At 38.6% G+C, this 60,948-nt stretch overlaps 6 protein-coding genes across 6 annotated transcripts in view; all 6 read right to left on the bottom strand.

The window, feature by feature from the left end:
• Positions 1-870: 870 nt before the first annotated feature.
• On the bottom strand, positions 871-3,708 carry LOC311492293 (apolipoprotein L3-like). Its single transcript, XM_084550529.1, has 2 exons — positions 3,608-3,708; positions 871-2,443 (listed from the first exon to the last, which is right to left on the bottom strand). Exons 1-2 carry the CDS (start codon positions 3,695-3,697, stop codon positions 1,478-1,480), a joined length of 1,056 nt encoding a protein of 351 aa, XP_084406655.1. The 5' UTR covers positions 3,698-3,708; the 3' UTR covers positions 871-1,477.
• Positions 3,709-5,077: 1,369 nt separating this feature from the next.
• Positions 5,078-6,837, bottom strand: LOC311492169 (serine/threonine-protein kinase Nek1-like). The gene is made up of 5 exons (XM_084550367.1): positions 6,416-6,837; positions 5,942-6,042; positions 5,758-5,841; positions 5,469-5,530; positions 5,078-5,187 (listed from the first exon to the last, which is right to left on the bottom strand). Exons 1-5 carry the CDS (start codon positions 6,528-6,530, stop codon positions 5,082-5,084), a joined length of 468 nt encoding a protein of 155 aa, XP_084406493.1. The 5' UTR covers positions 6,531-6,837; the 3' UTR covers positions 5,078-5,081.
• A 6,634-nt stretch (positions 6,838-13,471) lies between these two features.
• On the bottom strand, positions 13,472-24,642 carry LOC311491875 (uncharacterized protein). Its single transcript, XM_084549930.1, has 10 exons — positions 23,277-24,642; positions 22,687-22,824; positions 21,763-21,859; positions 21,282-21,382; positions 21,098-21,181; positions 20,818-20,879; positions 20,490-20,573; positions 19,294-19,348; positions 18,274-18,462; positions 13,472-16,970 (listed from the first exon to the last, which is right to left on the bottom strand). Exons 2-10 carry the CDS (start codon positions 22,807-22,809, stop codon positions 16,005-16,007), a joined length of 1,761 nt encoding a protein of 586 aa, XP_084406056.1. The 5' UTR covers positions 22,810-22,824; positions 23,277-24,642; the 3' UTR covers positions 13,472-16,004.
• A 285-nt stretch (positions 24,643-24,927) lies between these two features.
• On the bottom strand, positions 24,928-32,715 carry LOC311492168 (uncharacterized protein). The gene is made up of 10 exons (XM_084550366.1): positions 32,183-32,715; positions 31,597-31,734; positions 30,525-30,621; positions 30,042-30,148; positions 29,858-29,941; positions 29,571-29,632; positions 28,793-28,873; positions 28,409-28,463; positions 27,294-27,482; positions 24,928-26,395 (listed from the first exon to the last, which is right to left on the bottom strand). Exons 2-10 carry the CDS (start codon positions 31,717-31,719, stop codon positions 25,430-25,432), a joined length of 1,764 nt encoding a protein of 587 aa, XP_084406492.1. The 5' UTR covers positions 31,720-31,734; positions 32,183-32,715; the 3' UTR covers positions 24,928-25,429.
• Positions 32,716-49,722: 17,007 nt separating this feature from the next.
• LOC311491603 (uncharacterized protein) lies at positions 49,723-56,559 on the bottom strand. The gene is made up of 9 exons (XM_084549575.1): positions 56,389-56,559; positions 55,733-55,829; positions 55,265-55,365; positions 55,081-55,164; positions 54,791-54,852; positions 54,404-54,487; positions 53,299-53,353; positions 51,944-52,132; positions 49,723-51,184 (listed from the first exon to the last, which is right to left on the bottom strand). Exons 1-9 carry the CDS (start codon positions 56,509-56,511, stop codon positions 50,240-50,242), a joined length of 1,740 nt encoding a protein of 579 aa, XP_084405701.1. The 5' UTR covers positions 56,512-56,559; the 3' UTR covers positions 49,723-50,239.
• A 2,581-nt stretch (positions 56,560-59,140) lies between these two features.
• LOC311491818 (uncharacterized protein) overlaps positions 59,141-60,948 on the bottom strand; it is a 10,547-nt gene continuing 8,739 nt past the window's right edge. Inside the window, exon 9 of the mRNA XM_084549857.1 lies at positions 59,141-60,659. Coding sequence (XP_084405983.1) covers positions 59,700-60,659 — 960 coding nt within the window. The 3' untranslated portion in view covers positions 59,141-59,699. The remainder of the gene's footprint in view (positions 60,660-60,948) is intronic.

Below are 60,948 nucleotides of genomic sequence, written 5' to 3'. Positions count from 1 at the left end.
GAATCGCCTACCTACCTGCCGATGATTTTCTTTTTCGTGACCTCCATTCTGTCTGTTTTATTTGTTCATATGTCTTGTTTATAATTATAAAAAATAATAAACTTTAAATTAAAAAAAAAAAAAAAAAAAGTAAAGTTATGTTTATGTGTGTAGTTCTGCCCATGATACTCACTTCTGGTATTTTCTGTTTATCATAGCAACACACAATACAGAGAAAAACTGGTTGAAGTATCATTAAATACTGCCGTATGCATACAGTATATTATCAATCCAGATAATAATCCTCTGTGTAGGCTGATCAGCTATGACCCCTTCCTGTGACAAACAACTTAAAAACACTAATTTCATCACTCAGTTCATTATTATACCATACAACATTATGCATAAATAGAGCTTTTGAACCCAACTGATGCAAAGACTGTGGCTGAGGGATGGATTTCAAGGCAGGTGTATTGTTCTGGACCCAAGGATGCACAGTGTCAATTGTTCAAGTTGTTTGACGAAACCACTCTCTGTAATAACTTCCAAACTGTTTGTGGGGATAGCTCACATTTTACATTTTAGTCAATGACCTGTGTTTTTTATAATCACAGGAAATTTTATAAAGTAAACCCATCAAGTTTATAATTCCTTGATTGTTGTTTGACACTTAAATCTCTTCTTTCTACCACTGCATTGTGCATGTTTCTTGTTTTTACATCTCTTTTTAGATGTGAAGGACACAATGAATAATACAAATGTGCTTTAAGAGTCAATCGGAATGCGAAAAAGAAAACTAAATTAAGCTGCCCTGTATTGCCTTGTTTTTATTTGTACATATCGTAACTTATACTTTGTAATGCCATAATAGTAGAATGTTATGTTATGAAGTGTTCCCTTTTATCACAAGTTAATACGTGACAGTCAAACCATATTGCTGACTTTTTTTTATTATGATTTTCGCTGCAAATGTACATTGACTCATGATATTGGAAACTAGTCTCTTTGATTATTACTGTGACAGCTTATACCAAATTATACTAAAGAGTATTTGATAAACCTTAACAGAAATGTCTGCTGTGAGATAAGCAATGAGAAACAGCATAAAAAAGCAATGCATAGTTAAACCTGACAATAACCATTCAAAAACTGTGATGCTAATAGTAATGATATCTTGAACAGAGTTACTACTGACAATCAAAGCAAGTGTAAAGCTCATTATCCTCATTATTGAATTTCAACCCAGCCTTGCAAGAGAAATGAACTAACTAGCAAGAGTAGCTGCAGCGATGATTACAAAGCTTAAAGTCCTCTTACGAACAAACATGACCTTTATGACCAACAAACGTCATTTTTAGTTGTGACCCACTAGGGTACACTTGTCAAAACTCAAGCCTGATGTAGCCTTGCAGCAAAGATGTAATATTAGCTATTGTAATGTGTGAGAGCACAGGATGGAGCATCAGAGTGGCCTGATTTCACTAATGTACCCTTTGGGTTACATTAATTCCATGTCTTGCCATCCATCCTTTCTTTCTTCCTCAAGTGAAGGGATAGACAAGGTTATGGTTTTGAGCTCATCCAAGACTTTTTCCAAATGGTCTGCTGCCTTCCTGACTGATCGAACAAATTTCATGATCTCAGATTTGATTGGACACTGATCCTGTGCTCCTGCTGTGTCAAGCTCAGGTTCATTTTCAGCAGTGTCAGACTCTTGCATTACTGAGCTTGACAACAGTGTAGCTTGGTCAGAGGTGGGGGCACAGATTTCCGATTCAGGTACTGACTCTCTTTGCACCTCTGCTGCCTGTGCTTTTCTAATGTGGTGGATCTCTTTAGCATCCATAGCAATGAAGAAAATATCCACTGCAATAAATAAACCAGAAAGCACACCCGTTGCTACCTCTACCACACGTGCTGCCCTGGTTGCTTGTGCAGCTATCCTGCCAATGTTTGCCACTTGAACTAGTTTGACGAGTTCACCAATGTCACCTAGGCCCTTTCCTGCCCTGAAACCAGCCCTCCTCAGGTTTTCTGTTGTGGATGTGCTATCATCAACAACTGTATTAACTGAGTCACAACTGTTTCTGAGTGTTTCAAACCCATTTCCAATCTCCTGGAGCCAGAGGACAACTGCATTAATCTTCTGTTCTAACTCTTTAATGATGCTTTTAATAGCTTTGCGGTCAGAAGACTGGTTCACCATATTAGTGATATTTGAGGCAGCAGCGGTGACCCCACCAAGTGCACCCACTCCCACACCAACTCCAGTGACAATAAGAGAGGCTCCCAAAGTGAAGGGGGCCAGTATAAGGCCCACTATGGATGTGATCCCTCCCACTGCTCCAATCACTCCTCCTGTCAGACTGCCAACAGTGGTGCCCTTATGTACACGCTCCAAACCATCAGCCAGATCCCTCAGATTTTTCAGCTTGTCCTGGAGGTCTGCCACTGTTGTTTTGCACTGTCAAGAAACAAAGATGTTATCAGTTGAAAGCTATATGCCTCGAGACAATAATGAGTTAAAACACAAGTTCAGCCCTTTGGAAAACTCAGTGGTTCTTCTCACTGTGTTGAAGTGGGTATTTGAATAGATGCTATAAATCAGATTTCTGATCAAACGCAAGCAAGTATAGTCAGCCATCAAACACAACTTTTCAGTCATGTGTTACTATTTTAAGTTGCAACTGATCAAGTGAGGCACAAGTTACACCATATATTAAAAAGATACACCAATCAGATAACAGATAACATTATGACCACCTGCCTAATATTGGGTAGGTCTCCCTCGTGCTTCCAAAACAGTCCTTTGGGCCTCTGTGGATCATGTCACAGATACTTGATCAGTTTGGGATCTAGTGAATTTGGAGGCCAGGTCAACACCTTGTGCTGTTTTTCAAGTCTTTTCAAGTCTTTTGAGTTTTTGTGTATCTGTCTGTGTCAGGCTGCATCCTGCTGGGGATGGCTGCTGCCATCAAGGAGTATCATTGCTATGGGGTGGGGGTAACTGGTCTGGTCTAGGTGGGTTTTACATGTCTAAGTAACATCAACATGAATGCCACATCCGAAAGTTCCCCAGCAGAACATTGAATTTAATGACCTGTGCATTTTTGAGCTGATGGAAGGTCCTTTCAACGACATTTATTTATATTTTGATATCTGTAGTCTATCTTAATATCGTTTCTTCAAAAAATAATTTAAAAAAAAAATCAAAAAATAAAGCTTTTCTGGAGAAGCTGATTCCACATTTGTTGAACAGTAAATGTGTTGCACGCTGGCTGTTAGATGTAGTCTCTGTGGTGTGTTCAATGTGTCTGAACTTTAAAGCGTTTAAGTTGCCATATGCATTATTATTATTATTATTATTATTATTATTTGTCTGTTTTACATTAAAGTAGCATTATCATTTTTAGGTTAAGTATTGCCACCATTAGTTTGTGGTGTTAAATTACATTTACAGTGTTTTGCCTCTTAATCAGCCTTTGAATCAGGTTCAGGAAGAATTTCAGATATCCTACTTGGATGCGTTTGATTGTCCTGGTAATGAAAAGCTGACTGGAAAATTTGACTTTGGGCATAGCGTGTTCCGGGAAATGAATTCAGTATTTTATTTAAGGAAATTACATACCTTTGTTAAGAGACAGCTTGAAATAATCCTGCGTGCCAAGATCTCACTGACTGTTGGTCTTAATTGAGGATCTTTGCTTAATATGTCCATCAGGAGGTCACAAAGCTCTTCTGAGAACGTCTCTGGGAGATATGGACAAGGACCTCGAATTATCTTAGTCTTGAGCTTGACTGTAGTTTCTGCCATGAACTGAAGAAGAATTATTGTTACAATAAAATAAAAAAAGTAAAAACACTACTATTCCATCCATTTTTTTCCATTACATCATGAAGTTGTTATTTCTTGTCCGAGCTTCACTTCATAAAAAGAGTTTGCAGCAAAGAAATTCATGAGCCAATGAGTATTTAAGACTGAGTTACAGTTTTCAAAGACTTTTTTGAAAACACAGTTTGGTTCTCAGTCGCTAAGAACAGCTGACAAACTGTTACATATCGTGATGACGAATCTGCTTTTTTAGTGTTGTGATTTGTAATTTCTAGTGCAGGGTATTAAAGGGAGCGGAATTGGTACTTATCTTGGCCAATCATTTTTTGCCACTGGCTCTGATGGTCTGTACAGTGGTAACATTAGACATAATTTATATTGGAGAAATTTGTGGTCTCTCAGGGGTCTAAACTTATTATCTGATACCAGACTCAGTGGACATCTCTTCTGCCTGTAGTACATATGTGGAACAACTGTATATCTCTAAACTATAAATTTCTAGTCAAGGAGGTACAGATCCGTGGATAGAGTGACGATCTCTCATTTACTTACTACGCAGAAATTGGAAAATGAAATATCAAGATTAAATTTATCCCGAGTTAAAAATTTAGTTATTGATGTGAAAACACCTTTGATAGCTTGAGTTTTTAGGGATAGGGATTTTAGTGGAATATCAAATACACTTGGGTCAGATATGTCTGGCTTTAGTCATTTTTGATCACAAAACCTTTTTTTTGTTTTTGTTTTTTTTCAATTTCCAATTCCGGGAATGAGCTGCAGTTTATGTTCCAGGCATTTTCCTTGATTCTTGCCCACGTAACAGAATTACATTAATGTCTGCTCACGCTTTCATTAACAAAGTTTTAACCTTTTTATTGGCGAGTTGCATATCTGTGTAAACAAATGCTCTGTGTGAAACTTACCGCTGGTTGTTGAGTACAAAGCTCAAAGAGTATGCATCCCAAAGACCAAATGTCACTACGAATAAAGCAAACGTCATTGTTATGTAATTAGTAGTTGTAATGGTATACAAAATACTACTCACAATGAAGCTTATTTATGTTGAGATAATGCAACTTAAAATGTTTTGTATTTATGAAAAAAGTTGCAGCTTTTCTGCAAAATAGAAGAACAGACTTAGGTAAACCTGAATAAGAAAACTGTCTTATAATTAAGATAAGATAACATCTGACCATATCTCATTTGAAGCAAACACTAAAATGTTGTCTTAAGCAAATTTCACATTTTTTATTCAACAATGAATAAATCTTTACCTTTTAGCGTCATAGGTCCCATCTGTAAAGACTTCTGGTGCAAGACAATTTATTCTTTCCATTGCCATTGCAGAAGACCTTTTTTTTTGAGTGGTTTGAGGACTAAACAAAACCAAAAAACAAAATGATTACTATACTATACATAGTATAGAATTGAAAACATAAAATATGTGTATAGTATATCTCCCACTATTTCTATGACTCCTTATTTTTATTCATATTTCAGTGATGTTCAGCTTAAGGGACTGTAAGGGGCTTTGTAAACTGTACTTTTTAAACTGTTGTGTAAATACGTTGGGATTTCTCCAGGAGTTCCCAAAACATTACCATACAGTACATACTTCCACATATATCTTTTAAATCAAAATTAAATTGCACTGTACTTTTTTTGGATTTTTCCGAATCCTCCCAAGCACACTATTCCAAATTGATTGAGGAGTACATTCTACAAAAAGAGAAAAGGTGACACCGTAAATTAATTGTAAAACTTTTTTTTTTTTTCCTAAATAGAAATTTGAAATGTAAATCTGTGTAGATATGAATGTTAGACAGGCAAAGCGCCCATTCATTATATCCAAAATAAATATCAAATCATCACTAGTTGTTTTATATTCTGATGATTTGAATTTGTTAGTGAGTCAATTCTGTGAAAATGTATAACTTGTGTGTTACCTCTGTCTTCAGATCTCTGTGAAGCAAACCTTTTTCATGAATGGCTTTCAAAGCCAAACAGATCTCAGCGAACCAGCTCAGTACCTAGAAAACAGAAGATGGTTCCGCTAGAATTACTGCAGTACAGTGTGATCAATAATGGGCAGTATTCAGTGGTTCACAGATTTGAACGATCGAACTGTACCTCAGACTCTTGTGGAGATGCATCCATGTCTCTGATCTTTTTATCCAGCCTCCCTCCCTGACAGTAGTCCATCATGACATAGTAAATGTTTTTACGTGCATCTTTGAGACAAAAGGAAAAGTACAAATTAGATTTCAAACTTTCAAAACATTGTTTTTTGCAGTTTTTGGATTATGGCATGATATTAATATCACGAATATTATATTTGTCTAATTTGTCTTATATTTGTCAGTGTCAAGTGAACAAAACAAAACAACTACATTAACTTTGCTAAGACCTAAAAATTTCATTTTCTGATAGTGAATGCTTTAGATACTTTATTTTATGATAAAACACATAAGTAGAGAACCACCTCTATACAGTTGCCATATGCTTTGTTGCGTGTATACTACAGTATGTGTTTAAATATTACCCATAGTAACTGATTTGGAAGTCCATCAAAAGAAAAAATCAAACACATTTTTCAGAACTTACCTTTAAAAGAGTTCTTGCTACTCACAATGTGAGGGTGTGTTGTTGTCCTGAGGGTTTCTATTTCTGAGGTAAATGTTTCAACTTCATTTTGGGGTAACTGTGAAAAACACCACATGCAAAAGTAAGTGTATCACATGGCTCTAAATCATCTTTGCTGCTACAGATAAGAGTATTCATGTTTGCGTTGTCATCTGCGTGCCAATTCACTTGGATGTTTTCACAGTGATGTGCTCTAGTGGCCCAAATAGTTGGTTGTGAGAAGAATTTGTGGACTTGTTTCATGAAGACATGTTATCACCAGTCCATCACTTGGCGTGAATGTCTAAAGAGCTGAACAAGCCAATTGGATGTTAGCCATGTGCAAAACATAATGACTGTGGGGAAGTAGAACATGGACAGATACGATGGATAGATGGATAGATATAGATACTTTATTTATCCCGTGGGAAATTCTGTGTCCAGTAGCATCATTACAAACGGGAAGAATGGGTAAAAAAAAAAAACTGAGGTATAGTGTATGAATCCTATTATCCTATATCCTATTACTGACACGGTTTTTGACTCTGGAATGAATTTGACACTGAGTAGGCAAAGCATGTTATTGGAAGCTACTAGTTCAGATGGAGATGGGAAGAAGCAGCAGGTTTGTGCGTGTGGCTGGCAAAAGATAACAATGATGAAGGGCCTCAGAATCCATCAAGGGAGGAAAAAGTACTTGGCAGAGTGAACACAGGGACCCTGCATCGATAGCTACTTCTTAAGAAGTGCGTTAAGTCAGTCCGTTGAAGTCCAGCAACAGGAAGTAACCCACAGTTCGCAGGACATCAGCACCCCTAATGTTGAGGCAGGTACAAGCACTGAGGCAGACAGAGAGGCCAGCCAGCTAAAAAGGGAGAAAATTAGCGATCAGAAAGCAAGGATCAAATGGCCAGGTGCAGCTGATAGTAGGCAGTGGGAGGACATCAATAGCGATTTGGTTAGTGCGCTAGGTAGGCTTAAAGGGACAGTGGAGAGTAAGTTGGAGAAAATGGGAGATCTCATTTATGATTATGGTATGGAAAAATTAGGTGTGGTTGAAAAACGGAAGAAATGAAAGGGACAGGTAGTTAGATCTAGGCGTCAGCAAGAGATCGATTGGCTCGTCCAGGAGAGGAGACTCCTTAAGAGGCAGTGGAGGAAAGCTACAGATGAGGAGAAAACGTGTATTGATTGTTTACAGGCAGATGTGAGGGAGTGGTTGGCAGCGTTAAGAAGGGCGGACAACATTAGGAAAAATAGGAAAAGGAAAGAGCGGGCTAGAGTAGGACCCATTTAGGTTTGTGAAGTCACTGTTTAGCAAGAAAAAGAATGGTAACCTCACAGTACCAAAAGAGAAGCTTGAGGAATATTTGGGGGAGGTGCATAAAGATACGGACAGGTTTAGAAAGATGGCACTACCCTCTGACATTCCACCTATTGGTGAAATAGGTAGCCAGTGTGACGACAGCCCGCCAAGGTGGAAAGAGGTTCAAGAAGTGGTAAGGCGCGCAAGAGCCTCTTCAGCCCTGGGACCTAATGGGGTCCCCTACCGGCTGTATAAGAGTGCGCCAGATGTGCTGAGGTTCCTGTGGAAATTGATGAAGGTAGTATGGAAGAAACAGGTTATTCCCAAGGCATGGCGCAGGGAAGGGGGGATTTTTATTCCCAAAGAGAGGGACTCGTTGGAAATAAGCCAGTTTAGACCAATTAGTCTACTTAATGTTGAGGGGAAGATTTTCTTCAGTGTTGTGGCACAGAGGTTGTCCAGTTACTTGGTGAAAAACAGACTAGTTGATACATCGGTGCAAAAGGCTGGGATCCCCGGCTTCTCTGGATGCTTAGAGGACACCAGTATGATTTGGCACCAAATTCAGTTAGCAAAGCAAGAGAAGAGAGACCTGCATGTTGTATTCTTAGACCTGGCTAATGCTTTTGGGTCAGTGCCACATAGTTTGTTATGGGAAGCATTTGACTTCTTTAGAGTTCCAGGTAGTATAAAAAACTTAGTCAAAGCCTACTGTTTAGACATTCAACTCTGCTTTACCACAGCAGAGTACACTACAGCATGGCAGTAGCTGGAGGTAGGCATCGTGGCAGGGTGTACAATCTCTCCACTAGCCTTTACAATGGCAATGGAGGTCATTATTAGGGCTTCCAAATGGATGGTAGGTGGAGAAAGGCTGCAGGGAGGGCTTTGCCTCCCCCCAATTAGGGCCTACATGGACGACATGTCAACTGCTCCTTGTACCAGAAGATTAGTGGATAAGCTAAACAGCAACCTGCAGTGGGCTAGGATGAAAGTGAAGCCTATTCAATCTAGGAGTATTTCTATTGTTAAAGGAAAGGTAGTAGATAAGAAGTTTGTTATAAATGATGAGGTGGTTCCCACAGTGCTGGAGAAGCCAGTGACGAGTTTGGGAAGATGGTATGATGCAAGTCTCAGTGATAAGGCGCAGTTTGAAGGGTTGAGGCAGGAAACGATTCAAGGCATTTCAAGCATAGACCGGTCCGGGCTACCAGGGAAGTTAAAATTATGGTGCCTGCAATTTGGTTTACTGCCCCGGCTATTGTGCCCGCTAACAGTTTATGAGGTTGCCCTGTCAAAGGTAGAAAAGTTAGAAAGGATGATTAATTCATCTATCAGAAAATGGCTCGGTGTCCCACGCTGCTTAAGCGGCACAGCCTTGTATGGGAAAGGCATTCTGGAGCTCCCAGTTACCAGCCTAACAGAGGAGTTTAAGTGTGCTAAAGTTAGACTGGAAATGACTCTTACTCAGTCAAAGGAGGAGTGCAGTGCGCACTGTTAAGACAGGGAGGAAGTGGAACCCAAAAGTGGCAGTACAGCAAGCACAGGCAGCTCTTAGGCATAGGGATATCATAGGCAATGTACAGCAAGGGCGTGGAGGCTTAGGGCTGTGTGCATGGAAACCTCTGTGGAGCAAGGCATCAGTAGTAGAAAGGTAGAAAGGAGAAAGATGGTAGTGGAAGAGGTACAGAAACAAGAGGAAGCAGTAAAATGCACTAAGGCAGTGTCGCAGGCTAAGCAGGGCCAATGGGTGAACTGGGAGAGTGTGGAGAAAAGGAAGTTGAAGTGGAGAGAGCTTTGGAGCATGGAGGCTAGCAGGATTGGATTTATGATAGGTGCTACTTATGATGCGCTGCCAACTCCCCAGAACCTAAACCAGTGGGTAGGTGAAGATGCTGCCTGCCCACTGCGCACTTGTGTCTGCACGCTTAGCCGTATTCTGACAGGTTGTAAGGTTAGTCTTTCCCAAGGACGTTACACCTGGCATCACAACCAGGTACTGAAATATTTAGCAGCTGCAATTGAGGAAAAATGGGTTACTGTAAATTCCATGGCCGTTAACCGAGAGAATAGATGCATTAAGTTTGTAGGGAGGGAGAAAAGGCTAGACAAGCAGGCATCAGGCATAACACGGGACAGCTAAGAGTAGGAGGAGCCTGGGAGATGAGGGCGGATTTAAATGGACAGCTGGTTATTCCAACCAAGATAGCTAGCATCTGCCTACGGCCGAATCTGCTGTTGTGGTCTGAGCCAGCGAAAGTAGTCTATTTCATAGAGCTGACTGTCCCGTGGGAAGATAGAGTTGAGGAGGCTAACAAGCGTAAGAGAGCTAAGTATGCAGAGTTAGCAGCAGACGCAGAGCAGAATGGTTGGAGAGCTTTTGTCCGTCCGGTAGAAGTGGGATGCCGTGGATTTGAGGAAAAATCAGCGATTGTCCTTCTGAGCAAGCTGGGCATACGGGGAAAAAGCCAAAGGACTGAGGTATGTAACATGTCTCGGGCAGCAGAGAGAGCGAGCGAACGAGCGAGTGGCTATGGGTCCGTAGGAAGCATGTTAGCTGGGGAGCTAGCTAAAGGTAAGGATGGCTGTGTGACGTTAGTGTGCTTGCAAATCATTATAGATGTGGTCGATTGGTTCGTGTTTCATTTGTTTGTTTCGTGTTTCAGCCCGCATCAAGGGGGCGAACTACGGTAGATTTGTTTGTGTCGTGATTCATAAAAGGACTAGGCTAATTATTGAAATATTAGCTGTTGTCTAATATTAATGGTGAGAAATGGTGAGAAAAACGGTTTTGCAGTGGCAGTGTGGAGAGGGGTGACTCCAGGACGCTGGAATTCACTGTTAAGCCTTCTTGAGGTGTCGTGGGCCTAACTTAGCGAAACATCGGTGAAGGGAGGTGCCCACTTGAAAACCCCAATGACATGCTGCATACTGCTGTTGTTTAGGCCAGGTTCCTGATGTCTCCATATTGCTTGGTAGCTATGGTTAGCTGCTGAGCGGGCCATGCAAGCCAGCAGCGTTAGGTTAGCTTATGTTTCACAATGTTTGAATTATCCTCTGCTGCTCTGTGGGCCTACAAGCCAGCAGCATTTACTTAGTTTAGTTAGATTTTAGTTTAAGCTAACCAGTAGCATTTGGTTAGCTTATATTTCACAAGGTTTGAGTTAGCGTCTGCTGCTGAGTGGGCCATACAAGCCAGCAGGATTTACTTAGTTAATTTAGATTGTAGGTTAAGCGTCATATCACATGACTGTAGGTTTGTTAGGGTTTCTCAGTTGGACAGGGCCTCTAAATGTGTTTTGCCTGGGATTTTGGCACAAGGGATTGTTATATCTAATCCTGTGTATTAATGAATGTCTTATACATACACACACTCAAATATACTTGAATATTGTACACATACTTAAAGTATGTATAAAATATTCAAGTATATATGAACAATATACAAATGTGTAAAAAAGCAATATACAAACTAAATACAAAATGCAAGTATATATATTATTATATGAGTAATATACAAAATAGAATGAACTGTATCATATCAGAGACAACAACATTCCTCTGTGGGTCAGAGGGAATGTATAAATGAATTAAACATTGTTTACAATAGTTTGGTTTAAAATATATTTTGGTGGCTAATGTTACCACTTTGACTTTGCCTCAAGGAAGCTCATTATGAAGACTCATGTAAAGGCTGCAAAGCTCAGTTCATATGATAAGAAAAGCTTACTGTACTGTATGCAAGGTTAGATTAGAAACTCTTCACTTACCTTCTTCAGATTGACTTTTTTTATGAAAAATGTATCGTCTCCCTTTGTGGCAACAACACCATTTTTTGTTTTTTTTGTTGTTGCATAGCCATTCTTTGCCAGGGTGCTCTGTTCGTTTCCCATCTTTGTTGTTATTTCCTAATGGCGCATGGGCACATGGTCAAAACAACACAGAAACATTATAGTTTGTGGATTACATTGTTTGATCAGCTTCAAACTCAGCAGACAAATAGCAGGAGAAGTGCAGTGTTGAGGCTCTAAACACAATCACAAAAGGGGAAATGAATGTGAGCTTCTAATTAGAACTGGGTGTGAATCAACACCACTAACCCAGAGGAAGTGAAAGTTGTGTTGACTACTCAGTGCATTGCAACAATGAAATCTATATTCTTGACCTGAATACATATTGTCATAAGAAACTATGGAGGCTTTTCTGCAAGTTAATTGAAGCTTGAACACAAACTACTGTCGGCCATAATGTCAACTAATAGAACATCATAAACACATGAGCTTATCAATACAGATGAGTGTGCATTGCAGTAGCAGAACTGAATGACATATTCTGCATGTCACGGTAGAATAGGCTTCATCTTCATCTGAAGTATTTCCAGACACTTGATGAAACGCTGCAATGACAGACTTAGCTCTTCACCAGTCCTCTCCAAGGCGTTGTTATTGTCATGTCATCGGTGACTATTCGACTTCCTGCTTATAGCACAGCAATAACGTCATGAGTTTCCTACACAAACAGGCTGACTCCTGTTTCAGAGCGGCGCCTGACATGGCGCATGAAAATTCAGAGTATTTATCTGTGGGTCTCCATCGTCCTAAAGGGTGACCATGAAATGAAAATGAAGTGCCTTTGCTGTTAGAGGAGTCAGTAACTTTATTTTTCTATGTGCCCGTGTTATAAGCACGAGACACAATAAAGCTGAAGCAGCCCTCTCAGCTTCCCAGTCCCATAAAGAGCAGAATCAACTTAGTAATACCATTTAAATTTAATGTTGCTGAAGTCTATATAAACCATATTAAATGATAACATAAAAATGCACTTCCACCCCAGAATTATAATATTCTACATATGTGTGTATACTTTTAAGTGAAAATTATTGGCTAATACCGTATTTTCCGGACTATAAGGCGCACCTGAATATAAGCCGCACCAGCTAAATTTTGGAGAAACTACAGATTGTGCCATATATAAGCCGCACCCGACTATAAACCGCTGGTGTTTTAATGTTTAATTACTGTAAGGGTTTCTTCGACCACGGAGGGGATTGTCGGGACAGAAATGACTGTTTGGAAATGCAAAGCGTCCCATTTATTTACATTTGACAAACATGACTCTTTCGATCAATCAAACAAAAAATCAATCGATCAAACTTTCACATCATGTTTCATCATTTCACATTAACATTACAAACAGCATTCGTGCAGTGAACAAATAATACAACGGTGCGCTCCTAGCGCACTTCCTGCAGTCATAGTACCGTAGTAGTGCAGTATAACAAAAAACAAAGCTTACAACGCTTGACGAGGTAATAACGTTAAATGGCTAAATTGAATTTGTTTGTAAAAGTGCTTGCCTGTAACACGGCAGCAAAAGTGTAGTAACCCGGCTGCTCAACAAAATAACCAGCATCTTTTTCTAAAACAGCCAACACAGCAGTAAAGGTGCAGTAACACGGCCGTTTACTGTATCAAAATAACCAGCCTACTATACCAGAAAAGTCAGTTCTTAATCCTAGTGTCATCATCTATGACATGATAGTGCGCCCCTGGTGACCGTTAGCTGTAAAAATCCATCCGCCGTTGTATAAGCCGCAGGGTCCAAAGCAAGTGACAAAAGTAGCGGCTTATAGTCCGGAATTTACGGTACTTAATTCACATGAAAACTGCAATTAAAATGCAATATGGCCTTCATTTCAAACTGTCTTTAACTTAAAATTGGTCAAACAAAATATCTTAGAAGTAACTTTAAAGTATGGAGTCTCTGTAAATGTGAATGTCTGTTCTTTGCTTTTAGGAGTTCATCCAATCTACTTTTTGCTTAATTTCAGTGTCAAGTCTGAATGAGAGGTGTTATGTACGTAACTAAAAACTGTTATGTTTTCACAGCTACATGTTTTCTAAGACATCTTCCGTAGGACTTTGTCATCGGGGTGTCAGTAGCACTTTCAGAAGCAGGCACTTGCAAACCCACAACCTACTTACTGCAGTTTGTTCAGTCGTTCACTGATTCCTATAAGCACAGGCGCTTTGTTGAGTGTGTGTGTCCTGGACCATGGTTTCTTTTTAAAAAACATAAAGTTATGTTTGTGTGTGTGTTAGTTCTGCCCCTCATACTCACTTCTGGTATTTTCTGTTTATCATACCTACACACATACAGAGAAAAACTGGTTGAAGTATCATTAAATACTGCCGTATGCATATAGTATATTATCAATCCAGATAATAATCATCTGTGTAGGCTGATCTGCTATGACAAACGACTTAAAAACACTCATTTCATCACTCAGTTCATAATTATACCATACAACATTTTGCATAAATAGAGCTTTTGAACCCAATTGATGCAAAGACTATGGCTGAGGGATGGATTTCAAGGCAGGTGTATTGTTCTGGACCCAAGGATGCACAGTGTCAATTGTTCAAGTTGTTTGATGAAACTACCATCTGTAAGTTTCTAATTCTTTGATTGTTGTTTGACCCTTGAATCTCTTCTTTCTACCACTGCATTGTGCATGTTTCTTGTTTTTACATCTCTTTTTAGATGTAAATCACACAATGAATAATACAAATGTTCTTTAAGAGTCAATCGAAATTATGCTGCCTTGTCTTGCCTTGTTTTTATTTGTACATATCGTAACTTGTACTTTGTGATGCCATAATGGTAGAATGTTATGTTATGAGGTGTTCCCTTTTATCACAAGTTAATACGTGACAGTCAAACCATTTTGCTGACTTTTTTTTTTATTATTTTCACTACAAATGTACATTGACTCATGATATTGGAAACCAGTCTCTTTGATTATTACTGTGACAGCTTATACCAAATTATAGTAAAGAGTATTTGATGAATCTTGTAATAAATGTAATATAAAAAAATAATATGCATAAAAAAGCAATGTATAATTCAACCTTACAATAACCATTTAACATGTCTGTGATGCTAATAGTAATGATATCTTGAACAGAGTTACTACTGACAATCAAAACAAGTGTAAAGCTCAAAATCCTGATTATACAGTTACTAAAAGGTAATAATAATACAATCATTTGTTGATTTTCAACCCAGCCTTGCAGGAGAAATTAACTAACTAGCAAGAGTAGCTGCAACAATGATTAGAAAGCTTAAGTCCTCTTACTAACAAACACTTATGACCAACAAACCTCATATTTAGCTATGACCCACTAGGGCACACTTGTCAAAACTCAAGCCTGATGTAGCCTTGCAGCAACAGTGTAATATGAACAAAGGATGCACCGAAATGAAAATTCTTGTCTGAAAACCAAAAACTGAAAGAAAATATTATGACAGTTATTGCATTTATGGCTATGACTGTGTACTAACCCCTTTTAAATCAAGGCATTGCAATTGCATGAATTAATATTAATGTTTCAAAGAATCAATCATTACAAAATCATGAAAATATCTATTTAGCACATTCCAACAATGCATAATATAAAATAAAATAACAATCTAAATAAAATGTTTAACTTGACCCCACTCATGTGTACATTAAATAATAATGCAGCAAAAGCTTTTGCAGCTGGAAATCAGGACTGAGCATGTTTGTTTTTATATTTATTAAGAAAAATTGGTGCACTGCACCTTTAGAAAAATAGCAATGTCCGCTTAAGAAAGACGGTAGTCTTAACTGAAGTTTCGCATGGCTGTGGATATGTGTCGCTGAACGGGCATGTCGCTATAAAGAGTGAAAAAACAAAACAAAACGATTAACTTTTGTCTTGCTGTTTGTTTTTAAAAATTTTATTTATTTATTTTTTTTCCAGTGGCACGCAACCTACCCGCACTGCGTTTGCGATCTACTGGTCGATCGCAATCAACGTAATGGGAACCCTTGCCCTTTTACCTTGGCACCATCACTGGGAAACTTCCTAGGTTGGATGTTTGGATTTCAGGTGATAAATCAAACACGGCATGGAGAAATTCTTTGCAGATGCACCCCTCTTGAAATTTCTGCATTACACGTTTTGCAAATCGCTATCAGTGGGTCTCTATATAATATTTATGTAATACTTTATATTTTGAAATACGTCCACTTGGCAGACATACCCATTCTGGGTGCGGTTGTTGCTTGCGTCATCACAACTTCCTGTTTCGGCCATGTTGTTTCGGTGATAAAAGTCTTTCGGACGAAATTTTTAGGTGGCCGAATATTCGGTGCATCCCAAATATGAACTACTGTACTGTGTGAGAGCACAGGATGGAGCATCAGAGTGGCCTGATTTCACTAATGTACCCTTTGGGTTACATTAATTTCATGTCTTGCCATCCATGCTCTCTTTCTTCCCCAAGTGAAGGGATAGACAAGGTTATGATTTTGAGGTCATCCAAGACTTTTTCCAAATGGTCTGCTGCCTTCCTGACTGATCGAACAAATTTCATGATCTCAGATTTGATTAGACACTGGTCCTGTGCTCCTGCTGTGTCAGGCTCAGGTTCATTTCCAGCAGTGTCGGACTCTTGCATCACTGAGCTTGACAACAGTGTAGCTTGGTCAGAGGTGGGGGCACAGATTTCCGATTCAGGTACTGACTCTCTTTGCACCTCTGCTGCCTGTGCTTTTCTAATGTGGTTGATCTCTTTAGCATCCATAGCAATGAAGAAAATATCCACTGCTATAAATAAACCAGAAAGCACACCTGTTGCTACCTCTGCCACACGTACTGCCCTGGATGCTTGTGCAGCTATCCTGCCAATGTTTCCCACTTGAACTAGTCTGACAAGTTCTGCAATGCCACTTAGGCCCTTTCCTGCCCTGAAGCCAAGCCTCTGCAGGTTTTCTGTTGTGAATGTCCTATCATCATCAAGTGTCTTAACTGAGTCACAACTGTTTCTGAGTGTTTCAAAGCCGTTTACAATCTCCTGGAGCCAGAGGACAACTGCATTAATCTTCTGTTCAAACTCTTTAATGATGCTTCGAATAGCTTTGCGGTCAGAAGACTGGTTCACCATATTAGTGATATTTGAGGCAGCAGCAGTGACCCCACCAAGTGCACCCACTCCCACACCAACTCCAGTGACAATAAGAGAGGCTCCCAAAGTGAAGGGGGTTAGTATAAGGCCCACTATGGATGTGATCCCTCCCACTGCTCCAATCACTCCTCCTGTCAGACTACCAACAGTGGTGCCCTTATGTACACGCTCCAAACCATCAGCCAGATCCCTCAGATTTTTCAGCTTGTCCTCGAGGTCCGCCAATGTTGTTTTGCACTGTCAAGAAACAAAGATGTTATCAGTTGAACGCTATATGCCTTGAGACAATAATGAGTTGAAACACAAGTTAAGCCCTTTGGAAAACTTTTAGGAATCTCAGTGGTTCTTTTCACTGTGTTGAAGTGGGTATTTGAATAGATGCTATAAATCAGATTTCTGATCAAACGCAAGCAAGTATAGTCAGCCATCAAACACAACTGTGTTACTGTTTTAAGTTGCAACTGATCAAGTGAGGCACAAGTTACACCATATATTAAAAAGATACACCGATCAAATAACAGATAACATTATGACCGCCTGCCTAATATTGGGTAGGTGTCCCTCGTGCCTCCAAAACAGTCCTTTGGGCCTCTGTGGATCATTACACAGATACGTGATCAGTTTGGGATCTAGTGAATTTGGAGGCCACGTCAACACCTTGTGATGTTTTTCATGTTTTTTGAGTTTTTGTGTGTGTCTGTCAGGCTGCATCCTGCTGAGGATGGCTGCTGCCATCAAGGAGTGTTATGGGGTGGGGGTACCTGGTCTGGTCTAGGTGGGTGTTACATGTCAAAGTAACATCCACATGAATGCCAGATCCAAAAGTTCCCCTAGAAGAACATTGCATTTAATGACCAGCGTGTTTTTGAGCTGATGGAAGGTCCTTTCACCGACATTTATATTTTGTTATCTGTTGTCTATAGTCAATATCTTAATACCACTTGTTAAGCCACAGCTTTCCAACTTCCCTAGCATTATTTCCAGCTTTTCGTGATTTATTTGAAAAGGAATTATAACACAAACACTGTAAATTATAGTATTAATCACACAATCAAAAAAGCAAGTTTGTTTGTGTGCTTGTCTTCACATTATTCCATTCAACAACCATGCAGCTTTTCTGGAGAAGGTGATTCCACATTTGTTGAACAGTAAATGTGTTGCACGCTGGCTGTTAGATGTAGTCTCTGTGGTGTGTTCAAATGCAACATTGTTGTCAATAGTTCTTTAATGTCGGTTTAATGTGCCCGAACCTTAAAGCGTTTAAGTTGCCGCACACACTATTATTATTATTATTTGTCTGTTTTACATTACAGTGGCATTATCATTTGTAGGTTAAATAAATTAGTTTGTGGTGTTACATTACATTTACAGTGTTTTGCCTCTTAATCAGCCTTTGAATCAGGTTTAGGACGAAATTCAGATATCCTACTTGGATGCGTTTGATTTTCCTGGTAATGAAAAGCTGACTGGAAGATTTGACTTTGGGCAAAGCGTGTTCTGGGGAAGTGAATTCAGTATTGGATATAAGGAAATTACATACCTTTGTTAACAGACATCTTAAAGTAATCGGGCGTGCCAAGATCTCACTGACTGTTGGTCTTGATTGAGGATCTCTGCTGAATATGTCCATCAGGAGGTCACGAAGCTCTTCTGTGAATGTCTCTGGGAGACATGGATAAGGACCTCGAAGTATCCTTGGCATGAGCTTGACTGTAGTTTCTGGCATGAACTAAAGAAGAATTATTGTTACAGTAAAATAAAAAAAGTAAAAACATTACTGTTCCATCCATTTTTTTCATTACATCATAAAGTTATTTATGAAAAGATTTTGCAGCAAAAAGTCCATGAGCCAGTGAGTATTTCAGACTGAGTTACAATTTTCAAAGACTTTTTTGAAAAAAAAAGTTTGGCTCTCAGTTGCTAAGAACAGCTGACAAACTGTTACATATTATGATATTATATTATACCGATCTGCTTTTTTATGTAATTTCTAGTGCGGGGTATTAAAGGGAGCAGAATTGGTACTTCTCTCAGCCATTCATTGTTTTTGCCACTGGCTCTGATGGTCTATATAGTGGTAAAAATAGACATAATTTATATTGGAGAAATTTGTGGTCCCAGTCTAAAGTCAATATCTGATACCAGAATTGGTGGACATCTCTTCTACCCGTACACATTTATTTCACTGGAACAACTGTATATCTCTAAAGTATAAATTTCTAGTCAACTAGGTAGAAATCGCTGGGTAACTTGAAGAATTTCCATTTACTTACAGGTCGCCAAAATTGGGAATGAAATGTCAACGTTAAATTTGTTTGTCCCTTTTAAACATTTAGTTTAAAAGGGACTTTTTGAGGGTTTTTTGATCACAAACCCCCCCTTTTTTTTTTTCCATTTCCAATTCCAAGAATAAGCTGCAGTTTATGTTCCAGGCTTTTTCCTTGATTCTTGCCCACGTAACAGAATTACATTGTCTGCTCACGCTTTCATTAACAAAGTTTTAACCTCTTTATTAGAGAGCTGCATATCTGTGTAAACAAATGCTCTGTGTGCAACTTACCGCTGGTTGTTGAGTACAAAGCTCATAGAGTATGCATCCCAATGACCAAATGTCACTATGAATAATGCAAACGTCATTGTTATATAGTTGGTAGTTGTAATGGTATACAAAATACTACTCATAATGAAGCTTATTTATGTTGAGATGATGCAACTTAAAATGTTTTGTCTTCTTGGAAAAAAAAACAGGTTGAAATTATGAGTCTGCAAATTTTGTTGCAGCTTTTCTGCAAAATAGAAGAACAGACTTAGGTAAACATGAATAAGAAATTTGAGAGGAAAAAAATACACAATTAAGATAAGATGACATCTGACCATATCTTAAAGGGGAACTCCGGCGCAAAATGAACCTGGGGTTAATAACACATGTGTACCGAGTTCGACCGTTCTCTGGTATTTGTTTTCATGCATTTGTTTTGTTAGTCAAATGTGACCAGTTTTCTTGCAAACCGCTATTTAGCGTATAACGCTAGCCTTCGGGGCACACCTACACATAAAAAGAAATCGCTATTTCTATACCACTAACAAGGCTCACAATATCGCCACACTTACACGGTAGCATACCTAGGGTCTCTACATGTAAACCGAAGCATTGAGAACTTTGCAAGTATACAGGCAGTTTATTAAAAAAGGAACACAGTACCGTTCGCGTCTGGCTCGCATATCCAGGCGGGCGCCATCTTGGGGAAACTGAACGCTCTTCGTTCAGTGCTTCTCTATGCTCTCAGTGCTTTCTTCCAGCAACAGAAAGTTCAGTTTCCCCAAGATGGCGCCCGCCTGGATATGCGAGCCCGACGCGAACGGTACTGTGTTCCTTTTTTAATAAACTGCCTGTATACTTGCAAAGTTCTCAATGCTTCGGTTTACATGTACAGACCCTAATTATGCTACCGTGTAAGTGTGGTAATATTGTGAGCCTTGTTAGTGGTATAGAAATAGCGATTTCTTTTTATGTGTAGGTGTGCCCCGAAGGCTAGCGTTATACGCTAAATAGCGGTTTGCAAGAAAACTGGTCACATTTGACTAACAAAACAAATGCATGAAAACAAATACCAGAGAACGGTCGAACTCGGTACACATGTGTTATTAACCCCAGGTTCATTTTGCGCCGGAGTTCCCCTTTAACTGAAGCAAACACTAAAATGTTGTCTTTACTATATTTCATATTTTTTATTCAAGAAGAAAATAAATCTTTACCTTTTAGCATCATAGGTCCCATCTGTAAAGACTTCTGGTGCAAGACAATTTATTCTTTCCATTGGCATTGCAATAGGAGCAGAACTTTGGATGGTGTGAGGACAAAACACAAGGGGGAAAAAATACTATATTATGTAGTGTTTTATTCATATTTCAGTGATGTTCAGCTTAGGGGACTATAAGGGGCATTCTAAACTGTCATGTGTTCAAGAGTTGAAAACATAAAAAATAAATGCATTGGAATTTCTCCAGGAGTTCCCAAAACATTAACATACAGTAATAATAATGGCACATATATCTTTTGAATAAAAATTAAATTGCACTGTACTTTTCTTGGATTTTTCCGAATCCTCCCAAGCACAATATTCCAAATTCATTGAGGAGTACAGTCTACAAAGAAAGAAAAGGTGACACCGTACATGAAATGTAAAATATTATTATTCTAAATATAAATTTTAAATGTAAATCTATGTAGGTATGAATGTTAGACAAAATGCCCATTCATTATATCCAAAATAAATATCAAATCATCACTAGTTGTTTCACCTTCTGATGATTTGAATTTGTTAGTGAGTCAATTCTGTGAAAATGTATAACTTGTGTGTTACCTCCGTCTTCAGATCTTTGTGAAGCAAACCTTTTTCATGAATGGCTTTCAAAGCCAAACAGATCTCAACGAACCAGCTCAGTACCTAGAAAACAGAAGATGGTTCCACTAGAATTACTGCAGTACAGTGTGAACAATAATGGGCAGTATTCAGTGGTTCACAGATTTAAACGATCTAACTGTACCTCAGACTCTTGTGGACATGCATTCATGTCTCTGATCTTTTTATCCAGGCTCCCTCCCTGACAGTAGTCCATCACTACATAGTAAATGTTTTCATGTTCATCTTTGAGACAAAAGGAAAAGTACAAATTAGATTTCAACCTTTCAAAACATTCTTTTTGCAGTTTTTGGATTATGGCATGATATTAATGTCTTGAATATATATTTGTCTAATTTGTCTTATATTTGTCAGTGTCAAGTGAAAAAAACAAAACAACCACACTGACTTTGCTAAGACCTAAAAATGTTGTCTTCTAATAGTGAATGCTTTAGATACTTTGTTTTATGATAAAACACATAAGTAGAGAACCACCTCTATATAGTTGCCACATGCTTTGTTATGTGTATACTACAGTATGTGTTTAGACATTACCCATAGTAACTGATTTGGAAGTCCATCAAAAAAAAAAATAAAAAAAATCAAACACATTTTTCAGAACTTACCTTTAAAAGAGTTCTTGAGGCTCACAATGTGAGGGTGTGTTGTTGTCCTGAGGGTTTCTATTTCTGAGTTAAGTGTTAGAACTTCATTTTGGGGTATCTGTGAAAAACACCACACACAAAAGTAAGTCTATCACATGGCTCTAACTCTAGTATTCATGTTTGCCTTGTCATCTGTGTGCCTATTCACTTGGATGTTTTCACGGTGATGTGCTCTAGTAGTCCAAATAGTTGGTTGATTTTCAAATTCGATATTAATAATTTTCCAGTTATCAGAATTTGTATTTAGTTTCACCAGAATTCCCAGTTAAATTGTAATTGTAATATAATTAAAATAAAAGCAACAGGAGTTGTTTTCATGAAGACATGTTACCGCCACTCCATCACCTGGCGTGAATGTATTCAGAACTGAGCAAGCCATGTGGATATATTTCCCGTGGGAAATTCTGTGTCCAGTATCATTACAAATGGGAGGAATTACAGTCTGCAAAAATGGGTCAAAAAAACGAGGTACAGTGTATAAACTATGTATAAAATATTCAAGTATATATAAATATACAACGTTTATGTAAAATATACAAAAGTATATATAACAATATACAAATGTGTAAAAAAGCAATATACAAACTAAATACAAAATACAAGTATATATATTATTATAAGAGAATAATATACAAAATAGAACAAACTGTATCATATCAGAGACAACAACATTCCTCTGTGAGTCAGAGGGAATGTATAAATGAATTAAACATTGTTTACAATAGTTTGGTTTAAAATATATTTTGGTGGCTAATGTTGCCACTTTGACTTTGCCTCAAGGAATCTCATTATGAAGACTCATGTAAAGGCTGCAAAGCTCAGTTCATATGATGACAAAAGCTTACTGTACTGTATGCAAGGTTAGATTAGGAACTCTTCACTTACCTTCTTCAGATCGACTTTTTTTATGAAAAATTTATCGTCTCCCTTTGTGGCAACAACATAATTTTCAGTTTCTTTCGTTGTTACACAGCCTTTCTTTGCCAGGGTGCTCTGTTCGTTTCCCATCTTTGTTGTTATTTCCTAATGGTGCATGGGCACATGGTCAAAACAACACAGAAACATAATAGTTTGTGGATTACATTGTTTGATCAGCTTCAAACTCAGCAGACAAATAGCAGAAGAAGTGCAGTGTTGAGGCTCTAAACACGATCACAAAAGGGGAAATGAATGTGAGCTTCTAACTAGAACTGGGTGTGGATCAACACCACTAACCCAAAGTGAAAGTCGAGTCGATCTCGACTCGTCAGTGAAGGCACACATAAAATCAGTAGAAACTAATGCATTACAACAATGAAATCTATATTCTTGACCTGAATACATATTGTAAAAAGAAGCTATGGAGGCTTTTCTGAAAGTTAATTGTAGCTTGAACACAAACTACTGTCGGCCATAATGTCAACTAATAGAACATCATAAACACATGAGCTTATCAATACAGATGAGTGTGCATTGCAGTAGCAGGACTGACTTACATATTCTGCATGTCACGGTAGAATGGGCTTCATCTTTAGTGAAATATTTCCAGACACTTGATTAAACGCTGCAATGACTGGCTGGGCTCTTCTCCTGTCCTCTGTTATTGTCACGTGATCGCCGCCTATTCGACTTCCTGCTTAAAGCACAGCAGTAAAGTCATGAGTTTCCTACACAAACAGGATGACTATTGTTTCAGAGCGGCGCCTGACATGGCAAGATAAAATTGTTAGGCGACCACTGACATCACTGAAACAATATAACGTAAGACAATGATGGAATGAAACTGAGCCTTACATAAAAAGAAGAAAATTCTGTTTTTATCTGTGGGTCCCCATTATCCTAGAGGGTGACCACGAAATTAAAATTAAGCTGTTAGAGGATTTAGTAACTTTATTTTTCTATGTGCCTTTGTTACAAGCACAATGAGACACAATAAAGCTCAAGGAGCCCTCTCAGCTTCCCAGTCCCATAGAGAGCAGAATCAACTTAGCAATACCATTTAAATTTAATGTTGCTGAAGTCTATAGTAAACCATATTAAATGATAACATAAAAATGCACTTCCACCCCAGAATTATAATATTCTACATACGTGTGTATACTTTTTAATTCACATGAAAACTGCAATTAAAATGCAATATGGCCTTCATTTCAAACTGTCTTTAACTTAAAATTGGTCAAACAAAATACCTTAGAAATAACTTTAAAGTATACAGTCTCTGTAAATGCGAGTTCATCCAATCTACTTTTTGCTAAATTTCAGTGTCAAGTCTGAATGAGCGGTCTTATGTACGTAACTAAAAACTGTTATGTTTTCACAGCTACATGTTTTCTTTGACATCTTCCGTAGGACTTTGCCATCGGGGCCTCAACAGCACATTCAGAAGCAGGCATTTGCAAACCCACAACCTACTTACTGCAGTTTGTTCAATCGTTCACTGATTACTATAAGCACAGGCGCTTTGTTGAGTGTGTGTGTCCTGGACCATGGTTTCTTTTTGTTTTTTTTAATAAAAACTTATGTTTGTATGTGTTAGTTCTGCCCCTCATGCTCACTTCCAGCTCACTTTCTGTTTATCATAGTTACACACATACAGAGAAAAACTGGTTGAAGTATCATTAAATGTTGCCGTATGCGTACAGTATATTATCAATCCAGATAATAATCATCTATGTAGGCTGATCAGCTGTGACCTCTTCCTGTGACAGACGACTTAAAAACACTCATTTCATCACTCAGTTCATAATTATACCATACAACGTTATGCATAAATAGAGCTTTTGAAACCAACTGATGCAAAGACTATGGCTGAGGGATGGATTTCAAGGCAGGTGTATTGTTCTGGACCCATAGATGCACAATGTCAATTGTTCAAGTTGTTTGACGACACTACCATCTGTAAGTTTCTAATTCCTTGATTGTTGTTTGACACTTAAATCCCTTCTTTCTACCACTGCATTGTGCATGTTTCTTGTTTTTACATCTCTTTTTAGATGTAAAGCACACAATGAATAATAGAAATGTTCTTTAAGAGTAAATCGGAATTAAGCTGCCTTGTCTTGCCTTGTTTTTATTTGTACGTACGTATCTTGACTTATACTTTGTAATGCCTTAATAGTTGAATGTTATGTCATGAAGTGTTCCCTTTTATCACAAGTTAAAACGTGACAGTCAAACCATTTTGCTGACTTTTTTTATTATAATTTTCACTGCAAATGGACATTGACTCATGATATTGGAAACCAGTCTCTTTGATTATTACTGTGACAGCTTATACCAAATTATATTAAAGAGTATTTGATGAATCTTAACAAAAATGTCTGCTGTGAGATAAGCAATGAGTAACAACATTAAAAAAGCAATGCATAGTTAAACCTGGCGATAACCATTTAACATGTCTGTGACGCAAATAGTAATGATATCTTGAACAGAGTTACTACTGACAATCAAAACAAGTGTAAAGCTCAAAATCCTCATATATAGTTACAAAAAGGTAAAATAATAATAATAATTATAGTTGTGACCCACTAGGGCACACTTGTCAAAGCTGAAGCCTGATGTGGCCTTGCAGTAACATGAACTATTGTACTGCGTGAGAGCACAGGATGGAGCATCAGAGTGGCCTGATTTCACTAATGTACCCTTTGGGTTACATTAATTTCATGTCTTGCCATCCATCCTCTCTTTCTTCCCCAAGTGAAGGGATAGACAAGGTTATGGTTTTGAGCTCATCCAAGACTTTTTCCAAATGGTCTGCTGCCTTCCTGACTGATCGAACAAATTTCATGATCTCAGATTTGATTGGACACTGGTCCTGTGCTCCTGCTGTGTCAGGCTCAGGTTCATTTTCAGCAGTGTCAGACTCTTGCATCACTGAGCTTGACAACAGTGTAGCTTGGTCAGAGGTGGGGGCACAGATTTCCGATTCAGGTACTGACTCTGGTTGCGCCTCTGCTGCCTGTGCTTTTCTAATGTGGTGGATCTCTTTAGCATCCATAGCAATGAAGAAAATATCCACTGCTATAAATAAACCAGAAAGCACACCTGTTGCTACCTCTGCCACACGTACTACCCTGGATGCTTGTGCAGCTATCCTGCCAATGTTTGTCGCTTGAACTAGTCTGACAAGTTCACCAATGCCACCTAGGCTCTTTCCTGTCCTGAAGCCAACCCTCCTCAGGTTTTCTGTTGTGCATGTGCTATCATCATCAAGTGTGTTAACTGAGTCACAACTGTTTCTGATTGTTTCTAAGCCATTTCCAATCTCCTGGAGCCAGAGGACAACTGCATTAATCTTCTGTTCAAACTCTTTAATGGTGCTTTTAATAGCTTTGCGGTCAGTAGACTGGTTCACCATATTAGTGATATTTGAGGCAGCAGCAGTGACCCCACCAAGTGCACCCACTCCCACACCAACTCCAGTGACAATAAGGGAGGCTCCCAAAGTGAAGGGGGCCAGTATAAGGCCCACTATGGATGTGATCCCTCCCACTGCTCCAATCACTCCTCCTGTCAGACTGCCAACAGTGGTGCCCTTATGTACACGCTCCAAACCATCAGCCAGAGCCCTCAGAATTTTCAGCTTGTCCTGGAGGTCCACCACTGTTTTTTTGCACTGTCAAAACAAAGATGTTATCAGTTGAAAGCTATATGCCTCGAGACAATAATGAGTTGAAACACAAGTTAAGCCCTTTGGAAAACTTTTAGGAATCTCAATGGTTCTTCTCACTGTGTTGAAGTGGGTATTTGAATAGATGCTATAAATCAGATTTCTGATCAAACGTAAGCAAGTATAGTAAGCCATCAAACACAACTGTTCAGTCATGTGTTACTGTTTTAAGTTGTAACTGATCAAGTGAGGCACAAGTTACACCATATATTAAAAAGATACACCGATCAGATAACTGATAACATTATGACCACCTGCCAAATATTGGGTAGGTGTCCCTCGTGCCTCCAAAACAGTCCTTTGGGCCTCTGTGGATCATTATACAGATACTTGATCAGTTTGGGATGTAGTGAATTTATCTTAATGTCATTTGTTCAAAAAATAATAAAAATAAATAAATAATCAAAAAAGCAAGTTGGTTTGTGTGCTTGTGTTCACATTATTCCACTCAACAACCATGCAGCTTTTCTGGAGAAGCTGATTCCACATTTGTTGAACAGTAAATGTGTTGCACACTGGCTGTTAGATGTAGTCTCTGTGGTGTGTTCAAATGCAACATTGTTGTCAATAGTTCTTTAATGTCGGTTCAATGTGTCTGAACTTTTTTTACATTACAATAGCATTATCATTTTTAGGTTAAATAAATTAGTTTGTGGTGTTAAATTACATTTACAGTGTTTTGCCTCTTAATCACCCTTTGAAACAGGTTTAGGAAGAATTTCAGATATCCTACTTGGATGCGTTTGATTGTACTGGTAATGAAAAGCTGACTGGAAAATTTGACTTTGGGCATAGCGTGTTCTGGGGAAATGAATTCAGTATTTTATTTAAGGAAAATACATACCTTTGTTAAGAGACAGCTTGAAATAATCCTGCGTGCCAAGATCTCACTGACTGTTGGTCTTAATTGAGGATCACTGCTTAATATGTCCATCAGGAGTTCACAAAGCTCTCGTGAGAACGTCTCTGGGAGACATGGATAAGGACCTTGAATTATCATAGTCTTGAGGTTGACTGTAGTTTCTGCCATGAACTAAAGAAGAATTATTGTTAGAATAAAATAAAAAAAGTAAAAACATTACTATTCCATCCATTTTTCCATTACATCATAAAGTTGTTATTTCTTGTCCGAGCTTAACTTCTTACGAAGATTTTGCAGCAAAGAAACCCATGAGCCAGTGAATATTTCAGACTGAGTTACAAAGACTTTTTTGAAAACATAGTTTGGTTCTCAGTTTCTAAGAACAGCTGACAAACTGTTACATATTGTGACGACCGATCTGCTTTTCTAGTGTTGTGATGTGTAATTTCTAGTGCAGGGTATTAAAGGGAGCAGAAAATGTACTTATCTTGGCCCATCATTTATTGCCACTGGCTCTGATGGTTTGTACAGTGGTAAAATTAGACATAATTTATATTGGAGAAATTTGTGGTCTCTCAGGGGTCTAAACTTATTATCTGATACCAGACTCAGTGGATATCTCTTCTGCCTGTACACGTGTGGAACAACTGTATATTTCTAAAGTATAAATTTCTAGTCAAGGAGGTACAAATCCGTGGATAGAGTGACGATCTCTCATTTACTTCCAGGTCGCAAAAATTGGAAAATGAAATATCAAGATTAAATTTATCCCTAGTTAAACGTTTAGTTACTGATGTGAAAACACCTTTGATAGTTTGTTTTTTTAGAGATCCTCAGTGGAATATCAAATACACTTGGGTCAGATATGTCTGTCTTTAGTCAGTTTTGATCACAAAAAACGTTTTTTTGTTTGTTTGTTTTTTTTCTATTTCCAATTCCGTGAATAAGCTGCAGTTTATGTTCCAGACATTTTCCTTGATTCTTACCCACGTAACGGAATTACATTAATGTCTGCTCACGCTTTCATTAACAAAGTTTTAACCTCTTTATTAGAGAGTTGCATATCTGTGTAAACAAATGCTCTGTGTGCAACTTACCGCTGGTTGTTGAGTACAAAGCTCATAGAGTATGCATCCCAATGACCAAATGTCACTACGAATAAAGCAAACGTCATTGTTATGTAGTTAGTAGTTGTAATGGTATACAAAATACTACTCACAATGAAGCTTATTTATGTTGAGAAGATGCAACTTAAAATGTTTTGTATTTATGAAAAAAAAAAACAGGTTGAAAATATGTGTTGCAGCTTTTCTGCAAAATAGAATAACAGACTTAGGTAAACCTGAATAAGAAAACTGTGAGGAAAAAAAATACACAATTAAGATAAGATAACATCTGACCATATCTCATTTGAAGCAAACACTAAAATGTTATCTTAAGCAAATTTCACATTTTTTATTCAAGAATAAATAAATCTTTACCTTTTAGCGTCATAGGTCTCATCTGTAAAGACTTCTGGTGCAAGACAATTTATTCTTTCCGGCGTTGCAGAAGGGGCAGACCTTTTTTGTGAGTGGTGTGAGGACAAAACAAAACCAAAAACAAAATGATTACTATACTGTATATACTGTATAGAATTTAAAACATAAAATATGCTTATAGTATATCTCCCACTATTTCTATGACTCCGTATTTTTTATTCATATGTCAGTGATGGGCGGCACAGTGGCGAGGTGGTTAGCACTGATGCCTCACAGTGAGAAGGTCACTGGTTCGAATCCATGGGCCGACTGTGCCTTTCTGTGTGGAGTTTACATGTTCTCCCTGTGTCTGTGTGGGTTCTCTCCGGCTTCTCCGGCTTCCTCCCACCGTCCAAAGACATGCTCATTAGGTTTCTAAATTGGCCGTAGGTGTGAGTGTGAGTGTGAATGGTTGTCTGTCTCTGTTAGCCCTGCGATGGACTGGCGACCTGTCCAGGGTGTACCCCTGCCCCTCGCCAGCTGGGACAGGCTCCAGCAGACCCCCGCGACTCCTAACAGGACTAAGCGGGTATAGATAATGAATGAATGAATGTCAGTGATGTTCAGCTTAGGGGACTGTAAGGGGCTTTGTAAACTGTAGTTTTTAAACCGTTGTGTTCAAGAGTTGAAAAAATAAAAAATTAAGTACGTTGGGATTTCTCCAGGAGTTCCCAAAACATTACCATACAGTACATACTTCCACATATATCTTTTAAATAAAAATTAAATTGCACTATACTTTTCTTGGATTTTTCCGAATCCTCCCAAGCACACTATTCCAAATTCATTGAAGAGTACAGTCTACAAAAAGAGAAAAGGTGACACCGTAAATGAACTGTAAAGGATTTCTTTTTTTCTAAATATAAATTTTAAATGTAAATCTATGGACGTGTGAATGTTAGACAGGCAAAATGCCCATTCATTGTATCCAAAATAAGTATCAGATCATCACTAGTTGTTTCATCTTCTGATGATTTGAATTTGTTAGTGAGTCAGTTCTGTGAAAATGTATAACTTGTGTGTTACCTCTTTCTTCAGATCTTTGTGAAGCAAACCTTTTTCATGAATGGCTTTCAAAGCCAAACAGATCTCAACGAACCAGCTCAGTACCTAGAAAACAGAAGATGGTTCCACTAGAATTACTGCAGTACAGTGTGAACAATAATGGGAAGTATTCAGTGGTTCACAGATTTAAATGATCTAACTGTACCTCAGACTCTTGTAGAGATGTCTGTAGATCCATGTCTCTGATCTTTTTATCCAGACTCCCTCCCTGACAGTAGTCCATCACCACATAGTAAATGTTTTCATGTGCATCTTTGAGACAAAAGGAAAAGTACAAATTAGATTTCAACCTTTCAAAACATTCCTTTTGCAATTTTTGGATTATGGCATGATATTAATATCATGAATATTATATTTGTCTAATTTGTCTTATACAGTATTTGTCAGTGTCAAGTGACGAAAACAAAACAACAACATTAACTTTGCGAAGACCTAAAAACATAATTTTCTGATAGTGAATGCTTTAGATACTTTGCTTTATGATAAGACACATAAGTAGAGAACCACCTCTATATAGTTGCCACATGCTTTATTATGTGTATACTACAGTATGTGTTTAGACATTACCCATAGTAACTGATATGGAAGTCCATCAAAAAAAAAATCAAACACATTTTTCAGAACTTACCTATAAAAGAGTTCTTGCTGCTCACAATGTGAGGGTGTGTTGTTGTCCTGAGGGTTTCTATTTCTGAGGTAAATGTTTCAACTTCATTTTGGGGTATCTGTGAAAAACACCACATGCAAAAGTAAGTGTCTCACATGGTTCTAACTCATCTTTGCTGCTACAGATAAGAGTATTCATGTTTGCCTTGTCATCTGTGTGCCAGTTCACTTGGATGTTTTCACAGTGATGTGCTCTAGTGGCCCAAATAGTTGGTTGATTTTCAAATTTGTTATTAATAATTTTCCAGTTTTCCAGAATTTGTATTTAGTTTCACTAAAATTGCCAGTTAAATCGTAATTGTAATATAATTAAAATAAATGCAACAGGACTTGTTTTCATGAAGACATGTTACCACGACTCCATCACTTGGCGTGAATGTCTTCAGAACTGAGCAAGCCAACTGGATATTAGCCATGTGCAAAACATAATGAGTGTAGGGAAGTAAATATTCAAGACTGTACATGCATGTAGAAAAAAACAGCAGTTCTGAGAGAACATAGACAGATAGATAGATAGACAGATAGATAGATACTTTATTTATCCTGTGGGAGATTCTGTGTCCAGTCTCATTACAAATGGGAGGAATTGCAGTCGGGAAAAATGGGTCAAAAAACCGAGGTACAGTGTATAAAGTATATATAAAGTATTCAAGTATATATAAATATACAACGTTTATGTAAAATATACAAAAGTATATATAACAATATACACATGTGTAAAAAAGCAATATACAAACTAAATACAAAACACAAGTATATATATTATTATAAGAGAATAATATACAAAATAGAACAAACTGTATCATATCAGAGCACAACATTCCTCTGTGAGTCAGAAGGAATGTATAAATGAATTAAACATTGTTTACAATAGTTTGGTTTAAAATATATTTTGGTGGCTAATGTTACCACTTTGACTTTGCCTCAAGGAAGCTCATTATGAAGACTCATACAAAGGCTGCAAAGCTCAATTCACATGATGACAAAAGCTTACTGTACTGTATGCAAGGTTAGATTAGGAACTCTTCACTTACCTTCTTCAGATCGACTTTTTTTATGAAAAATGTATCGTCTCCCTTTGTGGCAACAACATAATTTTCAGTTTCTTTCGTTGTTACACAGCCTTTCTTTTCAAGGGTGCTCTGTTCGTTTCCCATCTTTGTTGTTATTTCCTAATGGCGTGCACATGGTCAAAACAACACAGAAACATTATAGTCTGTGGATTACATTGTTTGATCAGCTTCAAACTCAGCAGACAAATAGCAGAAGAAGTGCAGTGTTGAGGCTCTAAACACGATCACAAAAGGGGAAATGAATGTGAGCTTCTAACTAGAACTGGGTGTGGATCAACACCACTAACCCAAAGTGAAAGTCGAGTCAACCTCGAGTAGTCAATGATGTCACACATAAAATCAGTAGAAACTAATGCATTACAACAGTGAAATCTATATTCTTGACCTGAATACATATTGTAAAAAGAAGCTATGGAGGCTTTTCTGAAAGTTAATTGAAGCTTGAACACAAACTACTGTCGGCCATAATGTCAACTAATAGAACATCATAAACACATGAGCTTATCAATACAGATGAGTGTGCATTGCAGTAGCAGGACTGACTTACATATTCTGCATGTCACGGTAGAATGGGCTTCATCTTTAGTGAAATATTTCCAGACACTTGATGAAACGCTGCAATGACTGGCTGGGCTCTTTTCCTGTCCTCTGTTATTGTCACGTGATCGGCGACTGTTCAAGTTCCTGCTTAAAGCACAGCAGTAAAGTCATGAGTTTCCTACACAAACAGGATGACTATTGTTTCAGAGCGGCGCCTGACATGGCAAAATAAAATTGTTAGGTGACCACTGACATCATTGAAATAATATAACGTAAAGCAATGATGGAATGAAACTGAGCCTTACATAAAAACTCAGAAAATTCTGTTTTTATCTGTGGGTCCCCATTATCCTAGAGGGTGACCATGAAATAAAAATTAAGCTGTTAGAGGATTTAGTAACTTTATTTTTCTATGTGCCTTTGTACACGTAGCACAATGAGACACAATAAAGCTCAAGCAGCCCTCTCAGCTTCCCAGTCCCATAGAGAGCAGAATCAACTTAGCAATACCATTTAAATTTAATGTTGCTGAAGTCTATAGTAAACTATAATAAATGATAACATGAAAATGCACTTCCACCCTAGAATTATAATATTCTACATACGTGTATATACTTTTTAAGCGAAAATTATTGGCCAATACTTTAATATTAATTCACATGAAAACTGCAATTAAAATGCAATATGGCCTTCATTTCAAACTGTCTTTAACTTAAAATTGGTCAAACAAAATACCTTAGAAATAACTTTAAAGTATACAGTCTCTGCAAATGTGAATGTTGTTCTTTGCTTTTAGGAGTTCATCCAATCTACTTTTTGCTTAATTGCAGTGTCAAGTCTGAATGAGCGGTGTTATGTTACGTAACTAAAAACTGTTATGTTTTCACAGCTACATGTTTTCTTAGACATCTTCCGTAGGACTTTGTCATCGGGGCGTCAAAAGCACATTCAGAAGCAGGCATTTGCAAACCCACAACCTACTTACTGCAGTTTGTTCAGTCGTTCACTGATTACTATAAGCACAGGCGCTTTGTTGAGTGTGTGTGTCCTGGACCATGGTTTCTTTTTCTTTTCTTTTTTTAAGTATGTTTGTTTGTGTTAGTTCTGTCCCTCATGCTCACTTCCAGCTCACTTTCTGTTTATCATAGCAACACACATACAGAAAAAAATCTGGTTGAAGTATCATTAAATACTTCCATATGCGTACAGTATATTATCAATCCAGATAATAATCATCTGTGTAGGCTGATCAGCTGTGACCCCTTCCTGTGATGAACGACTTAAAAACACTAATTTCATCACTCAGTTCATTATTATACCATACAACATTTTGCATAAATAGAGCTTTTGAACCCAACTGATGCAATGACTATGGCTGAGGGATGGATTTCAAGGCAGGTGTATTGTTCTGGACCCAAGGATGCACAGTGTCAATTGTTCAAGTTGTTTGACGACACTACCATCTGTAAGTTTTTTAATTCCTTGATTGTTGTTTGACACTTAAATCCCTTCTTTCTACCACTGCATTGTGCATGTTTCTTGTTTTTACATCTCTTTTTAGATGTAAATCACACAATGAATAATAGAAATGTTCTTTAAGAGTAAATCGGAATTAAGCTGCCTTGTCTTGCCTTGTTTTTATTTGTACATACGTATCTTGACTTATACTTTGTAATGCCTTAATAGTAGAATGTTATGTCATGAAGTGTTCCCTTTTATCACAAGTTAAAACGTGACAGTCAAACCATTTTGCTGACTTTTTTTATTATAATTTTCACTGCAAATGTACATTGACTCATGATATTGGAAACCAGTCTCTTTGATTATTACTGTGACAGCTTATACCAAATTATAGTAAAGAGTATTTGATGAATCTTAACAAAAATGTCTGCTGTGAGATAAGCAATGAGTAACAACATTAAAAAAGCAATGCATAGTTAAACCTGGCGATAACCATTTAACATGTCTGTGATGCCAATAGTAATGATATCTTGAACAGAGTTACTACTGACAATCAAAACAAGTGTAAAGCTCAAAATCCTCATATATAGTTACAAAAAGGTAAAATAATAATAATAATTATAGTTGTGACCCACTAGGGCACACTTGTCAAAGCTGAAGCCTGATGTGGCCTTGCAGTAACATGAACTATTGTACTGCGCGAGAGCACAGGATGGAGCATCAGAGTGGATTGATTTCACTAATGTACCCTTTGGGTTACATTAATTTCATGTCTTGCCATCAAATTTCATGATCTCAGATTTGATTGGACACTGGTCCTGTGCTCCTGCTGTGTCAGGCTCAGGTTCATTTTCAGCAGTGTCAGACTCTTGCATCACTGAGCTTGACAACAGTGTAGCTTGGTCAGAGGTGGGGGCACAGATTTCCGATTCAGGTACTAACTCTGGTTGCGCCTCTGCTGCCTGTGCTTTTCTAATGTGGTGGATCTCTTTAGCATCCATAGCAATGAAAAAAATATCCACTGCTATAAATAAACCAGAAAGCACACCTGTTGCTACCTCTGCCACACGTACTACCCTGGATGCTTGTGCAGCTATCCTGCCAATGTTTGTCGCTTGAACTAGTCTGACAAGTTCACCAATGCCACCTAGGCTCTTTCCTGTCCTGAAGCCAACCCTCCTCAGGTTTTCTGTTGTGAATGTGCTATCATCATCAAGTGTGTTAACTGAGTCACAACTGTTTCTGATCGTTTCTAAGCCATTTCCAATCTCCTGGAGCCAGAGGACAACTGCATTAATCTTCTGTTCAAACTCTTTAATGATGCTTTTAATAGCTTTGCGGTCAGTAGACTGGTTCACCATATTAGTGATATTTGAGGCAGCAGCAGTGACCCCACCAAGTGCACCCACTCCCACACCAACTCCAGTGACAATAAGAGAGGCTCCCAAAGTGAAGGGGGCCAGTATAAGGCCCACTATGGATGTGATCCCTCCCACTGCTCCAATCACTCCTCCTGTCAGACTGCCAACAGTGGTGCCCTTATGTACACGCTCCAAACCATCAGCCAGAGCCCTCAGAATTTTCAGCTTGTCCTGGAGGTCCACCACTGTTTTTTTGCACTGTCAAGAAACAAAGATGTTATCAGTTGAAAGCTATATGCCTTGAGACAATAATGAGCTGAAACACAAGTTAAGCCCTTTGGAAAACTTTTAGGAATCTCAATGGTTCTTCTCACTGTGTTGAAGTGGGTATTTGAATAGATGCTATAAATCAGATTTCTGATCAAACGCAAGCAAGTATAGTCAGCCTTCAAACATAACTGTTCAGTCATGTGTTACTATTTTAAGTTGCAACTGATCAAGTGAGGCACAAGTTACACCATATATTAAAAAGATACACTGATCAGATAACAGATAACATTATGACCACCTGCCTAATATTGGGTAGGTGTCCCTCGTGCCTCCAAAGCAGTCCTTTGGGCCACTGTGGATCATTACAAAGATACTTGATCAGTTTGGGATGTAGTGAATTTGGTGGCCAGGTCAACACCTTGCGCTGTTTTTCATGTTTTTTGAGTTTTTGTGTGTGTGTCAGGCTGCATCCTGTCGGGGATGGCTTCTGCTATCAAGGAGTGTCATGAGGTGGGGTACCTGGTCTGGTCTAGGTGGGTGGTACATGTCTAAGTAACATCCACATGAATGTCAGATCCAAAAGCGTCATTTATTTACATTTTGATGTATCTGATGTATTGTCTTTAGTCAGTATCTTAATACCAGTCTGAGCCAGTGAGTATTGAGTATTTCAGACTGAGTTACAATTTCCAAAGACATTTTTGAAAACAGATTTTTTTCTCAGTCACTAAGAACAGCTGACAAACCGTTATATTTTGTGATGACCACTTTTTTATGAAATGTTTTATGTAATTTCTAGTGCAGGGTATTAAAGGGAGCAGAATTGGTACTTCTCTCGGCCATTCATTTTTTTGCCACTGGCTCTGATGGTTTGTGGTAGTATTGTGGTAAAATTAGACATAATTTATATTGGAGAAATTTGTGGTCTCTCAGGGGTCTAAGCTTATTATCTGATACCAGACTCGGTGGACATCTCTTCTACCTGTACACATTTATTTCCCTGGAACAACTGTATATCTACAAATTGGTGGGTAACATGAAGACCCATTGACTTACAGGTAACAAAAATTGGAAAATGAAATATCAAGATTACATTTTTCCCTTTTAAATTTTTAGTTATTGTTTTGGGGAGACACTTGGCTCAGATATGTCTGGCTTTAGTCATTTTCGATCACAAAAACTTTTTTTTTTATTTATTTTTTTTTACATTAATGTCTGCTCACGCTTTCATTAACAAAGTTTTAACCTCTTTATTAGAGATTTGCATATCTGTGTAAACAAATGCTCTGTGTGCAACTTACCGCTGGTTTTTGAGTACAAAGCTCATAGAGTATGCATCCCAATGACCAAATGTCACTATGAATAAAGCAAACGTCATTGTTATGTTGTAATGGTATACAAAATACTACTCATAATGAAGCTTATTTATGTTAAGATAATGCAACTTAAAATGTTTTGTCTTCTTGAAAAAAAAAACAGTTGAAAGAACATCTGACCATATTCTAACTGAAGCAAACACTAAAATGTTATCTTAAGAAAATTTCACGTTTTTTATTCAATAATAAATACATCTTTACCTTTTAACATCATAGGTTCATGAATGGCTTTCAAAGCCAAACAGATCTCAACGAACCAGCTCAGTACCTATAAAACAGAAGATGGTTCCACTAGAATTACTGCAGTACAGTGTGAACAATAATGGGCAGTATTCAGTGGTTCTTTTTATCCAGACTCCCTCCCTGACAGTAGTCCATCACCACATAGTAAATGTTTTCATGTGTATCTTTGAGACAAAAGGAAAAGTATAAATTGGATTTCAACTGTTCAGAACATTCCTTTTGCAGTTTTTGGATTATGGCATGATATTAATATCATGAATATTATATGTGTCTAATTTGTCTTATATTTATCAGAACATTACATTTTTAGGTCTTAGCAAAGTTAACGTAGTTGTTTTGTTTTTTCACTTGACACTAATAGTGAATGCTTTAGATACTTTGTTTTATGATAAAACACATAAGTAGAGAACCACCTCTATATAGTTGCCACATGCTTTATTATGTGTATACTACAGTATGTGTTGAAACATTACCCGTAGTAACTGATTTGGAAGTCCATCAAAAAAACAAAACAAAAAAAAAAATTTTTTTTTCAGAACTTACCTTTAAAAGAGTTCTTGCTGCTCACAATGTGAGGGTGTGTTGTTGTCCTGAGGGTTTCTATTTCTGAGGAAAATGTTTCAACTTTATTTTGGGGTACCTGTGAAAAACACCACACACAAAAGTAAGTGTATCACATGGCTCTAACTCATCTTTGCTGCTACAGATAAGAGTGTTCACATTTGCCTTGTCATCTGTGTGCCAATTCACTTGAATGATTTCACAGTGATGTGCTCTAGTGGCCCAAATAGTTGGTTGATTTCCGGTTAAAATAAATGCGACAGGACTTGTTTTCATGAAGACATGTTACCACGACTCCATCACTTGGCGTGAATGTCTTTCAGTACTAGAGCAATCCAACTGGATATTAGCCATATGCAAAACATAATGAGTGTAGGGAAGTAAATCTTCAAGACTGCACATGCATGTAGAAAAAACAGCAATTCTGACAGAACATAGACAGATGTTGCAAGGTTAGATTAGGAACTCTTCACTTACCTTCTTCAGATCGACTTTTTTTATGAAAAATGTATCGTCTCCCTTTGTGGCAACAACACCATTTTCAGTTTCTTTCGTTGTTACATAGCCATTCTTTGCCAGGGTGCTTTGTTTGTTTCCCATCTTTGTTGTTCTTTCCTAATGGCACACACATGGTCAAAACAACACAGAAACATTGAAACATTATAGTTTGGCATACCTTATGTGGATTACATTTTTTTTATATTAATAAACCAAGGTCATTGTCACGATAGATCTGTGTGTGTGTGTGTGTGTGTGTGTGTATGGGGTGGGGGGGGGGGGGGGGGGGGGGGGGTGGGGGGAGTGCGGAGTGCAGTGTTGAGGCTCTAAACACAATCTTATCACAAAAAGGGAAATGAATGTGAGCTTCTAACTAGAACTGGGTGTGTATCAACACCACTAACCCAAATGAGATTATTCAACAAGAAATGTTCTCTTTTTTCCAAGGCGTCTGTGTTGTTGTTGTCATGTGATCGGCAATTGTCGACTTCCTGCTTAAAGCACAGCAGTAAAGTCATGAGTTTTCTACACAAACAGGTTGTTTCAGAGCGGTACCTGACATGGCAAGATGCGATTGTTATATGACTGGCAACCTTTGAGACCAGTACAGTTGTAGACGAAACAATGTAAGGCAACAACCAAGTCTGTTATGTAATGTAAAATAATGGTGGAATGAAACTGAGCCTCAGATAAAAACTCAGACATTGGGGGAAATGGTTTGGAAAAACAGCCATGACATGAAATTAAAAAAAGCACTGCTCAGGAAAAGAACACAAGGAGAGGAGAAGAGTGATGGCTAATGAGGAGGAGGAAAGCTTTGGCTTTGGTCTGTGAACACAAAATCTAGATCTGTCTTTGCACTTATCATAAAGAACGACTTGCTAGTGAGCCCACCAGTGGTTTTAGGGACTTGTTTGGCTCGGCATTGATGAGGACTGCCATCACTGGTTATCACTGACACCACTGGAAGGATGTCTAACCCTACTGGTCCCATTTATTCTCCCTTTTCTCTGGTCCTTCTGTGGGAATAGTGTAATACCACTGCAATTTATTCCAGCTTTTTTGCTTTCTTTTCCCTTAGACACTTACATCTGTCTTTCCTTTCTTTCCTCAGAATGGACGAGGCCATTTTAAGATGCACTGTAGGTGGGAGTTGGTGTTCGTATAGAGTGAAGGCATTGTTTTTACTGTGAGACTGACATTCCTCTGTCATTGTAACGTAAAAAAACCAACAAATAAAAATGACAGAAGCAGACAGGAATGGGGCAAAGGAGTAACAACATGCGAGTGGATGTCAGAAAGGGAAATGAAAGGGAGCCTGGAGGAGAAAGAGTTGACTATACAATACTAGAAACCTGGTAGCTGGTATTAACTACCAAACAGAAGAATGTATTCCAGCATAAATTCTGATCTAAAGCATTGTATTCATTCATTCATTCATCTTCTTAGCGATGCTGAACTACAGTTTTAAAATTCTGTGGGTCTCCATTGTCCTAGAGGGTGACCACAAAATTAAAATGAAGTGTCAGCACTGTAAAAGGAGTTAGTAACTTTTCTATGTGCCCGTGTTACTAGCACAATGAGACACAGAAGCTCAAGCAGCAAAGTCAACTTAATGTTAGTGTTAATTTTGTCACCTATTTTTAATTTAGTCTTAGTCTTGTGCCAAATGTCCATGTTAGTTTTAGTCATATTTAGTCATTCACATATCTTTTTTTCTTAGTCAAGTTTTAGTCGACTAAAAGTCTCGCCATTTTAGTCTAGTTTTAGTCAAAAGAGAACTCAAGGTATTTTAGTCAAGTTTTAGTCGACTAAAAGTCTCGTCATTTTTAGTCTAGTTTTAGTCAAAAGAAAACTCAATATATCTTAGTCAAGTTTTAGTCAAAACATTTTAGTCTTTTTTTATATAACAAATTATTTCTGAGATTATTTCTGATAACCATTTCAGTCAAATACCGAGCCTCTTCCTTCTACCTAGCATGTCGACGTCTGCACCCACTCTGGCAGAAATCTCTCGTGTTTGCTACTGTCTATCTATGGGTGTTCTTGCTCCATGTAGTTTCATGTTGCAGCCACATGTTGGCCTAACAGTTGAATACCGTATTTTCCGGACTATAAGGCGCACCTGAATATAAGCCGCACCAGCTAAATCTTGGGGAAACTACAGATTGTGCCATATATAAGCCACACCCGACTATAAACCGCTGGTGTTTTAATGTTTAATTACCGTAAGAGTTTCTTCTACCACGGAGGGGATTGTCGGGACAGAAATGACTGTTTGGAAACGCAAAGCGTCCCATTTAGGCCACGTCCACACGTACGAAAACGGTCTTTTCCCTCTCCGTTTTCGAGGGCATCGTTTCAAGAAATATCCACGTCCACACAGGTCCGTTTCAGCATGACCGAAAACGCTACTTCATATTCCAGGCCTATAGGTGGCGCTGTTTCAGTTTCAGAAATTCACCAAAAACGGAGAGGAAGAGGCGGAGCATGCGCACAAATCTTGAGCGCTGTTTACAAATCGCCTTTTTTGCTCAGCGTGGTGGCACAGGAGCATGATATTTTGCCCTAGTAACCCTAATAGGCTCAATATCTTCTCCAGCAGGAAAACTAGCATGTAGTCCGCCATTGTTGTTGATGTTGTTATGAGACATCTTGCGGGAGGTGGAAGGCTGCTCGGGGGTGTGACGATGGCATCATCGTTTTCGCCGTCTACACAGAAACGCAAGAGTTGCGTTTGCGAATTTCTCCACCCTGGGACCCGTTTTCAGAAAAGTGCGTTTTAGGGCTATGCGTTTACAGGATACGTGTGGACGATCGGCCAAAACGATGAAAAATTTCTGCGTTTTTGCATTTCCGTGTGGACGGCCCCTTATTTACATTTGACAAACGTAAATCTTTTGATCAATCAAACAAAAAATCAATCGATCAAACTTTCACATCTTTGACATTACAAACAGCATTCATGCAGTGCACAAATAATACAATGGTGCGCTCCTAGCGCACTTCCTGCAGTCATAGTACCGTAGTAGTGCAGTACTATAACAAAAAACAAAGCTTACAACGCTTGACGAGGCAATAACGTTAAATGGCTAAATTGAATTTGTTTGTAAAAGTGCTTGCCTGTAACACGGCAGCAAAAGTGCAGTAACCCGGCTGCTCAACAAAATAACCAGCATCTTTTTCGAAAACAGCCAACACAGCAGTAAAGGTGCAGTAACACAGCCGTTTACTGTATCAAAATAACCAGCCTACTATACCAGAAAAGTCAGTTCTTAATCCTCGTGTCATCGTCTATGACATGATAGTGCGCCCCTGGTGACCGTTAGCTGTAAAAATCCATCCGCCGTTGTATAAGCCGCAGGGTCCAAAGCAAGTGACAAAAGCAGCTTATAGTCCGGAATTTACGGTATTCTATCTCACGATGAAAAAGTAGAGACAATTGTAGACGAAACTGAAGAGAGATTTTATCTTAGTTTTTATTTTATGCAAAACATTTTAGTCTCGTCTTTTTTCGTCAACAATAATGGATGTTAATTTAGTCTTAGTCAGCGTTTTTGGACAATGGTGCAGTCTCATCATCGTCTCGTCTTAGTCATGGAAAAAAAGGTCGTTGACGAACATATTTAGTCTCGTCTCGTCTGACGAAATTAACACTACTTAATGTTTTATTTGTACATATCATAACTTATACTTTGTAATGCAAATGTTGACGCTGAAGTACATCAAATCAGAAACACATTTTTCAGAATGCACCTTTAAAAGAGTTCTTGCTGCTCACAATGTGAGGATGGCTTATCGTCTTGAGGGTTTCTATTTCTGAGGTTATTGTTGGCACTTCATTTTGGGGTATCTGTATTACATGGCTCCAACCTGCCTTTATGCACATCAGTGGAGGAATAACCAAATGACCTTATAACTGCTACTGATAGGAGGATTTGTTTTCAGCAATTTACCTAGATGTTTTGACAGTGACATGCTGTGGTTGTCTAAAAGGTTGGATGATTATCAAATTTGATTTTATATTTTTTTGCAGTCATCATAATTGTTTTATCAGATTCAAGTTGAATTTAGAGTGTGAATGGTTGTCTGTCTCCTGCGATAGACTGGCGAAATGTCCAGGGTGTAGCCTGCCTCTCACTTGATGACAGCTGGGATAGGCTCCAGCAGACCCTGCGACCCTTGACAGAATAAGCGGTTAAAGAAGATGAATGAATGAAAAGGTTGAATTTATAAAGGGCCTTTTCTAAAAGGCCACTAAAACTAAAATAAATACAACAGGACTTGTTTACTTTTTCTTGTTTTCTTGAGGATATTTCACCACTATTCCAATTGACTTGAATATCTTCAGAACTGAAGAAGCCAGCTGGATATTAAGCAAATCATAATGAGGGTGGGGAAGAAAATATTCATGTATGAGGGGAAAAGCTCTGAGAGAACACAGCTTAGCTAAAACAGAATAAGCTCATGTCAGAGCACGGCATTCCTCTGTAATGAGACGGTATGCATACCTGAATTAAATATAATTAGTTTGGTTTAAAATAAGGGCAGCGCAGTGGTTCAACACTGGAGGTGGTTAGCACTGATGCCTCACAGCGTGAAGGTCCCGGGTTTGAATCCATGGGCCGACTGGGCTTTTCTGTGTGGAGTTTGCATGTTCTCCCTGTGTCTGCGTGGGTTCTCTCCAGGTACTCCTGCTTCCTCCCACTGTCCAAAGACATGCTCATTAGGTTCATTGGTGATTCTACATTGGCCGTAGGTGTGAATATGAGTGTGAATGGTTGTCTGTCTCTCTGTGTTAGCCCTGCGATAGACTGGCGACCTGTCCAGGGTGAACCCCGCCTTTCGCCCGATGACAGCTGGGACAGGCTCCAGCAGACCCCACGACCCTTAACAGGAATAAGCGGGTACAGAAGATGAATGAATGAATGAATGAATGGTTTAAAATATATTTTGGTGGCTAATGTTTCCTTATTGACTTTGCCTCAGGAAGGCTCATTATATAGGCTCATGTAAAGGCTGCAGAGAGTAAGCTCAACAAACTTTCCATAACATTTGTTATTGTGAAATCTGGTTATAGGTTTCATATAATGTGGATATTTAATGTACCGTAAGGAAGGTTAGATTAAGACCTTTTTACTTACCTGGTTAAGAATACATTTTTTAACAAAAAATGTGTTGTCTCCCTTTGTGGCAGCAACATAATTTTCAGTTTCTTTCGTTGTTACATAGCCATTCTTTGCCAGGGAGCTCTGTTTGTTTCCCATTGTTGCCGTTATTTCCTAACTGCACAAACATGATCAAACCAGCACAGAAACTGTATTGTTCAGCCTATACCTTATACTGATGATGATAAAAAATAACTTCAATAACTTCAAAAACATCCCACTTAAGTGCAAGGACCAAGCTACCTTCTGTTACTTCTCTTTATTTTTACTCTGCAATACTCACACTTTAAGATAAATCTGTCATTTATAGCCAAAGCAACTGCAACAAATCTCTCTTTCACACTGCAATGAAAAAATATTATTTTTGCCAAGACAATGGCAAATATAGTATTATATTGCAAATTAGGGCCATACCCCTTCAACATAATGTCAAATATACATACCGAGATGCAAAGCCCACATGTGACTCAGACAGTAAATGTGACACAGAAAGGAGCACTGTACTTTATAATGACGAATGAGAAGTGAAACTAAACTGAGCATCAAGTTTACACCCACATAATTCCCCCAAGTCATGTAATGGAATACTATCGCCACCTTTCCTTTTTTCTCAGAATGTTCTTGAATGTTAACTCTGTCACTGCTATGAATGTGACATACTAGAACTGTAAGAGTATATCAACACCTTTAATCCAAATACAATTACTACAAAACACCTCAACTGGATCGACTTTGAGCACTTACCATATGTATAGATGAGTGATGTTTTTTTGCACAGCATACTAAAAAGGCAAAGGCTTAAACACTTTATTGAGAGCAGATGTCATCCAGACAACATCTTTTTGGACAATTTCAGCAAGTTTCAGCTTTCTGGGGCCGTGGACGCATCGCTTTCGCCAGAAGCCCTTCCCGGGTGCGCTTGCTTGTTCCTTTCGGTACGTCCTCAATCGTTGTTGTTTGGCGTCCTCAATTGCTGCTGTTTAGCGGCTCTGTCACTCGTTTCCTGGCTGTTTATTTTCTGGTGTTTTGGTGTAGCTGGGCGATTGACGCGCAGTATGGCTCGTTATTCCTCCGTCTCTCTGGGGCGTTAATGCAGCTTTCAGAGTGAGGCCCTGGTAAATCGTTGGCCCGTATCCAGCCACCGTGCCCTGGATCTGCGCTGCTGTTTTGGCTCGGTTTAATTTGTGGATGCTTCTGGCTCGCTGTCGTGACTTAAATTTGTGTGATATTTTTGACAATGTCCGCCCTGAGTTAACGTGACCAAAAGTTATTTGAGCCACCTTTGGCTTGGTCTGCCTGGCTCCTCAGTGCATCGTCACATTCATAATAAGGCTGATTTGTTTAAAGGGCATTCCACTGTTTTAATTAATTTCATGTGTTTGATGTAATTGATTATTTTGCATTATTTAGTGTTTTTTGTATTTTTGTGTTAATTCATTTGCTTTTCTCCACACCAGTCCTGTACAGCACTTCTTGGCATGTTTTAATTTGTTTCTTGTTTTTGGTGTCATGGTGTCATGGGTGTTTTAAGTAAAGGACCCTTCTACTTTTGATTTATCCCTGCTGCCTGGTAAGCCCCAGCCCTCTTCCTTGACTTTTACTCCTGCCTGGTGCTAATTTTATGTGATTATTATTAGTATTGTGGGTAACTGGCGTGTGGGAACTTTGGTTAATTATTTTGTTTAATAAAGTATTTTCTTAATTTGAAACCGTCTCTTGCCCCTGTGGTATTGTTGAACCTGTGCGTCCTAGTGAAGTAAAAGATTAAAAGTTAGAAGTTTGGGATTTCCTGCGGGCGAAAGTACCGCAGGTGGCGGCATCGCAACACTCATCTCCTTGCTCATGCCACACATGCTTTATAACACCAACCAAATCTTTGAACAAAAATCATGCAAAGCAATGTAAAAGTAGCAGATAAGACAAACTCACTAAATCAGCCATTCAGACTCATTGCTACAACCGCATAGTTTATTATGACACCCTTTTGTGACGTAATATGAATTAACCCCTTGACACCTGAATTGATTTTTCAGTTATATAAAGAAATGAATTATTTGTGTTTTTGCTTACCACTTCGACCGATCCTACGAGAAACTAGTGCTTGCAAAAGGTTCCTAGGAATTTTTTGAATTTGCACAAACCGACATTGGAGCATTACATGCGTTATTTTGGCTGCAGTCTGAACGGAAACGGTGCGTCGCAAATTCGCGAAACTCAGCAACAAGGGGTTAATGCTGAAAAAGTCTAAAAAAAGAGAAAAAGTATCAAACCATGAATTAACATTTCAAACATTTCTGTCCATACTTTTTGATGATGCACTGAATGACTTTGCGATCCGAACACTGATTCATATTATTGGTATAAATATCTGAGACGCTAGCAGCGGCCCCTCCAATTGCACTCACTCCTATACCAACAATAGGAGGGGCTCCCAAATTGAAGAGGGTTAGTATAAGGCCCACTATGGATGTGATCTCTCCCAACGCTCCAAACACTCTTCCTGCCAGACTGCTGACAGTGGTGTCCTTTTACACGCGCTTGAAACCAGATCCCTCAGATTTTTCAGCTTTGTCTGGAGTTCTGTTTTCCACTGTCAAGAAACATTGAAGTTATCAGGAATCGGATGATATCATTAAGCTAGTGGAATCAATGTGACTAGTGACAGTTATTTAATTGAAAAGCAACTTGAACACCCTTGAAAAAGATTCGCTCATCTCAATGGTACTCACCTTGCTGGAAAGGTGTACTATAGATCTCCAAAACATCACTGTTGGGTGTGGTTCGATGTGCAATAAATCAAAGTCCTGACCACAACCAAGCAAACCCATCAGGGATACCGAGTGTCTTCATCATTAACTATTAAGTCAACACTACTGGTAACAAGTAGCGTTACAGGAAGATTCTCAATACTCCAAGTCATGGTAAAGCCAAACAACAATTCTATAACAAATCAGTCATGACTGCATTTCGCCATAACACCTGACCAAATACCAGTGCTAGATGTCATCCCATCAACAGAGTCTCTAATCAGGAATAACAATTTAAAAAATACAGAGGCAGAACAACTAAGGTAGAAGGTGACAACCACCCTGCACTAGTGCTGAAATGACACCTGAATTGAATTTCCTTCGGGATCAATAAATATCTATCTATCCTGCCAATCTCAATATTGAGGAAAGAAGATAGTAAACTGCCTACAATAACTAGAAAGGTAAAAGGTCACTGACGACAACTGTACTACTGGGGTACAACCTCCATTATTTGGTAATACTCCACACCTCCAAAATTTCAGGAAAATCAAACAAAAACAAACCATTATATCCTGTGTGGTTATCTCACTCTTTACATGCATTCCCACCATGGCACCAACGCAAGTGGTAAGGGGTCGCAACTGTCACCTATAGTGGCCAATCTCTATTTTGAGGTCTATGTCCACACGCACAGATCAGAATCTGTCAATTGATTCCCAACACCCTCTGGAACACAAGCTGGGGGTCATCAGAACCCCAAAGCATTGAACACAGAATATTCCCACAACAACGGAAGTTAAGGAGAAGGAACGTAAACACATCATGCAAACTCACGACATGTTGATATTGAAATTGGGTGTTTGTTAAAACTTCTCTTTCTCTGTTTTGTGTTTTCAATATAAGAAAACAGACTAGTACATTGGGGGAAAACAAAAACGCTCAATACAAGTAGAGCTAGCTCTTCAAGTCAGGATTCAGCAGTCCATTTATGTTTTGTTTCAATTTGCTTGTGTTTTTTGTTTGTTTTATTAAAGGTCTTCCATCACTATTCCTATTCGTTTGAACTTCTTCAGACCTGAAGAAGGCATCTGGATGTTAACCATGTGCAAAACATAATCAGGATGGGGAAGACACTCTTCATCTTCAAGACTGAGCATGTATGAGGGAAAGAACACAATGCCAACAGTTCTGAGAGAACATAGCCTAGCCAGAATAGAACAAACTGTATCATGCCAGAGCATAGGATTTCTTTGTGGGTCAGAGGGAATGTACAAATTAATTAAATATTCTTTATAATACACTGCCTGGCCAAAAAAAAAAAAAACGTCGCCACTTGGATTTAACTACGGGATGCGTCTTTTGACTGTGGTCGTGGAAAAGATGGCTGTTTGAGAAGGATCAAATCATTGGCATGCATCAAGCAAAGAAAATATCTGCGATTGCAGAAACTACTTAAATTGTGTTAAGAACTGTCCAACGCATTATTCAGAACTGGAAGGAAAGTGGAGAACCATCGTTGTAACTGTTGTTGCAATCATATTGTTTAGATAATTTTTCTAATTAGTTTTTCTTTCTGATCCAATGTCATAATTGATCAGACCACGTCATGGACCTGTCTGTGACAGCCTCCTAGGTGGTCCATCTGCCTTGCTGGAATTGGATCACAGCTATGACCTTGTAGCCCTCCTCTTCCTCTCTCTTGACATCATGAGCTGTTTCCTTTCTTGAGGTTTTGGACCATGGCTTGGATGGTGTTCGCCATCCAAAACCTGCTGTGCCATGATGCACCAGCCCTACGACCTTTAAGGGCCACATGAGGCGATGGAATATGGTGAACTGGTCGCACCAGACCTTAAACTTGCCAGGTAGTGGGCTTTGGTCGATCTTCTTTAGGCCATGATGCACCAACCCTACGACCGCCTCGTGTTTCAGCCGGGTTATGGTCTGGTCTACTGCATGTGACGCATCCCATTTTCTTCGTGACTTGGACTTTGGCACTCTGTACCACTGAGTCAGGTGAATCTTTCAGTTCGAATAGCAGTCTCACCTTCTCCAGTTTATATCCCAAGCTGATGGTTTTCAGCAGAAGTCTTAAGGTGTTCCTTCCGAATAGAGCTAAACTTGACAGGCATCGGGGAAGGCCTAGCCACTTCCGGAACTAATTGTTTGCCTTAGCATCCATCTTCAGGACTGGGGATGTCACACAGCTTTAAGGGCCACATGAGGCGATGGAATAGCGTGAACTGGTCGCACCAGTCCTTAAACTTGCCAGGTAGCGAGCTTTGGTAGATCTTCTTTAGGCCAGTAGTGACCTGTGCAGTGACAGATACAGCCATATTTTTATCTGACAGGTCAGCTGTGTATAGCCTTCCCAGTCTTTTCACCGTCTGTTCTGCCAGTCGTGGAATCTCCTGGCCATCCACTGAGAAGAAGATGTCATCTCTCCTGGCTCCTTTACAGATTGAGGCACTGCAAGACTTGGATGGCTTTATCTTCATCCTGGCCTATGTCAACAGCTCCTCAAATCTCTTTTGGAGTCTGTGAGTGCACGCTGCTGTCTGGAGTAGTGTGGTGATGTCATCTATATAGCCTTGGATGGCTGGAAGTCGCTGCCCTGCTGGAGATCTGACTCCTTTAACCATTTGTCTTCCTCCAATTAGCCATCATTAGACCATCACGTGGTCTGATTTATCTAAGATGCCCCAAGCAAGGCTTCTTGATCAGAGACACGTATGACACTCTCCCAAGCCCCCAAAACTTGCACTGCTGGTACGGCACAGAGGAACCATGCCAACTGTGTAACCACCAAAGTTCCAGCCTCCAGCACATCCTTTCTGGTTGCAAGACAGCGCTGACCCAGGGGCGCTACGGGTGGCATCATGACAGGGTTCTGCAAAAGCTAGGTGTAGTCATCGAGCACGCAGGCTCAAAGTGAACCATGCCAGCCACCAACAGGGGAGGATGAGCTGGAGGCTGCCTTCGAAAGAAAAAAGGAGAGGTATGCGGAACTGGCAGCTGCATGCACACAAGCTGGGTGGAGAGTTTACACCTACCCAGTGGAAGTTGGCTGCAGGGGCTTCACTGGAACCTCCATCCAGTGATTCCTCAAGGCCCTTGACATTCAAGGCGCCAAACTGGAGAGAGTCCTCAAAGAGCTGGCAGAGGAGACAGAGCAAGGGAGCTTTTGGCTCTGGCTACGTAGAAAGAACAAGGTTCGGAGGAGAGACGGATCCTAGGGCCGGCTTCAGGGGGAAGCAGGGAGAAGTCCCTGCTATGATCTGGGGTTCCCGTAACTGCTCAGGTCTAGGTTCAGCAACATTATGTGCCCAACGAATGCGGTCAGCTGACGACCTGAATATACTGAAAGAGGTTATTTCATCAATGGATTTTTTCTTCCCTGATGGCACGGACATATTCCAAGATGACAATGCAAGGATTCATTGGCTCAAATTGTGAAAGAGTGGTTCAGGGAGCATGAGACATTATTTTCACACATGGATTGGCCACCACAGACCTTAACCCGGTCCAGACCTTAACCCCATTGAGAATCTTTGGGATGTGCTGGCTTTGCGCAGTGGTCAGATTCTTCATCATCAATACAAGATCTTGGTGAAAAATGAATGCAACACTGGATGGAAATAAATCTTGTGACACTGCAGAAGCTTATGGAAACAATGCCACAGCGAATGTGTGCCGTAATCAAAGCTAAAGGTGGTCCGACAAAATAGTGTGTGACTTTTTTTGGTGGCGACTTTATTTTTGGCCAGGCCGTGTACTTTTTATCATATGTTAATACATGACAGTCACACCATTTTGACAACTTTTTATTATTTTATTTTTTTTATAAAATACATTGGTTCATGATATTGGAAATCAGTCTCTTTGATTATTAAAATTAAACCCAGAACTGCAACTGCAACAGCTGATCACAAGTTATAGTAGAAGGTATTTAATAAGGCTTAAAAATAAATGTCTACCGTGAGAAAAAGCAATTACAAGCAAAATAAAACAGCAATACCTAAAACTTAACAATAAACATTCAACGTGTTTGTAACAATAATATCTTGAACAAAGTTACTGCTGACAATCAAATGTAAATTTAGAACCATACAGTTACTAACAAGGTCATGATTTCTTAGAATTTCAACTCAGCCTCATAATAGAAATGAATTAACTAGTTAGAGTTGATGATTGTAAAGCTTAAGTCTTCTGATCAACCAACACCACAGATAGTTGTAATCCACTGGTGCATACTTGATCTTGTCCAAATGTTATGCAACTTTGCAGCAACCATTTTATGAATTACTGCACTGCAATGTGTGACAGCACATGATGGTCCATCAGAATGGCTGATTTTAATGACTGTACCCTCTGGGTTAACTGAATTCCATGTCCTCGCACTCTAGCTCCCATTCACACCCAAGTGAAGGGATAGACAAGGTTATGGTTTTGAGCTCATTCAAGACTTTTTCCAAATGATCTGCTGCCGTCCTGACTGATCGAATGAATTTCATGACCTCAGATCTGACTGGAGACTGATCCTGTGACTCCGCCATGTCAGACTCTTCCATCAGTGAGCCGGACAGCAGTGTGTTTTGGTCAGAAGTGTGACTGATTTCAGATTCAAAAAGTAACTCTGAACCTGATGCACCTGTTTGCACCTCTGCTGCCTGTGCTTTTCTAATGTGGTGGATCTCTTTAGCATCCATAGCAATGAAGAAAAGATCCACTGCTATAAATAAACCAGAAAGCACACCTGTTGCTATCTCTGCCACACGTACTGCCCTGGATGCTTGTGCAGCTACCCTGCCGATCTTTGTCACCTGAAGTAGTCTGATGAGTCCAACAATGCCACCTAGGCCCTTTGCTGCCCTGAAGCCAAGCCTCTTCAGGTTTTCTGTTTTGCTATTATCATCAAGTGTGTTAACTGAGTCACAACTGTTTCTGATTGTTTCTAAGCCTTCTCCAATCTCCTGGAGCCAGAGGACAACTGCATTAATCTTCTGTTCAAACTCTTTAATGATGCTTTTAATAGCTTTGCGGTCAGTAGACTGGTTCACCATATTAGTCACATTTGAGGCAGCAGCAGTGACCCCACCAAATGCACCCACTCCCACACCAACTCCAGTGACAATAAGAGAGGCTCCCAAAGTGAAGGGGGCCAGTATAAAGCCCACTATGGATGTAATCCCTCCCACTGCTCCAATCACTCCTCCTGCGAGACTGCCAGCAGTGGTGCCCTTATGTACACGCTCCAAACCATCAGCCAGAGCCCTCAGAATTTTCAGTTTGTCCTGGAGGTCTGCCACTGTTGTTTTGCACTGTCAAGAAACAAAGATGTTGTCAGTTGAAACCTATATGCCTAGAGACGATAATGAGTTGAAAAGCAAGTTAAACCCTTTGGAAAACTTTTAGGAATCTCAATGGTTCTTCTCACTGTGTTGAAGTGGGTATTTGAATAGATGCTATAAATCAGATTTCTGATCAAACGCAAGTAAGTATAGTCAGCCACAGTTTTCCAACTTCCCTAGCATTATTTCCAGCTTTTTGTGATTATTTGGAAAGGAATTATAACACAAACACTGTGATTTATAGTATTAATCACACAATCAAAAAAGCATGTTTGTTTGTGTGCTTGTGTTCACATTATTCCACTCAACAACCATGCAGCTTTTCTGGAGAAGGTGATTCCACATTTGTTGAACAGTAAATGTGTTGCACACTGGCTGTTAGATGTAGTCTCTGTGGTGTCTTCAAATGCAACATCGCTGTCAATAGTTCTTTAATGTGCGCAAACCCTATTGCATTGAAGTTGGCATACACATTATTATTATTTGTTTTACAGGGCAGTGGCATTATTTTTTTAAGGTTAAATAAATTAGTTTGTGGTGTTAAATTACATTTACAGTGTTTTACCTCTTCATCAGCCTTTGAATCAGGTTTAAGAAGAAATTCAGATAGCTTACTTGGATGCGTTTGATTTTCCTGGTAATGAAAATTGGAAAACTGGAAAATTTAACTTTGGGCATAGTGTGTTCTGGGGAAATGAATTCAGTATTGTATTTAAGGAAATTGCATACCTTTGTTAAGAGACAGCTTAAAGTAATCGGGCGTGCCAAGATCTCACTGACTGTTGGTCTTGATTGAGGATCTCTGTTTAGTATGGCCATTAGGAGGTCACGAAGCTCTGCTGAGAACGTCTCTGGGAGACATGGATAAGGACCTCGAAGTATCCTAGGAATGAGCTTGACTGTAGTTTCTGGCATGAACTAAAGAAGAATTATTGTTACAAAAAAAAAAGTAAACATTACTCTTCCATCCATTTTTCCATTACATCATGGAAAGTTATTTAGAGTTAAGTTATTTCTTGTCCTAGGTTAACTTCTTAAGAAGATTTTTCAGCAAACAAATCCACAAGCCAGTGAGTATTTAAGACTGACTACTATTTTCAAAGACTTTTTTGAAAACAGTCTGGTTCTGAGTCACTAAAAACAGCTGACAGACTGTTACATATTGTGATGACCGATCTGCTTTTTTTTTTGTGTTGTCATTTGTCATTTATAGTGCAGGGTATTAAAGGGAGCAGAAATGGTTCTTATCTCATTTTTTGCCACTGGCTCTGATGGTCTGTGCAGTGGTAAAATTAGGCAGAATTTATGTTGGAGAAATTTGTGGTCTGTCAGTGCTCTATGACATTATTAGCTGGTACCAGACATCTCTTCTACCCATACACATTTATTTCTCTGGAACAACTGTATATCTATTCTATTCATCTATTCATAACTGGTCTGTTTCTGTTTCTTCATAATGTGGAGTAACAAAAACCATGTACAATCACTACAATCACAATATTTCTTAATTTTTATCAGTGTGTTGGGTACTTGGGTGTTATTTTTTATTCATTTTTATTCATTCTTGATTTTGTATGTCCAACAGTGCTGTGTGTGATGTAGATGTCAGTTTCCCTGTGTGAACCTTCCAAAGGGATTAATAAAGTTGTCTATCATCTATCTATCTATAAATTTCAAGTCAAGTAGGTACAAATCAGTGGGTACCGTGAAGACTTCCCATTGATCTACAGGTTGCAAAAACTGGAAAATGAACTATCACTTTTAAATTTGTCCCCATTAAATTTATTCTATTTTTTTTTTTTTTTTTTTTTTTTTGTTCTGTTTTTTGAGGAATTCTCAGTGGAATATCAGATACACCTGGGTCAGATATGTCTGGCTTTAGTCATTTTTGATCACAAAACCTTTTATTTTTTCCCATTTCCAATTCTATGAATGAGCTGCAGTTTATGTTCTAGACATTTTCCTTGATTCTTGCCCACGTAACAGAATTACATTAATGTCTGCTCACGCTTTCATTAACAAAGTTTTAACCTCTTTATTAGAGTTGCATATCTGTGTAAACAAATGCTCTGTGTGCAACTTACCGCTGGTTGTTGAGTGAAAAGCTCAAAGAGTATGCATCCCAATGACCAAATGTCACTATGAATAAAGCAAACGTGATTATTATGTAGTTAGTAGTTGTAATTAGGGATGCACCGAATATTCGGCCACCGACAATATTCCATCGAAAATGGCCCAAACGTGCATTTTAGGTTTTCGGCCGAAAGACTTTCATCACCGAAACAACACGACCGAAATAGGTTGTTGTGACGACGCAACCAAAAACCGCAGCCAGTACGGGCATGTCTGCCGTGTGGACGTATTTCAATATATAGATATTATATAAATGTTATATAATACTTGTGCGGGTAGATCGCATGCCATTGGGGGAAAAAAAAAGTTTTAGTCTTATCATTTGTCTGCTGCACAACCAAAACAAACATCACGACAGACATTCATCTTTTTGTTTTGTTTTTTTCACTTTTTATTGCAACATGCCCGTTCAGCAGCACACACCCACAGCCATGCACAACTTCAGTTAAGACTACTGTCTTTCTTAAGGGGACATCGCTATTTTTCTAAAGGTGCAGTGCACCAATTTTTCTTAATAAAAATAAAAACAAATATGCTCAGTCTAACCACACAGTGGATCGATGCTGATTTCCATCTGCAAATGTTTCCACTGCATTATTACTTAATGTACACAAGAGTGGGGTCAAGTTAAGCATTTTATTTAGAATTTTTTTATTTTATAAATTTTTATTTTATTTTATTTTATATTGTGCATTGTTGGAATGTGCTAAATAAAAATTTTCATAAAAATCTGTTTCGGGCAAGAATTTTCTTTTCAGTACATCCCTAGTTATAATGGTACACAAAATAATACTCATAATGAAGCTTATTTATGTTGAGATGATGCAGCTTAAAGTGTTTTGTCTTCTTGAAAACAATAACAGGTTGAAAATATGATGCATCTTTTCTGCAAAATAGAAGAACAGACTTAGGTAAACCTGAATAAGAAATTTGTGAGGAAAAAAACACACAATTAAGGTAACATGACATCTGTCCATACCTTAACTAAAACAAAAACTAAAATGTTATCTTAAGTAAATTTCACATTTTGTCATTCAAGAATAAATAAATCTTTACCTTTTAGCATCATAGGTCCCATCTGTAAAGACTTCTGGTGCAAGACAATTTATTCTTTCCATCGGCGTTGCAGAGAGGACAGGACTTTTTTTAAATGGTGTGAGGACAAAATAAAACCAAAAAATAATTACTGTATTATAAAGTGTATTATATAGTATATCACCCAGTGTTTCTAGGACTCCTTATTTTTTATTCATATTTCAATGATGTTCAGCTTAGGGGACTGTAAGGGGCTTTGTAAACTGTACTTTTTAAACCATCATGTGTTCAAGAGTTGAAAAAATAAAAAATAAATACGTTGGGATTTCTCCAGTAGTTCCCAAAACATTACCATACTTTACATAATTCCACATATATCTTTTAAATAAAAATTAAATTGCACTGTACTTTTCTTGGATTTTTCCGAATCCTCCAAGGCACACTATTCCAAATTCATTGAGGAGTACAGTCTACAAAAAGAGAAAAGGTGACACCGTAAATGATCTGTAAAACATTTGTTTTTCTAAATATAAATGTAAATTTCAATGTAAATCTATGTAGGTATGAATGTTAGTCAGGCAAAATGCCCATTCAATGTATCCAAAATATATATCAGATCATCACTAGTTGTTTTATCTTCTGATGATTTGAATTTGTTAGTGAGTCAATTCTGTGAAAATGTATAACTTGTGTGTTACCTCTGTCTTCAGATCTTTGTGAAGCAAACCTTTTTCATGAATGGCTTTCAAAGCCAAACAGATCTCAACGAACCAGCTCAGTATCTAGAAAACAGAAGATGGTTCCACTAGAATTACTGCAGTACAGTGTGATCAATAATGGGCAGTATTCAGTGGTTCACAGATTTAAACGATCAAACTGTACCTCAGACTCTTGTAGAGATGCATCCATGTCTCTGATCTTTTTATCCAGCCTCCCTCCCTGACAGTAGTCCATCATGACATAGTAAATGTTTTCATGTGCATCTTTGAGACAAAAGGAAAAGTACAAATTAGATTTCAACCTTTCAAAACATTATTTTTGCAGTTTTTGGATTATGAAATGATATTGATATCATGAATATTATATTTGTCTAATTTGTCTTATATTTGTCAGTGTCAAGTGAACAAAACAAAACAAAACAACTACATTAACTTTGCTAAGACCTAAACATTTCATCTGCTAATAGTGAATGCTTTAAATACTTTATGATGATAAAACACATAAGTAGAGAACCACCTCTATATAGTTGCCACATGCTTTATAATGTGTATATTACAGTATGTGTTTAGACATTACCCATAGTAACTGATATGGAAGTCCATCAAAAAAAAACAATTTTTCAGAACTTACCTTTAAAAGAGTTCTTGCTGCTCACAATGTGAGGGTGTGTTGTTGTCCTGAGGGTTTCTATTTCTGAGGTAAGTGTTAGAACTTCATTTTGGGGTATCTGTGAAAAACACCACGCGCAAAAATAAGTGTATCACATGGCTCTAACTCATCTTTGCTGCTACAGATAAGAGTATTCATGTTTGCCTTATCATCACTTGAATGTTTTCACAGTGATGTGCTCTTGTAGTCCAAATAGTTGGTTGGTATTTTTAAAATTTGATATCAATAATTTTCCATTTATCAGAATTTGTATTTAGTTTCACCAGAATTGCCAGTTAAATTGTAATTGTAATATAATTAAAATAAATGCAACACGACTTGTTTTCATAAAGACATGTTACCACTAGTCCATCACTTGGCGTGAATGTCTTCAGAACTGAGCATTGGATATTAGCCATGTGCAAAACATAATGAGTGTAGGGAAGTAAATCTTCAAGAGTGTACATGCATGTAGAAAAAAACAAACATATAGACAGAAGGATGGATGAATTAAACAACGTTTACAATAGTTAGGTTTAAAATATGAAGACTTATGCAAAGACTGCAAAGCTCAATTCACATGATGACAAAAGCTTACTGTACTGTATGCAAGGTTAGATTAGGAACTCTTCACTTACCTTCTTCAGATCAACTTTTTTTATGAAAAATGTGTCGTCTCCCTTTGTGGCAACAACATAATTTTCAGTTTCTTTCGTTGTCACATAGCCTTTCTGTGCCAGGGTGCTCTGTTTGTTTCCCATCTTTGTTGTTATTTCCTAATAGCACATGGTCAAAACAACACAGAAACATTATACTTTGTGGATTACATTGTTTGATCAGCTTCAAACTCAGCAGACAAATAGCAGGAGAAGTGCAGTGTTGAGGCTCTAAACACAATCTCAACACAAAAAGGGAAATGAATGTGAGCTTCTAACTAGAACTGGGTGTGTATCAACACCACTGACCCAAAATGAGATTACTCAACAAGAAATGTTCTCTTTTTTTATGTTGCTTGACCAAGAACAGTTTCATGATACATGCAATACACGCTCTGATGAACTCTGAGCAGTCACAGAGTGTGAGACCATTCACATGATCAATAAACAATAACTCTGCACTATTGTATATAGTCTTTTTACAAAACTCTGGTTTGGTGTATATATCTGCTCTTATTCTATATTTTATGTGTATACATTGAGATTTATTTTATTTTATTTTTATTTTCTTTCACTTTTTTAAGTTCGTGTGTTTATGTACAAGAGAGTGAAGTTACCGGAGTCAAATTCCCTGTATGTGCACATACTTGGCCATTAAAGCTGATTCTGATTCTGAGTCTAATTTTGATTACAAGAATGAAATCTATATTCTTGACCTGAATACATATTGTAAAAAGACACTATGGAGGCTTTTCTGCAAGGTAAATGAAGCTTGAACACAAACTACTGTCAGCCATAATGTCAACTAATAGAACATCATAAACATATGAGCTTATCAATATTACTATAATACTGCAGTAGCAGGACTGACTTACATATTCTGCATGTCACGGTAGAATGGGCTTCATCTTTAGTGAAGTATTTCCACACACTTGATGAAACGCTGCAATGACTGACTGGGCTCTTCTCCTGTCCTCTCCAAAGCGTCCGTGTTGTCATGTGATCGGCGACTGTTTCACTTCCCGCTTAAAGCACAGCAATTAAGTCATGAGTTTCCCACAAAAACAGTTTGATTCCTGTTTCAGAGTGGTGCTTCATATGGCAAGATATGACTGTTATATGACTGGCGACCTCTGAGACCAGTTGTAGAAGAAACAGTGTAAGGTAACAACCAAGTCTGTTATGTAACGTAAAACAACGGTGGAATGAAACTGAGCCTCAGATAAAAACTCAGACATTGGGGGAAATGGTTTGGAAAAACAGCCATGACATGAAATAAAAAAATTGTTCAGGAAAAGGGCAGAAGGTGAGAAGAGGTTGCCAATCTATCGCAGGGCTAACACAGAGAGACAGAAAACCATTCACACTCAGACTCACACCTATGGCCAATTTAGAATCACCAGTTTACCTAATGAGCATGTTTGGACAGCGGGAGGAACATGGAAACTCCACAGACAGTTAACCACCACGCCACTGTGCCACCCGCATTGTATTCTGACAGACTAAACAATTATGAGAAGCCTACTCACGACTGAACCAGCATCCAGTGCCACTACATTAGGTCAAATGAGATGCCGTTAGAATTTGTGAACACTGAGGTGTGCACTGCTACGACATATTGATTTAGATTTCACATTAGCGATGCTGAACTACAGTTTTAAAGTTCTGTGGGTCCCCATCGTCCTAGAGGGTGACCACGAAATTAGAATGAAGTGTCATCACTGTTAGAGGAGTTAGTAACTTTTCTATGTGCCCGTGCAACTAGCACAATGAGACACGATAAAGCTAAAGCAGTAAAATCAACGTAGTTAATATCTGTTCTTTGCTTTTAGGAGTTCATCCTTAATTGCAGTGTCAAGTCTGAATGAGAGGACATCTTCCACGGGACTTTGTCATCGGGGGGTCAAAAGCACGTTCAGAAGCAGGCATTTGCAAACCCACAACCTACTTACTGCAGCTTGTTCAATCGTTCACTGATTACTACAAGCACAGGCGCTTTGTTGAGTGTGTGTGTCCTGGACCATGGTTTCTTCTTAAAAAAAGTAAAGTTATGTTTGTGTGTGTTAGTTCTGCCCCTCATGCTCACTTCTGGCATTTTCTGTTCATCATAGCTACACACATACAGAGAAAAACTAGTATCATTAAATGTTGCCGAAATCGTACAGTATATTATCAATCCAGATAATAATCATCTGTGTAGGCTGATCAGCTGTGACCCCTTCCTGTGACAAACAACTTAAAAATACTGATTTCATCACTCAGTTCATAATCATACCATACAACGTTATGCATAAATAGAGCTTTTGAACCCAACTGATGCAAAGACTATGGCTGAGAGATGGATTTCAAGGCAGGTGTATTGTTCTGGACCCAAGGATGCACAGTGTCAATTGTTCAAGTTGTTTGACGAAACTAGCATCTGTAAGTTTCAAATTCTTTGATTGTTGTTTGACACTTGAATCTCTTCTTTCTACCACTGCATTGTGCATGTTTCTTGTTTTTACATCTCTTTTTAGATGTAAAGCACACAATGAATAATACAAATGTGCTTTAAGAGTCCATCAAAATTAAGCTGCCTTGTCTGTTTTTTATTTGTACATATCATAACTTATACTTTGTAATGCCATAATAGTAGAATGTCATGTCATGAAGTGTTCCCTTTTATTTATTTAAAGTTAATACGTCAAACCATTTTGCTGACTTTTTTTTATTATTATAATTTTCACTGCAAATGTACATTGACTCATGATATTGGAAACCAGTCTCTTTGATTATTACTGTGACAGCTTATACCAAATTATAGTAAAGAGTATTTGATAAATCTTAACAAAAATGTCTGCTGTGAGATAAGCAATGAGAAACAGAATAAAAAAGCAATGCATAGTTAAACCTTACAATAACCATTCAAAAACTGTGATGCTAATAGTAATGATATCTTCAACAGAGTTACTACTGACAATCAAAGCAAGTGTGAAGCTCAAAATCCTCATTATACAGTTACTAAAAGGTAAAATAATAATACAATCATTTGTAGAATTTTAACCCAGCCTTGCAGGAGAAATGAAATACCTAGCAAGAGTAGCTGCAACAGTGATTAGAAAGCTTAAGTTCTCTTACTAACAAACACGGATGACCAACAAACGTCATATTTAGTTGTGACCCACTAGGGCACACTTGTCAAAACTCAAGCCTGATGTAGCCTTGCAGCAACGGTGTAATATGAACTGTTGTACTGTGTGAGAGCACAGGATGGAGCATCAGAGTGGCCTGATTTCACTGATGTACCCTTTGGGTTACATTAATTCCATGTCTCGCCATTCATGCTCTCTTTCTTCCGCAAGTGGAGACAAGGTTATGGTTTCTAGATCAACCAAGACTTTTTCCAAATTGTCTGCAGCCTTCCTGACTGATCGAACAAATTTCATGATCTCAGATTTGATTGGACACTGGTCCTGTGCTCCTGCTGTGTCAGGCTCAGGTTCATTTTCAGCAGTGTCAGACCCTTGCGTCACTGAGCTTGACAACAGTGTAGCTTGGTCAGAGGTGGCGGCACAGATTTCCGATTCAGGTACTGACTCTGTTTGCGCCTCTGCTGCCTGTGCTTTTCTAATGTGGTGGATCTCTTTAGCATCCATAGCAATGAAGAAAATATCCACTGCTATAAATAAACCAGAAAGCACACCTGTTGCTACCTCTGCCACACGTACTGCCCTGGATGCTTGTGCAGCTATCCTGCCAATGTTTGCCACTTGAACTAGTCTGACAAGTTCAGGAATGCCACTTAGGCCCCTTCCTGCCCTGAAGCCAAGCCTCTGCAGATTTTCTGTTGCGAATGTGCTATCATCCTCAAGTTTGTTAACTGAGTCATAACGGTTTCTGAGTGTTTCTAAGCCTTTTCCAATCTCCTGGAGCCAGAGGACAACTGCATTAATCTTCTGTTCAAACTCTTTAATGATGCTTTTAATAGCTTTGCGGTCAGAAGACTGGTTCACCATATTAGTGATATTTGAGGCAGCGGCCGTGGCCCCACCAAATGCTCCCACTCCCACACCAACTCCAGTGACAATAAGAGAGGCTCCCAAAGTGAAGGGGGTTAGTATAAGGCCCACTATGGATGTGATCCCTCCCACTGCTCCAATCACTCCTCCTGTCAGACTGCCAACAGTGGTGCCCTTATGTACACGCTCCAAACCATCAGCCAGATCCCTCAGATTTTTCAGCTTGATCTTGAGGTCTGCCACTGTTGTTTTGCACTGTCAAGAAACAAAGAGGTTATCAGTTGAAACCTATATGCCTAGAGACAATAATGAGGTAAAAAGGAAGTTAAGCCCTTTGGAAAACTTTTAGGAATCTCAGTGGTTCATCTCATCGTGTTGAAGTGGGTATTTGAATAGATTCTATAAATCAGATTTCTGATCAAATGCAAGGAAGTATTGTCAGCCATCAAACACAACTGTTCAGTCATGTGTTACTATTTTAAGTTGAAACTGATCAAGTGAGGCACAAGTTACACCATATATTAAAAAGATACACTGATCAGAT

The sequence above is a fragment of the Chelon labrosus genome, assembly GCF_963514085.1.
Source record: "Chelon labrosus genome assembly, chromosome: 8".
Taxonomy (NCBI): domain Eukaryota; kingdom Metazoa; phylum Chordata; class Actinopteri; order Mugiliformes; family Mugilidae; genus Chelon; species Chelon labrosus.
This window is presented reverse-complemented; position numbering and strand designations above follow the sequence as displayed.

Coding starts and splice junctions, on each gene's coding strand:
- LOC311492293 (XM_084550529.1), bottom strand. CDS start 3,697: ATGGACATATTAAGCAAAGATCCTCAATTAAGACCAACAGTCAGTGAG. Junction 2,444..3,607: donor CAAGCTGTCTCTTAACAAAG/GTATGTAATTTC, acceptor GTTTCTTGACAG/TGCAAAACAACAGTGGCAGA.
- LOC311492169 (XM_084550367.1), bottom strand. CDS start 6,530: ATGTGGTGTTTTTCACAGTTACCCCAAAATGAAGTTGAAACATTTACC. Junction 5,531..5,757: donor ACAGAGATCTGAAGACAGAG/GTAACACACAAG, acceptor CTCTTTTTGTAG/AATGTACTCCTCAATCAATT. Junction 5,188..5,468: donor TTCGGAAAAATCCAAAAAAA/GTACAGTGCAAT, acceptor GGTTTTGTTTAG/TCCTCAAACCACTCAAAAAA.
- LOC311491875 (XM_084549930.1), bottom strand. CDS start 22,809: ATGGGAAACGAACAGAGCACCCTGGCAAAGAAAGGCTGTGTAACAACG. Junction 21,860..22,686: donor AAAAAGTCGATCTGAAGAAG/GTAAGTGAAGAG, acceptor TGTTTTTCACAG/ATACCCCAAAATGAAGTTCT. Junction 18,463..19,293: donor TTTGTACTCAACAACCAGCG/GTAAGTTGCACA, acceptor ATTCTTCTTTAG/TTCATGCCAGAAACTACAGT.
- LOC311492168 (XM_084550366.1), bottom strand. CDS start 31,719: ATGGGAAACGAACAGAGCACCCTTGAAAAGAAAGGCTGTGTAACAACG. Junction 30,149..30,524: donor CAGCAAGAACTCTTTTATAG/GTAAGTTCTGAA, acceptor TTTGTCTCAAAG/ATGCACATGAAAACATTTAC. Junction 29,942..30,041: donor CATCTCTACAAGAGTCTGAG/GTACAGTTAGAT, acceptor TCTGTTTTCTAG/GTACTGAGCTGGTTCGTTGA.
- LOC311491603 (XM_084549575.1), bottom strand. CDS start 56,511: ATGGGAAACAAACAGAGCACCCTGGCACAGAAAGGCTATGTGACAACG. Junction 55,165..55,264: donor CATCTCTACAAGAGTCTGAG/GTACAGTTTGAT, acceptor TCTGTTTTCTAG/ATACTGAGCTGGTTCGTTGA. Junction 52,133..53,298: donor TTTTCACTCAACAACCAGCG/GTAAGTTGCACA, acceptor ATTCTTCTTTAG/TTCATGCCAGAAACTACAGT.